Source organism: Prinia subflava, chromosome 1 (genome assembly GCF_021018805.1).
Source record: "Prinia subflava isolate CZ2003 ecotype Zambia chromosome 1, Cam_Psub_1.2, whole genome shotgun sequence".
Lineage (NCBI taxonomy): Eukaryota > Metazoa > Chordata > Aves > Passeriformes > Cisticolidae > Prinia > Prinia subflava.
The window spans coordinates 21,135,253-21,207,341 of NC_086247.1; the positions used below are offsets into that span (position 1 = coordinate 21,135,253).

The following is a 72,089-nucleotide window of genomic DNA, read 5'->3' on the forward strand; positions in this document are numbered from 1 at the left end:
AAGCCAGGGGTTAACCAAGTGTTGGATCTTGAATTGCCTAAGTCGATAAGTCAGGAGTGACCCTTTCCACACAGAGTTACAAAACAGCTGGAACACAGGTTTGAAATATTCCAAGGAACAGGGAGCCTCAGAGAATAATGTATGGCCCCAGGCAACAGAAGTGGATGATTTCAGGGTGAATCTGCCCGTTTACCTCTACTTTTGCTTTGTTCCTTTTTGAGTTGCCTCTGTCCTTTTGCCCTCTATCCTTCCTCTGGATTTCTTAGGAAAGTAAAGGGGAGCATGTGATGCTGTGCTTTTCTGTGAAAGCAGTGTCTGTCAGCTTTCTCTTTGCTAGCCTTCTCTTTGCTCTCTGGCTGGCCTTTGCCAGTCCTTGGCTCCAAGCAAAATCTCTTCTGGCTTTTCTGTAAGTCTGGGTGCACCCTTGTTATCCTTTCTGAGCTGAGCACCATAATTTTACCTCACCAGCCCTATTTTAGGGTCCTTTTTAGTGAACACTTATGCTGTTGGGTTGAGCAGGTGCTTCTCTTGGCAACTTCCTTGCTGTGCTCTCAGTTGCAGTGAAAGGACCACTCTGGAGCAGTTTTTAAGCCAGCAGACATGGATGGGTATCAATCCATCTCTCCCAGCTCTGTGTGACTGCACAAACAGTCAGAGAAGTGCAGCTAAAGGGTAGATGAGTCACGGCAGGGCTGCCGTGAGAAGCAATGTTTGCTGAGGTGTGCCCTTGGAGTCGTAGCTTTGCAATTCTGCTCCCTGTGGGACCTCTCACAGTAGTATTTTGCTTTAGTTAACGGAGCATTTCGGATAACCTATCTGAACTAATAAATCAGCTTATGCTTTTGCTTCCATTTTTAAAAGGCCTACTGTTTCTTGCTCAAGAGGTTTTAACATCATTAGTGCTCTCAGCAAAATTGTTCCCTTCTCTGCATCCCTGGTAACTGAGAGTTTGCCTCCTGCTGGTCTTTAGAACTTGTTACCTGATTTTTGTTTTCAATTCCTTCATTCCTGCTGTTGGTAGCTCCTGCACTTGGTCTTGAAGTTTACAACTACACTGCTGTCTCTTAATTGTCTTCCTTATTCTTCTGTGAGGTTGCTTGTGTATAATTACAATATCATGTTCTGCTTATTTTCCTTGAAATACTCTGTTAATGTAGAAAAATGCACATGTATGAGAAGACTTACTCCAGGATAAATTAATTTTCACCATATGTGACCAGATCACATATCACGACCACAGAGTCCCACAGATGCAACAATTCTGTGATGCAAAGAATGAAAATTAGAAATAGACTCCCCTCATGGACAGATTTCTGCATTGCTATACTTGAGGGTATTTCTTGAATACTACTCTGGAGAGTCTGTCTCTGGCATCTGTCGGACGAGCTGCTGAACTAATTATGCCACTTTTAGGGTAGCAATTTTCAAAGCTCTCCTATTCCATCTCCACAAGCTCATCTCCTGACTTGTGATGCAAAGGGCACATAATTCCTGTTTGTGACCCTGTGCCTTTTCTGCCCCTTTTCTTTTGCTGTGCATTCCTTCTCCCCATCACTTTTTAGTGTGAGAGTGCTTCTGTTGTTTGACACCTCAGACTCTGCTTCCTTGCTGTCTCCAGAGCAGCAGTTCCCTTAAAAAGGACAGTCTGAAGGGAGCAGCTGTTCAGAGGCTCTGTGGTGATGGAGCACACCATGGTTTGGACGCATTGTTGAACGGGGAGGTGCAGATATACTGACTGTGGACAACTTACCCCTTGGTGCCTCACCTCCTAAGGGATTTCTCAGCTTTAAGCTGAGGTCACAAAGAAAATCACACAGAGGGAAGTGTGATTAACCAATAATGATATATTGAAAGAGATCTTGCTTCAAGTGAGTTGCTTAGGTAGGGCTGGCAGAAATGCTGAAGTGAGTGGTGAAACTTTAGCCCTTCTCCTCTTGCATAGGCACTTGGCTGTGGATTGACAGAAGGTGCCTGCCTTGGTATGAGGATTTACAGCCTTCCTCTGGGAGATGGGGCTTTGTATGGACTCTAACAGAGCCCAGAGGTGGCTCTGTGTTTTCCCCTTTGCCTCTTCCTTTAGGGGCTAGAGCATTTGATTGCTCTAGCAATCTGGTTTTCTTTTCCTCTTCTGTCTTGGTATTTTTTTAAGTATTAGCAGTTGGAAGGAGAGCTGAAGGAGCAGTCTCCCTTTGCTTGGCATGAATCCCACACATGTTGGGCTGTTTGCACTTGCTGAACTGAGATTTGTGCAGCCATTCTCTGCAAATGACTGTGAACACCTTCTGGAGAATCGATGGCAGATGGACACGGATTTGAAGGGTCTAAGCTTTGGCCCTAGGTTTACCAAAGGACAGCCAGCCAGTGCTCTGTGCTGTAGTCAAGCTCTCTCCTGAGAGTTCTCTGGGGATTTCACACTGACCAGAGCACCCCTAAAAGAGCTCTGGGGATTTATTCTGCTTATGGAGAGGTAAGGTTCTCTTGCAAAGCTAAGTTACAGAAGCTTCTAGAGTGGGATCAAAATCATCTGGACAATGATTTGTGCTTTAAAACCTTCACTGGATTTCCTTGCAATCAAACAGTTGCTGAAGATCCAGACCCTTCCTGGTTTCTGCTTTTGTGGTGTTGTGATGTTTGCATGCGGCTTTTCAGTTTTGCAGCTGCTTAACAATTTAGCACTTTTGTTTCTGTTATTCTGTCTGACTTTGAGATCTGCACATCTCCAGCAATGCCCTGGATGAAACAGCTGCTCTAGACAGCATAGGCAGGACTAACACCAAAAGCCAAACGTATGGGACTAGACTAAGTAGGAGAAAATGAATTTTGATCAACTACACTTTGAAACTGTTGATATCTCCTGCTGAGGAGGAGAATGTTCATTGCAGAAGGATGAAAAAGAAACAGCACCAACTATGGCCTGTGTCTTTACTCCTCTTTTTGAAGATAATAGCTCTTGGAGCTTAACATAGTCTTATTTAGGGAAGCTACTCTATCTGTTTTAGGTGGAAATCTTGGATGAAGACTAAGTACCTCTTCCACCAGGTTGGAATATCCTATCTGGGTTTTCAGCACCATACACAAATTCACATTTAAAGTTTATGGGCATTTTCCCTTAGTTCTTTGGGATGTGAAAAAATGTAATTGGTTGCAAGATGTTTCTCTTCTCTGCAGCCCAGATCCTGAGGACACAAGATTGCATTTCAAGAAACTTACCCAGGAGCTGGCACTGAGATTAATTAATTATTTTTAAAGTAGGCCAGAGTCTCAGTTTGTGTGAAGTGATGATAACAGATGGCACCACTTTCTGTAGGTGAGGCATGGCCTGAACACAGAGGGAAGAGGGAGGACCACCTGGCTGTCAGACTCCTGGCAAATTTTCTTGCTCTATCTCCTTAGTTTGCCTGCCTGTAGAGCAGAGATAAGTTTTCCTTGGAGGAAAATCATGTATGTGAAGGGCTTTGAAGATAAAAACCACACTACACTCACTATTGCAGTTAGCTTTACATTAAACCAAAGCATGTCGTGTTATCTAACTCTTTTATGCTGTATGTCTCTCAGCAATTCACACATCATATCTAAAAATCAAGACCTTGGAAATGCTGATGTGTTGCCAGCATAGGAAAAACAGGGGTTTGAATCTATGCTTCACTCCTGGTTTTAGCTAACAAAAAGGAAAGGTACTGCTAATTCTTGCAGTTAGAAACTTTTTTTCCTTTATACTTCACTTGCTGGAGTCATGTAAAAGACTTAGGCAGCAAGGTCCAGAGGGGAAAATGTCATCTTTCACATGATTTAATGACACTAATTGCTGAGGTGAATACTGATGCATAAATTTAATCAGTAGTAATGTCTCAGCATTGTGTAGGGAGTCCCATTTTACTGATCAGATGACACATTGTTTTGATTTAGGTTAAAAAATGTTTCCAGGCAAACTTGCTGTATTTTACTGTGTTTAGTAATGTGCATTTTTAGAAAGTAAACATATTTTATCCTTCTCTTGAGAGTGTTTGCCTATAGTAGAGAATTTTAATTCTTTCAAGTGACCTAATACTGTCCAAACCTATTGGAGCCATCTTATTGTAATTTGTCAATTATTAAATAAAGTAATTGTGGCTTTCTAGGACTTCCAGGTCTGTTCATGATGATGTAGGGATTTGTAGGAATTTGTCAGAATTTGTCGCAATTTGTCGGAAAAACCCTTTTTCTAACCCAGAGATGGGGCTCCTGAGAGGCGTTTCAAAGGCTTTTATTCCATTTACAGTCTCATGAGAAGGGTGAGGCAGTACAGATGTTACAATTCCCGCCATCACAATCAGAAGCCAAACTACTTCCTAATTGCAATACATCATAAGTGTTTTTTGGCCTATCAGCTTTTGCCACAAAATGCTGCTAATGTTTCTAAACCAATCATCCATTAAAATACCCCACATGGGTCTTGCTACAATACATCATTCATAGGTCTGTTTCTCCAAAATATCTAGTCTGTTTTGCAAGGTCATAATTTGAAACTTGCTTCTAGTTCAATTTCTCTCTCGACAATGTCTGTCCTATTCCATGATCTTTCTAAGCCAGCATACTTTATCTCAAGGTTTGCTTGCAGATGCACAAGACTATGTGAGTCTTCTGTCAGGCTTTGAGAATTTTCCACAAAACCATTTCCCACATCTCTACTCATATTAGCCAGCTATAATAGCTGGAGGAACAATCAAACTTTCAGATAATTTGTGTTCATTAAAGATTTTCGGGGTGGGTATTTTTGTTTTCCTTTGGTTTTGGTATTTTGTTGTTTGCTTGGTTTGGTTTGTTTGGGCTTGGTGTCTTTTCTTTCCTTTTCAATATTAGATGATCCAATAACTTTTATCACCTATCACAGCCAAAAGAGTAAAAGCCTCTGAGGTTGCACAAGTCAAGGACAGAAGTTACCAGCTCATAAAAAAATAGTTCTGTGGGTACAAGACAAAGAAATCCTGTATGGACATATTGGAAGGAGAAGACATCTGTAATCGGAATTTGTTTGTGTATAAGACCTAGCTGATAAGGTTAATATAATATTAACTTTTGTGGCTTGGAGCAGGAGCTCAGAGGTGGTAAGACTGTAAAAAATGGGGACCTCACATCAGAAGAGGCTGCTCACTTGTGCTCTCCTCTGGTGGCTGTCCTGAAAAAGGCTCTGCCCTTGCTGTGGGCCCTGAGATCCATCAGGGAGGGTCTAGAGGGTGCCCTGTGCCATTTGCAGGACATCATGTCTTGCTGTCAAAGCAAGAGCACTGAAAGATCCTTAGAAACTGTAAATACTTTCTCTTTTTTGTTTAGCTTTCCTTTGTCTGCTTTGCAGCTGAGGAGCATTTTGGGAGTGCTGTGCCTGCTTTCCATCCAAAGTTTTACCTGGCAACGACCAAACCAATGGCAGATGAGAGAGAGGCAGTTGCAGCTGGAGCAGTATCTTCAGAATGGCAAGCCTGGCTATAACAGCCTGATCACATTTCATATGCAGGGCTTAAGCCTTCAAGGATATGCCTACAGCTGGCTGGAGGGTGCTCTACCTTCCTCACTGAGATGAGTCAGGGTGTATCTAAAATGCTGGGGCTGAACATTGCAGCCCTGTCCTGGCTGTTGTCCTGCCCAGTCCACCGGGGTTCAAACGTCAGGGTATCGTATTTCTCTGGTTTCTGAAGCAGCTGCCTTTCTACAGGCTTCCCAAAGTGTAAGAGTGCAGTTTCACACTGAACACCTGCAGTCTGCCCATTCTCTGTCCCTCTGGATCAATGCATGCAGACACCCACCCCTGCTGCTCCACAACTGCCAGAGCTGATGTGGGACCCCGTGGGTAGAAGACAGAGGGAAAAAAAACCCAGGCACTTTGGTAGGTAGAAGAGTAACATGGACCTCCTCCCTTCAAGAGTTTCCAAAAAGACTTGTGAGAATCATAGGAAGAGTTTGTGGAAAAATTAAACCCCAGTGCAGTGTGCTGTGTTGTAGCACAGATCTGCAGGATCCCTAGAATCGGTCTTGTGAGTTTTATATAAGCCAAGAAAAACGAAAAATCCATTTCAACTACCCAAAAGGACGAGGGTGCAGGGGGATGAGCTTAAAGAGGTTTTGTAGCCTCTGGCCTCACATATTTTGTGCCAAGACTTACAAAACAGAAACTCATAGTTAGTGTTTAAAGTTTTACTTAGTGGTTATTCTATCCTTTTTCACTTGAGTATTCCTTTCTTTTAAAGGTACTAGCCTTGAGTGACCACGGAGCTACACTGCCAAGAATTTTACTGAGGTCTTGCTTTGCGAGAAGAGCAGCATTGAATGTATTTTGTCCTGCTCAGAGCCTCAGTAATTTAACAGATTGATAAAAGCAGTTGGGCAGAAACAAAAGGATGAGTAAAGTAACACTGACAATTTACTCCACAGTCATGTTTTGAGACACTGCACATGTCTTTCATCTGTTGGTTACATTTGGTTTCCTCTGTCCCCATTTTCCACTTGTTTTTCAGTTACTTTGGATTCAAATATTACAAATAGTGATGTCTTCATAATTCTTTTTGAAAGCTACAGCAGGTAAGTTTTGAATTTTTCAGCCAAATAGTTTGTTATATGAAAGAGTTGAAACATTATCCTACCTCCCAGGTTCAAGACTTCCTTTGCTATCTTCCTTTCCTTGTGTTCTTAGCGTATCAGTCTGCCTTGTAAAGCAGTGAGTTCCAATGACAGAGTGCTCTCTGTGAAGCCTGGGTGGCAATAATAATAATATTGCTATTGTTTTTTTCTCCATGTACAAACTTGTTTCTCACATGGAAAGAACTGCATGCTTTGTTTTTATATTCTGTGGCATATCTGATGAATCTTTTGCCTCTAAACAGTTCACAGGAAAGTCTTTGTGAGCGCTCAATAGCAGGATTACACACATTCCTGGATTTGGCAATTGTAAATGCTTTTTGATAGTGTCAGTGGTTTGCACTGATGAGTGTATTGATGACTGCTGGGAAAATGTGTTATCTTGTAATTGTAGTGATGAGCAGAATCTGGCATATATTTGGGTTGTTGTAGCTGAGATGACTTTTCAAATCCATTTAAATGTGGTCCATGATGTGTGATCTTTCTTTGGCAGGCTTGGAACCTTGATAACTTGTGCTTGTGTCTGACTATTGCAATTTGCCAGATTCCCTTTTCCATTCCTCCTTTCACACTGCTGTGGTTCTAATGGGAATGAGGTTTTGGAGCAGGTGGGTGCAGTATGACTCCACAGCATTTTTAGGGAGGAGATGCTGCTTTGGTTTTCTGGGAAATGCTTAGTGTGCTGTGGTAACCTTGCTTGAAGTGAACTGTTCTGGGGAATGGGAGTTTTGAAGGACCAAATAAGGGTTTGTGTCTCAAGAGCTCTTCACTTGCAATGTGTCACTAGGGTATGTAAGGGGAGTTCAGGAGGGCTGTAGAAAATGGTATTAATAAGTATTCCTAACAAATTCTAGAAAGGTTTTTCCTTCATACTTTTCAAATAAAAAAAGCTACTGTTTATTTACCGTTTCTTAAATTCAGACCTCCAGGAGTGCTAAAGACAGTGAATGACTTCTGATTTCTGTTGGGAGAAGCATTCTCTTTAGTTCTGATCCAATGCCTGCTATAGCCCTACAGATGATTCCCAGTAATTACTGCTGAGTCTTAATTAGTCTTGATGAGACTGATAACAAGGTTGCTAAGGAAAGTTAAATCCATCAGGAATGCCTGCAATATGTTGTCAAATACTGCCAACTGACTTTTCTTCTACCAAGTTCTGGCAGGAACTAATTCTTCAAAATATCAGTTTCCAGGGTTTAAAGATGTCTTTTGACATGACAACATTGTGGATGTTTTTTAACACACCAGTAGAAATAATGTATATCAGTTTTTTTCTCTACAACAAGGCCCTTTTGGTGAGGAGGAGTGACTTGATAAGTTCATGTCAGTACTAATTTTACAGGTTATGTACACTTGTGTGTGCTTATAAAGACATATGATGACTGTGCAATCAAAAACAGTCAGTTACTTTGTAGAGGTCAAGATGGGCACAGAATTATTTCTTAGATTTGTTGCCAGATGAGTACATTCTCAAGACATAAAATGAACCCAAATTTCTGCTCCACAATATGATGGATTTTAAGAAGCTATGTTTAAGCTTTGTGGTTGGCAAAGACAATAGCTCTACAGCTTTATTTGCTTTCAATTAAAACTTAAAATGGTTGTGCTTACATAAATGCTGCTTCATAATACAAATAGCAGTACAGCTTTGTGTGTTCTTTCATTATGGTACAGAACAATCTCCAAACAGAGATCAAATAACTCTGTGAAAGACAAGAGTGCATTTATTGTCATTACCTGTGCACAATGCCTTTTATTGGTGCACCTGATAGCTGAATAAATATTCATTTTGGTCATTAAAGAATCTCACCCAGCAAACTGGCCTTGTTGTAGATGTTCTAGGATTTATTAGCGTACTGTGACATGTTTTATGGCAGAGTAACAAAATTTATTCTACAGCATTGAAAGACACAGAGTGAAATTCATTCTTAAGGCACCTCTGTGCTGTTCTTTTCTTCCCCATTGTTGGAGATGTGCAGGCAGCACTTAGTGTCCTACGTGTTTCTCAGGAGAGAAAACGTAGTGAAAGTTTCTGTGTTACTGATACTTGGTGTTAAAACCAAGCATTACCCCAAACTTGCTCATCTCATATTGCAAGAGGGATGACTAGTTAATTAAAAAAATGATTAAAAGTATGAAAAAGTATGTTCCTTTTCTGGCAATGGTATGGACAGGCCTTGAGTAGTCAGTCCTGGTAATGTGAAACAAGTTAGCACACGCCTGTGCAAGCAACCTGGCAGCTGATATGGGAGAAGAGGCAGAGGGACTGCACTGCAGGTGCTGACGAACGGGAAGCAGTCACTTTTCTGCCACCACAGCAATTTATTGAGCATAGATATGTCTGCAGGTCAAACCAGTGCAGCTTTTATAATAGAAACCTTCATTTTGAAGAGAATGAAAAGTATGGGAAACCAGAGGTGAATGAACTTGCTAGGGTTGGGATACTTTTTGTCTAAAAATTCTATTGCTGACTTTTTTTCACCTTCATGTCTACCTTTCATTATGAGAGAGAAGTTAATATTTAAGAGAGAGTAAGTTAGTACTTACTTAATTTTCTTGGTTTGCCTTAAACAGCAGTATTTAAGCTTCTACGTGAAGGGATTTCTATGTGTCACTGACTGAAATACAATATGCAAAGGCAAAAATCAAACTCAATTTAAGACTTTTTTGGTCCTTGTCCTGTGTTTCTTCTGAATAGGGCAGTGAAGTGTGTGCTGGAGTGGGAGTGCTGTGCAAGGACCATGGCTTTACTGCAGCTGCTTGACAGTATTGAACATGACTCACGTGTGTCTGCACTCAGCATCACACCAACCAGCTGCATCCCCCAACCCTATCTAACAGGGCCAATTTTCCAACTGTGGAACAAGCCCATGCAGGCTAACCCGGCTTTCCAAGTGCCTGCTTTGGCCTGGCACCACCTATTCCTGCTGCAGAGGTTACAGCAGGCATCCTCTGGCTGCTGCTCCAGTAACTTATCTCACAGGAGGAGTTGTCAGGGGACAGCAGGACACCCAACACAACAGGAGACACCTTGATAGAATGGATGTTTTGCTCAAAACAAACATTGCTAAAGTGTTTACCAACACTATCACGTAGTAGAATTGAACACGGAGTTGAATGACCCAATCCCTAACACCCCTGCCCTTCCATTCTTTCAGACTCTACAAACTTGAACAATGACCAGCCTGGAGAGATTAGTTCAGTATATCCCTTGCTACCTCCAGCTCCTATAGACAAACGCTGTGGTTCCTGCGAGAAGCCACTAACAAGAGGAGACCTTGTGACTGTGTTGTGTCTTCTCCTTCTTCGTCAGGAGAAACGCAGTAGGGGGTACATACACCCCTATCAGTCTCATTTTCATGCAACTCACCAATATCCTTGAATGTAACCCGAGACTGTGGTCTGCCTGTGTGGGCATCCATGCAATAATGCAGTGTATTCAGGATGCAGCTGTGAGGACAGCCAGTCATTATGCACTTATGAATAGAATTGAGACATGTTTCATTGCAGCAGCAGAGGTTTGGAGTTGGGAATCTAGCAGGCTGACCTTTTCCAGTCTGTGTTGAACAGCAGCCTCTAATATGAGAAGGATTCAGGTGTTGATGAAAGGACAGATGAAAAGTTTGAGCACTTGAGCAAATAGAACAGAACAGAGCCTGATAAAAGCAGAAAGCACCATTCTTATGTGGTTCTTCACCAAAGGACGCTGATGTAAGGTGGTTTTCTTTCTGAAAAGCAAGCATGAGGCCAAGGACTGAATACCATAAGAGAGTTGTGGTGTGTATGATATTGGAAATGTAGGTAGAACGTGACCCAGAAATCTGCGGGTGTAACCAGAATCAAAGCTGGTCTGATCACAGGCTGCATTTTCCTGGCTGGAGCTCCTGTCTCTGACCATGCGATCTCTGCTCCCCTGACCTTGCAACACACCACTTGGGCAAGCAGTGGAGGAATGCACACTTGGAACATTCCTCTCTTCTCACTCAGTAACTCACAAATGTGTTTGGATGTGTATGTACACAAACAGAAGACTATCTAAGATTTCAGCACTGCTCTAAAAATGTTATTTGTTCATATCAAACTAGGTTGTGTTTCCTATTTATTTAACTTCTATTTCAAAAGTGCAGCTGGACACAGACCTGAATTTCATCTGAATTTCATATGGGAAGTTCCTATACTTTCAGACTTGTATTGTGTGCTGGCCAAGGGGGAAGGTTTCTGGCACAGAACACTCTGAAGAATTTTAATTCAAGAGTATCTGTTTTATTTTTGTTTCGATGTTAAGATACAGTTCAGTCTCCTGACCTGCTGTTCTTTTCAAATGTTGTAATAAGGATCTCATTCTCATCCTTTCTCCTTTTATGGCCCATGCTTCTTAGCTGAGCAACAGATCCACCGAGAGCTTACTGAGGATTCAGGTTGGCTGATTCCTGTTAAAACGAAATCACTAAACTTTAAGTTCTCTAAAGGAAAAATGGAGGGAATAAAAAGATTTCTAGATATCTTTCTTGTTATATAACATATATTTTTTGACATCTTTCTGTTTGTTTCCATTTTTGTTGATTTATTGTTTGTTTCTCTTTTTCTTTCTTTATGAAAACTTTTCTTTCTTTCATCAAAAGCAAAACCCAAAGAAAATGCCTGACCAGCTCTGTATTATTCTGTATTCCTATGTTAACAATTGAGCTGTGCTTCAAACTTCTGGGAAAGACTAGTGGGTAGTAGACAGTAGTTCTAGATGTTTCAGAAGATTTTACTATTGGTAATAGTAATACTGTTAAGGGGATATGCAAACAATATTAAGGGATAGAAGAAAGTGTCCAATTCAAATTACATGGTGTATTTCCTGAATTTCAGGAGGAAAAGTGTAAGAAATATGAATAGTTCTACTGAATATCTACTGTTTCCAAAACACAAGGTTTCATTATGTTGGTGCCTGTTTTGAGTAGATAAGACTACAGTGCTCTTTCCAGAACTTAAATAGTAGCTTGGGACAAAATCTGAACATTTGCTGCAAATTTATTTTAAAAGAAATTTCCATCCATTTTGGAAGTGGTTAGGATTGCCATGTGCACTTACTAAATGGGTCATTGCTAACACTGGTAAATGTTTTTTCTACTGTATTTGTATTAAACTTATGTTGGTTTCTATTGTGTTATTTTAAGGACATGTCTGTATTTGTATTCCTTCACTTAACACTGTCTTCTCCTGCCTTACAGACTGCACTGTTTCCTCCTTTTGTTTTATGTAAGTAATTTTCTTTGGTCTCAACAATGCTTCACTGATAAGAGGCTAAACACAAATATTTGTAACACTGAACAATGTGTGGAGATTCTGTCATGGATAGTTCTGCCTTCTGGGTTAAAAGCAGGTGATAAAAGGAAGGTGGAAGGGGAATACCCAAACACAACAGTTTAGGATTATTCTTATTTTTAGTTTGCTGTGTCATAACCTTACTAAGGCTATCACAGAATTGTAGAATGGGTTGGGTTGGAAGGGACCTTAAAGATCATCTAGTTCCAATCCCCCTGCCGTGGGTAGGGACACTGCCACTAGACCAGACTGCTGAGAGCCCTGCCCACCCTGTTCTTAAACCCTTCCAGGAATAGGGCATCCACAGCTTCTCTGGGCAACTTGTTCCTGTGTCTCAACACCTTCACAGTAAAGATTTTTGGCCTAATATCTAATCTAAACCCACCCTCAGTTTAAATCCATTCTCCCTTATTTGACTACAAATGTCTTTTAAAAATAACAGTAATAAAAAGTTGGAGATAAGTAGTGAATTTGTCCCCAGTGCCATGGTGTGAAGCTGTGCTTGTAGTTCAGCAGAATCAAATAAGATAAAATAATGCCATTTAAAAGGGACAGCTAGGCTGGTTTAAGTATTAAACAGTCATACTGAATGTGACCATTCTAGATGGAACTGAGATTTCATTTCCTCTATTATCCTTTCTTGAAGATCCTCAAATTAATCTGCCTGCTAATATGTTTCACAGTATTCTTGGAGAACTCAAACTGCTTGGAAATGTCTTGAAACCTTGAATCATGCTTGTCTTTTTTCCCCTCATGACTGCTGAGTAGAGAGGTGGCAAGGAGGGTGTGTGCTGGCAGACTGGACTCCCTTGGAGTGGCAGAAGGGTAACATGACCTCTGTGTTCCAGCCTGAGGCTGCCACTGTGGTTGAGGTGCTCTGTATCCAGGTTGTAAAAGCTGCAGGGTGGCAGTGAGGATCTGGGAAAGGCAGATGCATAAAGTCCTTCGTGTACTTTCCCTGTGGAGGTTTCATCATGAACAGCACACACCAGAAGCACTTGTGCTGATACCTGAGCCTTTTCAACCCCCCAGCACTGCTGAACCTCAGGTAAACTGGCTCTGCAGTGACCTGCTTGCTCCTCATTGAGAGTCAGTAATGAGCAGTGGGCCTTTATCTCCTCCTGATGTTTGCATCCCATGTTTGTTCCATACACTTCACACACAATTTTATCACACGTGAAATGTTTCACACCAAAATATGTGCACCAAAGGTGTTTGTGAGGAAGCGTCTGCTCCTTCCCATGTGGAGAAAATTGTAAAGTAGTCAAGAAAGCACAGCAGATGATTGTCTGGGTAAGAGAAAGAGGGGCTTTTGTATCTTCACACAAGCAAAGTGGTGCTTATTTTAATTAAAAGGAACAACTAGACCTGTCTCCTGTATAAGAAATAAATAGATTTGTGAATGAAGATTAAATCCCTAGAAGGACCCAATGCCTTGAGAAGGGATTCATTTATTCCTTAATACATGCAAACAGGTGTGTGGGTATGCAGATAAGTGAAATATTGGTGTCAGGAAAATCTGTGAGCAGTCTGTTTAAATAAGAAAGATTGTTTAAGTCTGGCTTTCCTCAACTTTTCCCCCACATGTCATTCTACAAACTTCTATAACAGGTTCTTGATTTTCAGTTCTTTTTGAGAAAAAAACCCAAACCAACATTATTGTTTGTACCATATAGTTTTTCTGACTGAAAAAATAGTTTACCAATCTGAACTGATTCAGTTAATTGGAGTCATGCATCCTAGGATGTTCTCCAGGGTACCCGAAGAGGGGTAATAGAGCACACAGCATAATTGTCAGCTCTGCCACCCTGCTCTTGCTGACCTTGCAGGAGACAGGAGATGGTCCTATATACAGACACCATGGAGACTCTGCAGAAAGATGCCAAGAGTACTTGAAACCTAAGGGTTCCCAGGAACCCTCCCATATATTCTGCCAGGCTAGCAAAGGTGGATACAAGAAACTAAAATTTAATGTTGCGTGCAGTTATGTACATTTCTAGCATTTTCCTCTGCTGTGATTTTCAAGGGAAGTACCTCTTCTCAGTTAACACCAGTGCTGGAAGGACTACTGCTGTCTTCTAATACAGGGCAGTCAACAGGAGGAGGAGCTGCAGTGAGGAGTTTCTGCCACCTGATCCAGGTGGAATCCCAAGGGTGTTCTCAAACTAGTCCCTGTCTTCCTGAAATGAGTAACTGACTCCTCATGCAGAGCAAGGCATGGCACTTTCTAAATATGAGCTCAGGAAACTCTTTCAGGGACATATAAAGTCTTAATATAAAACCCGTAGAGAATACCCCATTGCTGTGCACTACCTCACTGTTAGAAATGTGAGCGTTGCCTCTAGTCTGACTCTGTCATCAGCTGATGGCAAATGGATCTGGCTTCTGTGTTTTAGTTTTCCAGACTGCAAGTCACCCCTTTATTATGTCTATGCATAAGACAGTTCTCCAAGGTCACTTATTTGCCACCTGTTTTCTCATGACCCAAATGCTTTCAGGTTTCTTTTTCACAGCCCCCCTCACTGTGCAGTGGTTTGGACTCTGAGCACTGGCACTGCACAGCATTCCTGTAGCAGTGGCTCTGGGCTGTTCAGATACTGTAGCCTCATTATGCTCACCAGACATCTGGTGTAGGTACAGGGATGCATGTTTTCCATTTGGTGGGATTGTGGCTTTGAACATTCACCTCCAGTTGTGTATCTGCCTCCTCTTTTTGGAGTCTCTACTTCCTAGGAAGTGACTGCATCGTGCCTACAAATACTGAGACACCAGGTGGCCTGTGACAACGCCAAAAAGAGTCTCCTCTGATTCTTCAGTATTTTCCCATTTGCTGGTCTGCATATCTATTTTTTGTCATCTGCAAGCTTTAATAGTAGTTTTTGTAACTTTATGTGGACTAAATGGTAATCTCAATTGTTTATTTTGCCTGAATAAATAGGGAATGGAACATCAGCATCTTCAGAAGGATTTCAGCAATATGGACAGCAGTAAAACAGTGTTGCATTTCTACCTGCCGGGATACATTTAAGATCCAAACCCAGAGAGCTTTTTTGGATGTTTACCTTGCTGATGGCAGCAATATTATACTTTATATCCAGACATCAGACACTGCAGAAAGAATATTACAGGTAATGACTTTCTAGAATTTTGTTGAAAGTTTCCATTTGTGAGAAGGGGACAGAAATTAATCTAATTTCAGTTAGGAAGGGATAAACCTCTCTATAAGAAGACATACAAGAGTGTTTTCTGTGGGCTTTTAGGAGTTTATTGTACCAGAGGGCTGGGGGCATTGCTGGTTTTGCATATGAGATTTTGGGTCCTTAGAATTGTGCACAATTAACTTCTTAATGTTACATGTTCTGCTTCTATGGCATTTATCTGTCAAGTTCAGGTTTCCTTCACATATGATAGGACCAGAAAATATATAGAGACACATTCATAATTAAGCTGCCTTTGGTTTGGCACAGTGTGAGAGTGAAAGTTCTTGAACACAGAACTTTCTTGAAGTCAGAAGTGATCTAGTCTTTGCTTACGTATTGGTTGGCAGCTGCTGTTAAAACTGAGTGCACAACTGACGCTTTTTCTTTTCTGCATGCCTCTTTTTACTTGTTTTGTGTCCCTTGGTGCTTTCTGTAGAACTGCGTGTTTGCAGTGTTGATGCAGTTCTAGCCCTGCCTCTGGGATGTCTGTAACAGCTGTTGAAATACACACAGTAAACAATTGCTAGTTACAATTTGAAACCAGTAGCAACCAAATATTGTTTACACAACTGCTTGGTTTGTATTTGAAACTTTCAGCTGGAGTTCCCCCCTTATGCCAGGAGAGGAGGAGCAGCAATGGCTCTGTCTATTTTGTGTATTTGCACATTTCCGTATGTACAAGCAAGGCTTCTTTGGTTGCTCTCATTTCCTATTCCTAACAGCAGTAACAAAGCATACATCTGTCCAATGAGTGCTGCTCTTTGTCACGGGATTCTGAAATTTCTCTCACCATACAGAAAAGAGTTCCTGCTGTGCCTTTGCAGTCTGAGTTTGTGAAGGTGGTTCTCGACTGGCCATAGGTATAAGGGAGCTGAACACTTATTTGCTGTACTCTGTTGAGCTGATGTGTGTTAGTCCAGCTTCAGAACTTAGATTATGTGTGCTTAGAAACCACAAACTGGGTAACACAAGGTGATGCCTTGCTGGCTTTGTTCTGCTGTGGGGTTTGCACCACCTGAGGCAATGCTGGGGCTGGTTCTTGCAGGGGAACCTAACTGTCAGAGTCGACCTTAGACCCTGCAACAGGGGACTTGGGAGTGGGAGATACCAAAGTCAAAAAGCCTTGGGGGTGGCAGGGAGATGGGAATTCTGATTTGGGGAGAGAGAAGTCGGTGCTAATAGGGTGGAAGAAGTAAGGAGACATTTTTGGACAGGAAACTTGTATAGGGGCCTTGAGTAAGGAAAGGATTTTCTAATATATTTTTAAAAGCATTAGTAATCTGTGCTTGATAAACTTGTCAGTTTGCAGTGGATCAAGGTAATTTCCAAGCCATACAGTGGTGTTGTATATTGCTTTGTATAATTCTTTCATATATTTTTAATGTTTATGTGATGCTGTAAAGAAGCAATGACATTTAAAATGCTGCAGACACCATTTCTTCTCCTGTGATCTTAAAGGTGAAATAGGACTTTTGGGTATTATTTAGCTTTTGTCACTGTAAATTGCTACTACTTTCACTGTTATTTTGTGATGGAGGTAGATTTTACAACCCTCACTCCCTAATATTCTGGTGCTCAGGCAGCATATACCAGTTTGTGCTTTGATCCAAGAAATAAAACCAGTCAAAATCTTACTAAATCTGAGATGTGTGTTTGCCATTCCTTGGAAATGCCATCTGGTATGCTTAGTATTACACGACCAAGGGATAACACATTAGTCTGTGGCTAGTTTCTTGAAGTAATTTGTGAGCACAGCACAGTGGCAGACAGAGTAAAAGGTGATAGTCACTTTTTTGTTTTTTGTCTTTGGACTTAGGAAACTTTCTTCCCATCATATCGGGTGTCTGGATTGACTGTGAGACAAGTGATTTTAATGGTCTGCTGCCCTCTCTGGTAACAGTCCTGATACTAACAGAGATAAGGAAAACCTTGCTAGTGTGTTTTTTTGTTTTAACTGGAAACAATTCTTTCCAAATTATATTTAGCTTGATATCTACTTTTTTCCACACACAAAACATGTCTGCTCTTTGTATCCACTGATACAGCTGGAGAAAACCCTTCTGAACTGTGAAGATGTATTTACAATGTATTTACAAATTTACACTGTGACACAGTTTGAAGTGTTTTTGGGATTGGCATGCTTTGGAAGAAGAGAAACCTGACTCTTCCACCTTATGCTCACACAAAGAAAGTTCATCTTCTCTGACCAAAGCATGAGGTTGCATGATCTGCCACAGCAGCTGGGACAGTAGTATTCTCAGGGCAGAAGAGACTTCTTATAATTGCCACATCACTTTCCCGAGCAAACTCAGGAGATTATGGTCACTGTGGAATTTAGGAATGCTTCAATGATACTGCATTCTTTTAGGTTATGGCTGTTTAAACTTACGCTTTGATTTTTCAAAACCGAAACCAGAATAAGATAACTATCCCAATCAGATTCAGTGGTTAGTGGGCTCACCTCTGCCTGATTTTTCTGTCCCCACTATCCCATTGTGCAGCTGGTCCTGCAAATATTGTCTGCATTTTCTCTTGGTGCTACTTCTGCCCTCCTTCAGAGAAGATGTAGAGAGGCCACAGCAAACCAAAAGCAACTCAAATGTCAAGCCAGATTGGGTTTTTCCTACTTTGCATGATATTGATAATGAAAATTGAACAGAGCTCAAGTCTGCTCTTGTCAGAAGCCTTCACAGAGAACCCTACAAGACTGGTGTTTTCACTAAAGGGGCAGGACATGTAGAGATTTCCTAGAAAAACAAGAGAACTCCATCAGCCTGGAAAATACACAAATCCTGTAAAAATATATGTATTTGTGATGTTCATGAGTAATGTTAACTCAGAACACACAGTGCTCACTGTACAACAGGATTTGAGGATTTAGTAGTAAAGATCTGGAATAACATAGCAGATGCCTTGCATTAGAGAATAAATGCATGACAGTAGTAAACACAGTCTATTTTATTACATTTTTACCTTGCTTTGACACTTACAAAACTCATCACAAATTCACATGCTGGAATATGGGTGTGGTTATATTTACTTTTAAATGAGCCTCTAAATGGGACATAAGGGAAAAATTTAAAACAGTTAAGTTACATTAATAGGTGTTAAACACTGCTTCCTTATTCATGCTAATGTATAGTGAAGTTTCTGATCTTCTTTATTTTTGAAGGTTACATTGTAGGAGGTGGGTCTGTTGAGAGAACTTATAAACTATTTTAGCCTATTTTTCTTTCAAGATTGTGATGCTGAAGCTCTCTCTGGTAAGTCCTACATGGTGCTTAACTTAGCCCTCCCTTGGATTTTTGTTGTTGTTGTTGTCTGCAGTGACAGAATCTGAATCTGAAATCTGAACAAGGCTTGCATGATTCTGCTAAGATTAAAAGACCCATCTGGTCTGATAAAGTCCCTCAAGCTCTCTCCCCCTACGTCTTGGAAAGTCTGGTAGTGGTGAACAAAGTATGGCAAGAGAGACGGTGGTGTAGGGGTAAGAGTTTCACATAGGAATATCATCCCTTTGAGTTTGCAAGACATGTAGCAACTTTCCCACATGGGAACTACTGGGTGTGTATTCTAGGCAGGCATTTAATTGGATGGCCATACCTACATGAAGCAGTTTTTAATTTACAAATCACATGCTGAGTTTAACAATAGGACAGGAAGCTCTCATTATACTTATAAACAATGTCTCTAGCTTACTTTCATTTATATCATTACGTGTTTCTTTTCTTAACTGCCAGTAACTGAAGTTTGACCACAGTATTATTAAGCAAGTTGTAAATCACGGTTGTGAGTCTTTATGATCATAAAATGTGAAGAGGCTTTTGCATCCTCATTGACTGCTGATGTCTTGTTTCCCATGTGGGTGGGTACACGGATGAGGTGGGATCCAGGCCTGTGATTGGGATAGGCTCAGGCCTCATCAGGACAGTGAACAGTCTCTGCTGTTGACTGGAGTTCAATTAGGCAATGCAGTTATTTAGCTCTTTTCAGTCTTTTCACTGTCAGAGAGATGTTAGTGCTCTTCTGAGTGTTTTAAAATGAAGGTCCAGTTACTACTGGACTTGCCAAGAAACTCAGGTTTACTTAGTGAAGTAGGAACTTTACAGTCTGTGTCTATTTTATTTATTATTCCCTTGCCCTCTTCATTCTTCTGTGAAAGATATCTCTGAGTATGCAGTTGGCAGTTACTACATCTCAAATGTATCTTCCAGAGCAGTTCCAGATGGAATTGTTTTTGCCTTGTATTGTGATATGATCAGATACACAGGAGAAATTTTTTTCCATTTATTACATTTCTGTGTATCTTGATAATCCTCACAAATACATCAAGTCCAAATATAACCCATGTTCCACTGCCAAAAATGTTTAGATACTTACAGACTTAAAAAGATAACTTTAAGTGTTCTGCTGAATCATGCTATCTGCTTAGAATGAAATGTTTACAGATTTGGGCCTTTAGACTTACTTTTTTTTTTTTACAAGTAAGCAGGAAATTAGTGATCTCTGAGGAGCAACATGCTTTTCTTGCTGTACGTTGCCATTTTATATACCTCGTCGGCTGATCTGTTCCAGAAAAGCACCAGTGCTGGAAGTTTCCATCCACGTGTCCTCTAACAACTATCATACTTAGCTGTGTTTAGCTATGCTATAAGACCATAGTCTCAAGGAGTAGAGCTGTTCTGTAAGTAGTAGAGCTTAGACTGTTCTGTAAGCTTAGGCTCAGAGAAGTGAGGGAGATAACTAGCTCGTCACCTTACTTTACCCCAGAATCTGTATTGTTTTTCTTCTCTAAAAGCACATCGCTAGCCAGCAATAACCAATACATGAAAGTAGTTGAGTTATTTCACTAGATCTCACCAAATGGTCTATGTAGTTTTTTTCCTTTTCTAGTGGTGAAAAAAGTGGCAGAACTTGAACTTATGTGAGACTTCAGAACATGAAGGAGTTGCACTGTAAGCTTGGGATCAGAAAGTGGTGAGCAAGAAGCTTACGTGAAACTACTCAGATGCACAACAACTACTAAAAGCAGAGAAAGAAATCCCTTGAATAACTTAGTTATGAAGCCTTCAAGCTTCAGCAGCTTGACTGTTTGGTTTTTTCTGACTCACTTCTGTGGTGTTGCAGTTCTAAATTTTAGCACTGTAGTATCCCTGAAGGGTCCTTTATTGTAGCTAGCTGTTTATTTCCACTCTCTTTCAGAATCTATAGAGAGGTGTTTTGTGACTCCTTGCCTCCTAATATTTATACTTGCACAATGCAGTGACCACAAATAAAAATATATCTGTAAACAATATAGAAGAGAACTTTTGAGTTCTGTGTTGCAAGCTGCCCCTCTGGGCAGAGATGGATTAATTTTTATCTGAAGTGCTCATTTCTGTATACTAATATACTTAATGCCTGAGGCCACAGATTGAGCATTTCTTTCAGTAAGTGGCCTGGCTTAAACAGCAGAGCACTCCTTCTCTTTCATTTGCTTGCTCCTTGGGCTACTCCTCCATTATGCTGGTGGGACTGTGTGGGCAAACAGTGGTGAACGGGATTGGCGAGCTAACCTGGTCTAAAAATACTGATTCTTTATTTTATTTGGTTTTGATGGCCTGTTTTTGGCCTGAGTCAGTCCCCTGGTTCTGTTTGCTGTGCAGCAAATGGTAATGCTGATTGTGGGTGAGGATAAACCTGGGAATGGGAAGCTTGATGCCAAGGTCCCATTTGTCTGAGTGCCCCGAGGGGGCAGTTAGGCTGTATAGCAGGGCCAGTCTAATGGCTCCCTGCTGCAGTTGTGCTCAGGTCTTCCTCTCCCTATAATGAAAAAGAAAAAAACAAAATCTATTTTTGCTTGCTTAGTGAGTATTGATTGCAGCAGATGAATGAATGAATGGAGTGGAAGAGGAAGAACAGACCATGTCTTTTGGTGGCAGCAAGGAAAAGTACACAGAAACCTGTTGTTTGATGCTGGTAACTTGTCTGGTTTAAATCTACTGCATTAGAGCTTGGCCTCTACAAATCTTTCTGTTTCCCTCTATGTGCCTTTATTAAGTGCAGAACCAGCAGTCCAGTGAAAGAACTGCATGGTTCTCAGCTATGGCAAATTGCCTGTCTGAGTAGACACTTCTCCATCCAGCACTGCTCCAAGCCCAGCATAGGAAGTGGTGCTGTCTGGGCTGCAAGACCCTGCACAGGGTGAGTGATACGGAGCCTGTGCTGCTCCGGGCAAATGCTGTGGAGGTTTACCCAGGCTGCTTTAAACCAAGGGCTCAGGCAGCTGTGCCCCCAGCACATGGGTAATGGAGTGCTCCTTTTGCTTTGCTGCTGCACTGAGCTCAGCTCGCTGCAGCTCCACAGAGGTGCTGCAGCCCGCGGGCTTCAGGCTAGGTCCTGTGTGCCAGCACTGCAGCATGGCAGTGGCTGCTCCAGGAGCCTCACCAACTGCTGTGCAGAGAAACCCAGAGCTGCAGAAAGAAACCCAGAAAAGGAGGGAAAAATGTTAGTTCTATATTGTAACTCACATGTTTGGTACCACCAAAATCAGTGGAGAGATTGGATAACCTGACCCGAATTTATTTCCATTCTGCTACAATGTGTAAAGAATGAGTACAGGACAACTTCAAGATCACATCTGTAGTTGGGTTTGGTGTTTTTTTATCTGGTAAGTAATGAAATCTTTCTGGATTGTGCTTCCATTTTATTTAGCTGAAAAATTGAAACAACCATTCAACAGAAGAATTTCTTGATGTTTCATTACTTTTCTCCCCTTGGCTTGGGAAAGTTGTATGGATCCTCCTCTCAACAAAGTGCTGATGGATTGTAGAATTTCACTGAATTTGCTACATAGGCAGGTAAAACTGAATGGACTTTGTAATCTTAAAGATTACCTTTCCCACATTAATTTAATCTTTTATACAAATTCTTGACATATTTATAAATGGTTCTTGTTGGCACTGATTTGTGCTACTTTTCCAAGTTCTGGATGTAGCTATTGTTGATAGGGGGCATGGTATTTTGGGGTTTTTCTCCTTCAAACCCTTGTATTAGAGGTTCTAACTCACCTATGGCTTATGCATGAGAAAAATATTACACAAAAAGGATACACTTAGGTGTCTATCCACTGTATTTTCAAGGTGATATACATATCGTAATGTTCCAAATATTTAGGCACTCTGTCATCATATGAGAGCATGTAGGTGAACTGTAGGTTTGTTGAGTTGTACACCTACACACAGCTTTGGAAACCATTAATTCATGAGGAAAGAACTGTGTAGAGTGAACTTGTCCTAAAATCAAAGGCTTTGTTTAAAAACCGAAATAAACTGCAAGCTTTCTATTTCTATGTGTTTCCGAATGTTTATGTGAAAGGAAATATGTTTTTGCTGACTTTTTCTGCTATTTTTAAAAATTCTTTTAAGGCAGTCCAGGAAGTTAGGAGGAATTGGGTTAAACCAACAGAGGAGCAGATGCAGGAACTTCAATTTCTGCAAATCATGTAAACAAAGCAAACGTAAAACAGTATTTAAATAACCAATCAAAACAGATCAAAGAAGTGGGTTTTTTAAAGAAATGATACTAGGGGTTGTCACTTCAAAAACAGAGCATGGTTTTGCAGAGTCGTTTGAACTAGATACTCAGGTCTCCCATCTCCTGGTCAGATACTGAACCACCAAATACAAAAGGTGATTCCTATCTCTGTTAATATTCTTTTAAAATATCAACAGAATGAGCTGGATCTCAAGGTCTGGCAAGAAGTATTTGATCGAATGCTATTCTTCTCTGCAAAACTCAGGTGCAAAAGTTTGTCATTCAGTTTAGGCAACTAGATGAAAATTCAGACTGCTGCGTCTGTTGTTCACAGTATGTTTTACTTGTTAGTTTTACCTCGTACTATTATCATATATGATAAACATCCAAAAGACCCACGTCACCATATCATGTTAAAAAAAATTTAAAATCAAGCTTCTTACTCTGGGCCATTAGCACTATTCTCTGAATCAAGCACTGACCTACTGTGTATATCTGTGTCCTTCCAGAAGAAAGGGTATTAAAATAGTATAGAAAGTTTAAACATTTGTCTTATAGCCCTTTTTCTTTTTTTTTTTTTCTCCAAATCACTAGATCCACTTGCCTTTACAGTAAATTGCATTAGTTCTGTCTTTTGGTGCAGTTCCCGATGCAGGTTTGAGAAATGAAGTACATGTTTGATCCTTTTATTTGTGACTATCCAGAAGAAAGCTGCTCAGCTGATATCCATGTTGGCAAAGATGAGATTAGCTGCTGCATGACACTGCCTACAAACCAAATTAGAGGTCAGCTTCCAAATCAACAGGTTAAGAATTTAGCAGGTTTTCTTGACTTTGTATCTACATTCACTTCCTCTTCATGAAAAATAAGGTTGGAAGGTCTGGGGAGAAGGGGGTGATGTGCTTTAAATCTCTTTCACTTGCCCATATTCCCCTCCAAACCTATTCTGAAACATATTCCCTTGGCAGCCTTTACAGCAGTGAAACATCTCACTTTACTCGGCTGTTTTCTTCCTTTCCTAGCATTCCATGTCATGTTTTACCTGCCCCTTTTCTTTCATTTTGGAGGTAGAGTTGTCAGAGTTTTGTGTGGGAGCAAAATAACTGCTTTAGCCAGCTTTATGCTTGCAAAGACTCCCCCTTCCTACCTCCCACTTGCTCCCTCCCACAGGGAAAGTGTTCTGGAAGAGGTTTCAGCTGTCTTATTTGTATACTGTATAAAATGAACCTAATTGACTGATTCTGATTTAAGGCTGAATGCATTAATGCTGACTTTAGCTGCTCCCTCTGTTCATCGGCTGGAGGGTTGGTTTTTCTGTTTGTTTGTTTTTCCAGGATATACAAAGGATGCCAAAGAATACACACTGGAGCTTCAATTTGAGTACAGACTCAGGCACATGAAACTGGATATTTTTGTAAACAAAACAGGTTATTTCTCAATCCTTCTAGGAAAGGATCAGAATAAAATGTAATCTTACAGGGTTAGTCATGCTGGGGCTGGGCCATAAGGAACTGCAGCTTGGTTGTTGCAATATAAGGATGTTAAGAACAGGGTAAAATTAACTGAGTCAGGAAAATGATAGTTCAGTAGTTAGGGACTGCCATTTTCTCCTGGAGAAGGAATGAAAGAGTCAAGTGCATAATTTTGAAAAAATCAGAAAGTTCTCTGATTTATCCTCTTTAGACCTTTGTATTCAGTAGCTGCTTGAAGAAAATGGTATCAGAACAGATGAAGAAGGCAGCCAAAGGACAAGAAATGGTGAGCATGTATGTTGGTACAGCAATTTGTCTTTAATATGAGATAAGGCTGCTACTCTATCACTCATACAACCATGCTGAGAGAAGTGTCACTGAGGAAAAGTATCTCACACATTCCAAAATCTCCGTCCAGAATTAATTGACTAAAAGGCACATCTCTGCTCAGTTTTACTGAATAACTTTCTGAATGTTAGAAGGTTTATCATCACAGCTTTAATAATATGTTCTACATTCTCTGTCCTTGACTTTGACTTTTTCTGAGTATGATACAGGATATAGATGGTATAATTTTTTGTATGTTCTGCACCACCTTGTTGTATCCATTTCTGGCTTTCCAATTTTCCCCACTTCACTTGCCTGCTCCATCTGCTGCAATGTTAGACCAAACTGAGATCTGTGATATTCACATGGAGGAAATCTTTAATTTTAAATAGAAGTGTTAATAAACGAGGAGTCTGATTTGTAGCTAAAATACTTCTATCTCTTGTGTGGGCCTTTCAGCATGGAAGGATATTTAGATATTTGATATTTTTAAAAATAATTTCCAGCATTAGTAATGTCTTTATTTAACCTTGTGATATCTAAAGAATTTGTCTGCCAACTGAAAATTTCTGAAAAGGAAAAAAGAAAGGACCATGTGTAATCTTCTAGGCCCTTGCTGATTAGAGCAAGCAGTGAGGCAATGAACAGAATGCTGTTTCACAGCTTCAAACTGTAACTGATTCAGAAGAAAACACCAATTTTAATCTTGGGAAAGATTGGATCTCCTTACTTCTAAATTTATTTGTAATGGAAGTAAACTTTTAATTACGAAGATTAGCATTCACTATGTAACTAATCAGCTGTGGATAGCAGCCTGTACTAAAACAGAACGATGAGAGAAGGGCCACAATGCCAGTTCATTTCTTACACTGTCACTGCTGGGTGGAACAATGCTGATTTGCTCAGCATATTTTGTTACAGTACTTAGAAGAGCATTTCAGCTTACTCTCAATTTACATTTGTCAATCAGTTCTTGGAGATCAAGATGCCTGAATAGACGAAAAATAGTAAGAAATCCGGCATCCAACAAAAACAGGTTAGTGAGTGAGAAATTGTGTCCAAAATGTAAATACAGTGTGTTCTTGCTTGTATTGTTTAGCCCAACCTCTGTTTCTCTGGTTAGGTAAACTACTACAAAATTTAGTAAGAACTTCTTTGGATAGGAAAAGGAGGAAAACTTGCATTTTTGGGAGGGTGAAGAGGGCAAAAAACATGTCTGAATTAAAAAAAAATTATTTTAGCTTGATGGTTCAGCAACTTGCTTCATTTTATCTGCTTATTGCAAGTGTTTCTGAATGACACAGTTGAAATTTACAGAAAGATGGAATCTATATGGAGATCAGGTATCTGTATCTGTATGTAACTGCTGATACATTTTACAGACTTGTACTTAGATTGCACACTAGGATTGTCTGTGCATTTGTTTTTCCCTCTAGCTGGGAATCATATCCATTCAGAAAATCTGGCACGCTACATATCCATACACAGACATTCCCATCACATGAAAGATGCAATTCCAAGTTCATTTTCAGGCATCTGTATCCATTGCTGAGAGTTCCTGAACAGCTAAATGACTAAAACATGTTGCTCTTTCAAGTCATTTGTTGAATGAAAGGGAATAACATAAAGTAAATTAAAATAAATACCTCTATTACAGTGTGTGATTGGCTGAAGAAAAATATTTCTAAAAACTCAATCTGAATTCATATAAAAGTGATGTTGCTGCACCTTCAGAAGCCATAAAACCAATCACTAACTGCTCTTCAATAAGCAAATCCATTAAACTGTGTGATGGGTTCTCTTGCCCCTTTCTTTGAAGTGCTCTATACTTGTTACTGCTGGAGATGAGATTCTAGATTAGGTGTGGCCTTCAGCATTCACAAATAACTTGAAAATTATATTTTCTGACTAGAATTGCACCTATGCTGGAGGATGTGGTTTAGTGGCTTTGCTGTGGTGAAGCTTTACCAAGGACTAAGTTCTGTGGCAGTCTGGGCTTGAGGCCACTGCTCTGACCTGAACATATTTTAATTTTTTTTTTTTTTTTTTTTTTTTTTTGTGAGAAGAACAGCCTTGGACAGGACAACAGAAAATCACTGAGCTTATCGGCTGTGTCTGGCTGCTGATAAAAAACTCAGTGAGCTAAAAAAATTAAAGCTGATAATTAGAAAGGGCTGTTAAAGCAAGTCACAGTATGCTCTTGCATTAAGCAGAGATAGTACAGAATGGTATATGACATCTTATACAGTAAATCTGAAGTGGTTTATGTCTTCATACACCAAGCTGTGCTTTTAGAGAATTAATATCATATCTTAAACCATGTTTGAATTATAAAGCAAAAAAAAACCTCCCCAAAAAAACAAAACCAAAACACAAAACTAAACCAAAAAAACAACAACAAAAAACAACCACCACCAAAACCCTTCACTGTACTTCCTTGCCTGTGCACTGCTCTTTAGAGTTTTACAACTCTAGTTCCTAGTGAGAATAAGTGCTGAGACTCAGCTTTTTTTGTTTTGCTTTCCCTTTCCCCAAACACTGTTTAGCAGAAAGAGGAGGGTTGACGGGAAAAGGTGCTACTCTATCAGCAAGGAAACAGTATTTACACATCAGTTTATAAAGTTTCTGTGAGTGCCTGTAATCTTAGATCGAGTCCAACCTCTGCTGGAACACCACCCCATCAATCGTACCATGGTCCAGTCTTTAAATCTTTAAACACCTCCAGGGCTGCAGACTCTCCCACCTCCCTGGGCAGTGTCTAATCGCCTCTTCTGTGAAGAAATTGCTCCTAAGGTCCAACCCAACTACCCCTGGCACAACTTGAGGCGGTATGTTCTTGAGTTGTCACTTGTTACCCGGGAGAAGCCGACCCCCAGCTGGCCGCAGCCTCCCCTCAGGGAGCTGCAGGGAGCGATGGGGGCACAGCGGAGCCTCCTTCGCTCCAGGCTGAGCCCCCGCAGCCCCACCAGCTGCTCCACACAGCGCCCGTGCTGCGGACCCTTCACCAGCCCAGAGCCCTTCTCTGCACCCTTCAGCAGCCCCAGAGCCCTTCTCTGCACCCTTCACCAGCCCAGAGCCCTTCTCTGCACCCTTCACCAGCCCCGGTGCCCTTCTCTGCACCCTTCAGCAGCCCAGAGCCCTTCTCTGCACCCTTCACCAGCCCAGTGCCCTTCTCTGCACCCTTCAGCAGCCCAGCGCCCTTCTCTGCACCCTTCAGCAGCCCAGCGCCCTTCTCTGCACCCTTCAGCAGCCCCTGAATGTCCTTCCCGAACTGAGGGGCCACAACAGAGCCCAGTATTCAAGGGGTGGCGTCACCAGAGCCGAGTACGGGGTCATAACCACTGCGCTGGCCCCGCTGTTCCCGATTTCCCGCCCCGCGGCTCGCCCCGTCCCCAGCCCCGGCCGAGGCGCCGTGAGGGCCGGATGGGCCCGGAGCGCCCCGCGGCCTCCGCCCAGCAGGGGGCGCGCGCGGGGCCCCGCCGCTCGGCCGCGCGCTCCGCCCGGCCCCGCGCGCCCCCCCAGAGCCCGCGCAGGTACGGCGGGAGCGGGGCCGGGCCCCGCGGGGCCGGGGCGGCAGCGGGAGGCCTGGGAGGGCAGGGCTGGGCAGGGCAGGGCAGGGCGCGGCGCTGTCACCTCCGACAGGCCTGTGCCAGGCCCGGGGAGGGACTCGGGGACGGGCCCTGGGCAGAGCCCGGCCCGGGAGCCCGAGGGGTGGAGCGCCGTGATGCCGTTTGGTGGGAGAACAGCGGGAGCAGTGCCAGGCTCCACGGCAGGGGAGGGAAACGGGGACGGGGGCGCGGCCGCCGTGCCGACAGGGCGCTGGTAAGTGTGCGGCTTTGGACGTGCTTTCTAGGAGAAAACAAGGTAAGTGAAACTGAAATACGTATTTTAACCTGCTGTCATAACTGTCTTTGATGAAGCAATTACTGGTTTTAAGGAAATGGAGTAGTTCCCTTTTTTATTTTCTAGACCACACTAAAGCTGCTTCATGTTGGTATTGTGGTCAAAAGGTCGGGATAACGCTTGAATTGTAGGCAGGACAGGGAAGTAACCAGACACAAACTATGGTGACTAATACTGAATGGCAAATCCATAAAATCTGAGAGGGTATAAAATTAGTTCTTTGAAGATCAGTCTTGAGACCAATCTTATTAAGTATTTAATAGAGGTCTTGATGTAGCAATTAAAACTTTACTGTCATAATTTGGTAGTGATGAAGAGTTGGGAGGCACTGACAGTATGTAAGAGGGTTATAGTACTACAGAGAAAGAATTGGGTGATCCTGAGAACTAGAGGAGAAAATAAGTTCAATAACAATTTCAAGAATGAGGGTTTAGAGTTGTAACCTTGCAAGCAAAAATTGGTAGAAGAAACCAGTTGAAAGCAACACAAAACCAAAGAATGCTCCGTAGTTACAAGATACTGAATTGCCAAAGAAGTGAATGCTGATCCAGTTAAAGGAGTTATCATTATCCATGAATAGAACTCTAGAATTCTGTGTATAATGTTAATCATTCTCAACAAAATAACTGGAACAGAAGCAGGAAAATATGCCGAGGTCAAGTACAGAAATTATGTCTGTTGGAAGAGGCATTTGGCTTTTTTTAATTTTGCAGAATAATTATAATTTTGCTTTCTGTTTAACCATCAAGGTAAACACAGTGTGGGAAATAAATTGAGCTAAACGATGATGTTAATAATAATTTAACATAAATTTTAAGATTAATAATATATGAAAATTTCTAACCATCAGAGAGCACTGATATTCAGGACCAGTCTTCCAAAAGGTCAAGGAAGAGCAAAAACTGAACACTTATTAGATGGAATGTGACTGATTTGTAAAAATAATATTTTTGTTTGCTGCAGCAGAGGCCTAAACTTAGTGTTACCTGTAGATATAGATCAGTTTTTATTTTATGTTTGTTGTGAAATAGGTTGTTAGCAAGAACTTGTTAAATTGCTTTTTAGAAGAAAAATATTTATATTAATGTTTGCAGTCTGAATTAGTAGAGTTGGTGACAATCAGGAAATGACAATGGCTAATTGCTGTCTTTTTTGTGTTGTAGAAAAAGTTTGATGATTAAGATGAGATGAGTTGAAAGTTGAAGTGCAGTATATTCATCTGCTGTCTTCTTACCAGAGCAGTGTGTTTGCCTCTGGAAGACAGGACTCTAAAATTCAGTTCTGATGTGTAATCAGTGACACATTTCCTCTCTGCATGTTTTGGTGTCCTTTAGTTAAAGTTCATCACCAAGAGTGAGGGATTGGAAACAGTGCTTTAAGTTGCTGGTGTTATCTCACCTCACATTCTTTTGAACTTGTTTAAGCACATGTGCCCTTGAAGTCCTCATCTGCAGCTCAGGATCTCAGATACTTGGTTGTCCAAGGAGTGAACTGCTACCAGATGCTTTTCTAGGGATTTGGGAATGCTGGAATTTTGAGGGCTGCCACTCTTTTCTTTTGGTCGGTCTGTCAGTTAATATCTCCCCATATGACCTTGAGCTGTGGATGTTCCGCTTCCAGATAGATCAGTCAATAAGCACATAAGATATTTTAGAATATCTTGGTTTATACATGTTTTGTGAAATACACGATCCCCGAAGCGTTGAGCTTTCTGGAGAGACCATCCATAGAATGCTGTTAGAGTAGGTGACAGGCCTGTCTTGAGTGCATGGGCTTGTTCCACCTAATTTCCATTGTGTGTGTTTATTGTGTTTGTAAGTCAAGAGCACAGATACTGAAACAGGCGGTTTTGTTGTGGTTTGCTTTGCTATTTAAAAATCATACTTACTAAATATGTGGGGAAAAAAGGTTTTATCTTGTGCAGTCCCCCACTGCAGCTTTGTCTGTACTTACAGGACTTAGATTCTGCCTTTCATTCATGTATTGACACCACTTGTCCAAATGGCATTTTTTCTTTTATTTTATCAATAAAATTCCAATTGGCTGAGTGGAACAGAGCTGCTTAAACACTAGCTTTGTCAGTCAGCAAATTTCTGACATCCAAGTTACGCAGCTACATCGGCTGAATTTTATAATGTAGACTCAAACACATAAATCCTGTAATGCTCATTGATGATATTCTTCAGCATGCTGAAGACCTCTTTGAGTGTCTGACCAGTAGTGGTGGGTGGTGACAGAAAAAGGGCAGCAGCACATTTCAGGAAAGCGTTGGGTTGTGTGGGCTTCCCATGGATGGTGCAAAATGCTTGTCTGTCTTCTTCACCTCAGAGTTTTTTTATCCACAGAAGTATATGCCTGTCCATGTTATGTGTTAGTACCTTTGTGCTGGTTCTCGCTGAGGTTGGATGCATCTTCAGAGTTTTGCTCCATCCAAGCTCATCAGCGTTTACTCAGGGTTACTGAGTAGGGTTGTAGATGCAGGTGATGTGGATCTTCAGGAAGCATTAAGACAAAGTACCATACCAGAGGTTGCTGAGGAGAATGGATGCGTATAGCATCAAAGACAGTTCTTACATGCAGAAGTGCTTGGGTCGAAAAATTACAAAGAAGGTGAAAAGAAATTGCCAAAAAAAGGAAGGAGGCAGAAAGGTGGCAGATGAGCTTCAGTGTACAGAAATTAAGATGATATCTTGGGTAGAATAATCTAAACCTTGCTCACATGGTGGTGAACTCACAACTGGCAGCCACCAATCAAGTGCTTGGAGTTCCCTGGAAGCCTGAGCTCAGTGTGCCATGGCAGCCAGAGAGGCAGGAAAAGGGTGACTGTTCTCAGAGAGGTAGTGAGAAGAAGACAGAGGGCACCACTTTGCTGCTGCAGCAGGTGCACCCTCATCTGGGGTAGTGTGTGTGGTTCCAGTCTCTGCACTGGAAGAAGGATACAGTGGGATAGGGAAGGGCAACCAAAAGGGACAAGGGGATCAGCTTCCTTAAGAGGAAAGACAGAAAAGTCAGGATTGTTCACAGAGGATATTGCTGGGGCGTGACCAAGAGTTATGCAGTGAAGACAGTAAATAAAGTGAGAGTTACTCATCCAGTGGTGAGGCACTGCAGTGGGAATTGCATGCTGGGGCTGTTGGGAGGTGGTTTCAGATGGATACAGGGAAGGATGACAGAGGCACTGTGGTGGCAGTGTGAGCAGGTTCAGGAAGGGGTTAGAAAGTGGACAGAAAGTCTGTTGAGGGGCTGCTAAAAGAGCTGCTCAGGGAGGTCCACAGTGTGCTGTAGTGGCTGCTGGGTGTGTGTGGAGAATGGACTGCAGGAGGCAGCCTGGCTCATGTACTCTCCCAAAGGAGGATCTCTGAAAGCCGCTGTTGAAAGCAGAGTGCTGGCTGGGTCAGACCAGTCTGATCCAGGACACCAGTTTTAATCAACTTATGATCAGTAAGACTTGAATAATTTTAGTTCTACATGGTTCAGTTCTGGCTTCTGAACTGCTAGAATTTGCATGTGCAGCCTAGAAAATGCAACAAATGAGCAACAAAGTGATAGTGCTTGCCAAGGCATGGGTTGTAAAGATGGGGTCAGCTATGAAAAGCTGGAGAAGAACCCTGTAAAACTGAGTAACTGGATAATGCAACCTACTGGCACATGAGTTCAGTGTAAGTAGAGGGGTTCAGATAGCATAAAGAGAATCCTAACTTCCCATATGAAATACTGGGCTCTCAGTAATGAGCAGTATCTTGTAGTTTTGATGAATGTTTCCATGAAAATGTAACAATAGCGTTAAGCAGCAGAGAAAAAGGTAAAACAAGCAGTGAATATTACTGAGAAACTAATAAAGAACAAAGCAAAGCATTTTGTCATGACACTTGTAAATTCATGGCTCACCCCAAACATCCTGATTGAGTCACCCCTGTTGTCTCTCTGTTTTGCTCACAAAACAGAGTAAAAGTGAGTGAGATTCAGAGAAGCAAAACAAGAATGTTCATAGACACAGACCCCCTTCCAAATGAGGAATGACCAAGAAAGCTGGACTTCAAAATTCATCCTGAAAAGGGATGTCTGAGGAGGCTGTAATGAAGACATGTAGAATCATGAATGGCAGGAAAAGAACAGGCAGAGGTTCACAGTCTGTTCTTCCCACAGGAGAGCTGGGGGTCCACAAGGGAAGCTACCAAGCCCCTGATTCAGCAAGATCAAAAGATATTCTTCATAGGAACTGAGTTGGAGAATTTAGCAGAGTATGTTGTGAGTGTTAGAAGTATTTGTGTTGAAGAGCAGAAAGTAGATTCAGAGGTGCAGGCAGAGCCAAATACATAAAAAACCTATCCATTTTGAATAGAAAAAGCAATATTACATGTGCTTGCCGTATTCTGTTCTTTCTGGCCTTTGCTTTTTGCCACCATTTGAAAAATTGTACTAGGTCTAAATGCGCCTCTGTTGTGATCTGCTATGGCTACTTTTATGTTGGCTCTGTATTCACTGAAGTAATAATTGTCATGGACTTTTTTTCGCAGTTTCTCTTCATCCTTCCTCAAACAGAACTTGTCAAACCTCTTTAAGGAAACATGAATATTGTTCATTGACTAGACACTGGTTTTCATGCTGAATATTGAGTATTTTACAGATGAGTTACTGGTATTTGCTAAGTTACCTAAAGGTAGAAGCTTCCCCTGTATATGTGATGTTTTTTGTTTTCAGGCTTAGCAGGATAAATTGATGCAATTAGTAAATATCAATTGAGCTACTTCACTCTCAGGTTCTTTTCAATCATCTTTCATTGCATTTTTGTCAGTTCCAGCCCCTGTGCAGATCGGGAGCTTGAGATTGGCCTCCCTGATTCTCCTCAGACTTGCCTGTTGTCCTGGGAATGCTTAGGCCACTGGTTTACTCTCTTCAGTCCCTTAAGACTGAAGCTGGGCTGACACTAGTACTACATGTTTGCCTACATGGAGAAATTTTTTGAGCCTAAGCGTGGTGAAGCAACTATTTATGCAAAAGTAATATCATTATGTGTATACTAGTTAGATAATAGTGTTACCATTTCATCTTATTATGTCACATAACATGATCCACCGTGATACAGTTAAGTTTTTAAAGTCATGCTGTGTTGACAGATATTAAGAATATTTGAAAGAGTAAATAGATCAATTTACTATTTGTCTTTGATAAACTGGTTTAGTGACTGACTGTGTGAACATGAAAATTCTAAGCAGAAATATATGCATCCAGCAATTGTAATAAGAGTTGCATGTTAATTGTCTTACCATTAGTATATTGATATATATTGGTATAAAATAATGAACTTCAATGAACAAGCAGAGCAAGATTTTTTTAAAGGTAAAGTCAAGCATATAATATATATAAATGACTTAAAAATTTAGGAGGCATCTGCTTTTAAAAGTGACTTGCTTTTGTTCACTAGCCACTAAACCAGATTTGATGTTGTGCACTAAGACCGTGTTATCAAGGTTATGTATGACTTAAGGACATATAAGCTATTATACATAGTAGAAGGAAAAAAGTCAGAAAATATGAACCATACAAGTCTTTGGTGACAGGTTCTTAGTTTGCTTTATTGCTTTTATTAAGTTCTAATTTCTGATGATTCCTGCTGGACACAGAAAGTTTTTCCCGATTTTAGTAATGTGTCATCTTGGACTTACTGTTTGCCTAGGTAAGGACTGGGCTTTTTGTGTGTGGGGTGTTTTGGATTTAGATTTGGGTGTTTTTTAAGAAACAGGCATACTTTTTAAAATACATACGTTTTAAAATTAAATACCTTTGGTTTCAGAGCTTGAGCAACATACCTAAGTCCTCGTTTCACTAATAGAGGATCAAAGCTTAAATGAGAATGCTGTTTATACTGCAAAGAAGTAGCAGTTTGGATTTCAGAATCCTTTTAATAAAGTTTTATAAAACCTTATTTTCAGGCCTTTCATAATTTCCTTCCCAGGCAAATAGAAAACACCACAAATGTAGAAAAAGTGGTCATGTGAGTCCAGGCTTACACATCACACCAGTACCTAAAGGGAACCTACAAGAAAGCTGGAGAGGGGCTTTTTACAAGGACATGAAAGGATAGGACAAGTGGGAATGGCTTTAAACTGACAGAAAGAAGGTTTAGATTGGATGTAAGGATGAAATTCTTTCCTGTGAGGGTGAAGAAAACGTGGAACAAGTTGCCCAGAGAAGCCGTGGATGCCCCATCTCTGGAAGTGTTCAAGGCCAAGCTGGACGGGGCTTTGAGCAGCCTGCTCTAGTGGTGTCTGAGGTGTCCCTGGCCATGGCAGTGCGGTGCCCCAATGGCCTTTAGGGTCTCTCCCAGCCGGCCCCGCTCCGTGGTTGTTCGTCCCTCGGGCGGACAGGCGTTCCCCGGTCCACGGGGTGGCAGTGTCCGTCCAGGCTCGGGCTGCTCCCGCCTCTGCGGCCGGCCGGAGTGTCCTCGATCCGTGCCTTTTCCAGAAGGCTGCTCCCAGTCTGCAGCAAATTTAAACACTTCATTAAGAGTGGAACAAATTCTCTCTACTCACTTACAAACCAGGCAATTAAACCAACAACAGAACAGTATTGTGGTAATCTTTAATATTTTCTTGACCAGCATACACCCTACGTGTTCCCAGCAGAAACAAAAAAGGAATTAGAGTAAAGCTTTGTGGAGAGGTTGATAATTATGACCAATATGATTCAATAACTTTATATGAAAACAGATGTGTTATAACTTTCCACAATGATCAGAGAAGTACTGCAGCTATGTTTAATTGTGGGGAGTTAAAGTTACAGATTATTTGAAGAAATCTGTAAATTGCCTTTTTTCCTAAATAGTTCTTGTGCCAAAGATGAAAGATGAGCAATGTTCAAAAATGGTGATCTGTACATTTGATAGAAGTTAAATGTGCTCAGACATGTAATGCAACTGAATTACCAGTTAAGTTTAGCAAGGATAAAATATTTGTGAATCTGCTCATTGATAAAGGCATTTTAAAAGAATTATCTCTTTCTTATTTTTCCCTTGTTTTGTGTACCTAAGTACACAAAGCTTATACTGTTTTATCTGGGGAAGCATTCTGCAATCCTGGGTTGGCATTTGAGGTCTTGTATATCTTTTATCTTGTAGTGTTGACATAGTGTACAGTAATGAGCAAAGCTCCCTGTTTCCCAATGCCATCATCTGCTGATCTGTAAGAGCAGCAATAGTTGTTAAATTTTTTTTAAAAAGCGCTTTGTAGCCTGTACTTGTAAAGCCCTTTGTATATGCAGTGCACCAGAGTTTCTGCTTACAAGGTGGTCCTGACATCAAGAGATCACTACCTGTATGTCTCATGTGTGCATAAGGGAATGGGAATGACTGGAAACAAATGGCATAAATAATGTTATTCTGTTAGAACCTACTCATGTGGCTGACTAGGCACATAGAGGGGATGTAGGTGTTATGAACCTGCTGTGCTACCTCAGATCCAGGAAGTGTTGAAAAACTAGCTAAAGTTAGAAAGGGAAAATCTGCAAAATATAGTGGTGTGTAAAACAGGCGTCATGCTGTACTTAATCTGAGGTGCTGCTTTTAGCAGCAGTTCCATGTTAGTGGAGCCATAAAATTGTTCCAGTTGTACTGAAAAAACAAAGGTTTCTAATACAGAACTTAAGTGGATTTTGATGCACATACTGGGGTTCTTTCCTAAATGGAAATAAGTTGATAACATATTTTTTTACTAAATATAGTATTTATACAGTTAAATGACTTCTCAGTAACTCACACATAAATACATGTGTGCATGAAAACTTAGCAAGGAATTTCTCCCTCAGCATTTCAAACAAAGTTCTGGAATGTTTTTCACACACTTAAATAATGAAGAGGAAAAGCTATGCAAGCCACAGCCACTGAAGTGCTCTCAAAGTGCATTACAGAAGGAGGATGCTGTTTACCACAAGGGAGTTGACAAATGCAAATTTTGCAAGTAATGCATGTTGTGTGTTTGCTGGCATAGGAGGTTTCTGTTTCCTGGGTTTGTTTTAGTTTCCATTTCTTGGTGGTGGCAGTTTCCCTAGTGGTAATCTTACTGATGCCTAGGTTCTAGATGTCAGAGTGTGTATTAATATTCAGAAGTCTCAAGGATGGAGCAATCTGGTATTGTTATATGGTACTGATGTGTTGTTTTAAAATAGGGGCAATTAGTTCAATTAGTTTCCTGAATGTAGTGGGAAATACTGTAGTTTTGCAGAACTGGTGTGTCCTATGGAGTGGTGACTGGGTGATTAATCCCAATTTGGCAAGTTCATTAATACTTTTGTAGTGGAGGTGTGGGTCCCATGAGTGATTCTGTCTTTCATGGAGCTGTTCTCTCCTGTTCCTGGGGATATTTGGTAGATGTTGAACTTAATGGGGAGCAGAGACAGCAGCATGTATTTACTGCAAACTAAAACTCTGCACAGTTAACACAAATTTTAGGACTAATTTGTGGACAATTTTAGGACAAATTTGAGAAGTGACAGAACTTGTATTTAGTTCTGTGGTTTGAATTTTTCAAGATCACTCCTGGCCTCTGTAGGTGAGATCACTGTGTGATAATGAGTCACCATTGTACATGGTATAGTGACAGACAACCGACTCCAATAATTAAATTATTTTTACAGAATCACTTAATATAAGCATTCCTTTTGAAAACAAAACAGCTTGGTTAAATTTTCTTATCCTGTACTAGCCCACATGCATCATTGAAGAGGCTTACAGCATAATTTCTAAAGTTATTAATTAAGAAGTGCACTGTGTTGAGGGTAAATAAATGTATAAATTTAGGGAAAATGTATTCTTATATTGTGCCTTTCTAATGGGAATCCATCTAGCTTGGGAGGATGTATTTGAATTTTCTTTTTTCACAAAACTATTCTTCTGTCAAAGTGCCAAGTTATTAAAAGCAAACCTTTTTATTTTAACAAAAACATTATTTAACAGATACATTTTCAGTAGACAGTGATGCATTTTTACAAGCAGTCGTTTGCTTCTGGCTTTAAAAATGAGATTTATTTAACTACTAGCAGTAATTTTTTGGGATGTTCAGGATGGTCATTTTGTAATATTTTGTGTCTTGTTACTAATGCAAGTCCATTTGTCCTAATTGGTGCCTATGAAATCAGTCCTTACTGGTAGTATATCAGCTTATGGACAGGTTAAGAGTGGTTACCTGATTCACCTTTCAGAAGTGATTTAAATTGAATGGCTAATGCTGTTTGTTTCTAAATTTTGCTCCTAAATCTGTTGTTTTAGTCATTGCAATAATAAGCTTTTTGATCCTGTGGGCAGAAATGTAACCACCATTTGTTTAATCAAAAACATCCAATTAAGTTGACTTGTGATTTTTTATGAGTTTTCTTACAAAGGAAATTTTGCTAGGTTAGGTTAATTTTGAGGCAAGAACATGTTGTTTGGGAACTGACATTTTAAAGATGGTGCATAGTTCAGCTTTGTATGCAGCTTGTATTTGGCATAGGTTAGCTAGCCATATGTGAAATAGAATTGTGTTAGTAGAAAAAATCTTTTTAATCACAAAGATAAATCAAACCAGATGGTCCAGATTTTTTTTGTGAATGCATTTGCTTAGCCCACAATCTTCAAATATGGGGAAGAAGGATTTGCTCCATCCTTTCCTTTCTTATTGTGAAATACCAAGATTTTATTTTAATCTTCTACACATCAGTGATCAGTTCTAGAAGATTCTAGTGATAATAAATTCTGAATCAGAATGACTTCCAGTTACACTTTCTGTTAATTGCTAGTCTTTGTGCTTCCTTTTCTGAGAAGACAAGGAGGTGCCTTTTTTCCCTTGTTATTATTAGCTAATGTTTCATCACAGCTGGGGAATTCTGTAAGGCTGTACCAGACATACACGTCTGGTATGAAAATACGAACATTAGCTTACACTGAACAGGGCATGCCATGCTGTTTCTCAAATAGCACAGGTTTCTTCCAGTATAATATTCTCATGTTGATTTATGTTAGGCCTGGTTTTATTAAGGAGGTTTAAACACTGAGGCATTATTTTAAAAGCAATCCACGATCTTTTTGTCAAGTGCAAGTAGGGGGCTGTGGTATTGATACACTGCTACTACAGGCTGATAATTGGAGGTTTTAAAATGATTTATGATCTTGCTTTAGGGAAGATTTAGTGCAGAATATAAAGGTCACAATCACATTGCAGAGAAACTAGGCCCATTATTTTTCTCAGTGAAGACTGGACGAGCAGAGTGGAAGAAGAATTCTCATATCGTTCGTGATTTGGGTGGAAAATGGACAAGAAAATTGAAATTGCTGTCAGCTGGGAATCATCCAGGGTGGTGTAACATATTCATTGAAAATTTGAGTAATTACATTTTCCTTTCTTTTTGTATAGGGTTAGTGCCTGACATGACACCAGTCTTGCACTAAGTGTATGGTGTATCAGTGAACCAGCCACTTGCTGTTGGAGATAGTTGTGGAAGAGAGTTTTTGAGCCAGTGATGTACTGTCACATGCTTAAAAACATACTTGCAGCCTAGAGGAATGTACTCTGCTTAAAATCATTCCTTATACAGATAGAAAGACATAGAATTTATTTCTATCTCTTTCTCTTCAGCATTCAATAAGAAAAAAACATTGTGCATTCCTGCACTGGAAAACTAGTCAGTGTTGATATATGTAGCAGCATTTGTCCAGATAGGAAACACAGCCAAGTGAAGTTTAAATATGATTTATTAATCTCAACAGCCCCCAGTGCTAGAGCTGTTATTCAGACCAGTGTGTAAACATTTTGAAATTACTTTTGTAGGTACTTTGATCTTGAATTTGATCTAAAACATGGGGGAAGAGCTATAAAATACAGACATTATGAACTCTCAAAAAAGGAGAGGTTTTAAATTGAATTCTTTGGCTACTGGCCATGTTTCTATTCTCCTGGCTGAATAAGTGCACTGGTGTGGAAGGATACCTTATATAGATGAGAAAATTTAAATCTGTGTATAGCAGTTTTAATAAGAGGTTCAGATAGTTAATCAGAGCACTGGTGCACCATGAGCCCAGAACAGAAACCCTGGCAAGTGAAAAATACTGTTTCAAAAGACGTTTCAGTTTGCTTTCTATTCAAAGCTTATCTAGTAAAATCACTATTACCTCCTGTCACTTGAACTTTGTCATGTCTCTGTAGAGGAATTTTACTTGTTTATATGATTTTTTTTATTTTTTATCTTCTCTCTGAGGCAGTACAAAAAGAGGACTGTTGTCCAGTCTTCTGGATGTTTCCCTTGCTTCTTAAAATTGCCTCGTAACATTCTACCATTCTCTTGCTAAATCATTCTCTTTTTCCTTATTGTTTTCAAGTAATCTTTTCTGTGTCCCGTAAGCACAGTGTCATCATACCCTCATGGTTTGACTCACCCTTAAAATATTCTTCTGCAAAACTGAAATCATAGTTCTTCTAATATTCCATACCACGTAATCCATGGTGAAACATTTATCTTCCTCTTTTATGTCCTGATATCGAAAAAGACTTAATCCTTTATTTAATATTAAGCCAGAGAAACTGCATTTGTGTTTCTCTGTGTTGAGGTTCTAGTCAAACCCACAGTAGCTTTGTGCTTGGTTTTACCAATGTTTTCCTTGCACCCACTTCCAGTTTTCAGTGGGCAACTTCACCTAATACATTCAGTTTCCGTGTTCTATATTACTGTTCTTGTTTGTTCAGTAGTTTGTGTATCTCTGGCACTGTAAAAATAATGTTCTGCAAAGACTATTGAAAAATATATTTCTTGCAGAATGAAGAAATTAGTGTTTTTATTCATCAAGCATTTTTAGCTGTACTGTAGTTTGTGCATTGAAGTTGAAATTCAGAGAGTGAAAATCCATTGGAGCAGCTTTGCTTATAGATGGTAAAAATTGCAGTTTGTGTGACTGTATCAGTGGACTGAATTGTTTTGTGTTTCCTTATTTATTTCTGTGATAAGAAACCCACAGAAAGGTTCTTCATTTCTGTCCCAATCTGGTGTTTTGCACTTTAATATGAATGCTACTGCATTCCTTACTAGGCTGAAAACTAATCGCCTGTCTGGCATCTGGGGCAGAGATCTTCCCAGTTTTCCCTCAAAACAAAGCTTTGCTGCTCTTTCCAAAGGTGTGAGCTCTTTCCTTTTTACCAGAAGCGAATGCAGCACACAATGTGTGTGACAGAAAGATTTCAGGGTTGACCTATAAGCTAGTTTCCATTTTTGTTTGGGAACCTGAGCAGTGTAGTGAATATTAGCATTGTGCTTGTTTTCCTGGTTTCACCATCATTTCTTCACCCTTTCATTTGCAGGTTGGTCGCCTTCTCCTGAGAGAACCAGAGCAATGTCCTACGTTTTTGTGAACGACTCCTCCCAGACAAATGTGCCGCTGCTGCAGGCTTGCATTGATGGAGATTTTAACTATTCCAAACGACTCTTAGAGAGTGGTTTCGACCCAAATATTCGTGACAGCCGAGGCCGAACTGGCCTTCACCTGGCTGCAGCCAGAGGAAATGTGGACATCTGTCAACTCTTGCATAAATTTGGTGCTGACCTGCTAGCCACTGATTACCAGGGTAACACAGCCCTTCACCTGTGTGGGCATGTCGATACCATCCAGTTCCTCGTTTCTAATGGACTTAAAATTGATATATGGTATGTCACTTTTTAAAGTACATCTTTTATAATACATCAGTCTTCTGTCACCAGAGCCTTGCATGTAAATCTGCTATTGCTGAAATGCTGTATGGGGTGCAATTCTACTTTACAAAGACACCACTTAATTTAAAAAAGGGCAAAATAAAAAGGCAGGAAAACAGTAAGAGGCCACTTCTGCTAGTTTGTGCAACAAGCAAAGGAAATGAAAATAGCTGCTGCTAATGTGAGCTGCTGTATCTAATTCTCCCTCATTGATGACATTGCTGCTCTGGTTTGGCCAGACAGCCAGGTGTGGGTGGTTGGCACCAAAGAAAAAATCACATTGACTACTTTAAAAGAATTTCTCCACCCCATTTTCTATTGTTGTACTATGTAAGACAAAGAAAATACAGTATATGTCTGAGTCAGTTCATTCCCGTACTCCTCTGGTAACAATGCTTCCTTTCAGTGTTTTTGCCCTCCCTCAAAGTCTGTGAGTCAGAATATTGTATATTCTTTCCTTCTGGCTTCCAGCAGCTGTCAGATGCCAGTGCTCAGATGGAAGCTCTCAAGCTGCAAAATAACTAGCTGCTTCATTCCTGTGCTGAATTACTTTGTTTGTGGAACCTTCTGCATATTTGCAACGTGCAAAAACCAGGAGTAACGTCAAAACCTTTGAGTTTTAAATGTGTCCCTTTTTCACCTGTACCTCATTAGTGTTTTCAACTCAGCTAAAGCAGTTATTGGTAGACCAGATTATTTATGGGTTGTGGGTTGGGATTTTTTCCCCTCATTTCAAACAGCTCTGGTGGAAATTCCTGGTCTAAAGGCAGCTCTGGACCTATTAAGTATTATTTTAATAGCAGCAGAGGGACCATCTGTATTTTATTTCATTTCTGCCTCATGTCCTAATACCCTCATGGAAAAGGAACTATTAGGAGCCAGATTGCACAATTCTTTCTTGAAATTAAGCTTAAACTTGAACATTGTCATAAATCTGCTGGTTTTGTTGTTTTGGTTTGGTTTTTTTTGCTGTAACACCCAGAGATTCCAATTAGATAAGAGTCCTAGGAATTTTGATTTTATTAGAGGGGGAAAAGAGTTGTGCAATTTCAAACCTAACTATACTGATTCTTTTTCTATAGCCAATAGTGCTGTAACTTGGATAGATTGGAATTTATTACCTTCTGATAAAATAGTTCTGAGGACTTAATAAATTGTAATTTGTTGTGCTGAGTTGACTTGTTACAAAACTTCTGTGTTAAAATTTTCTTATGTCTTTTTATGGGCTTGTTTTAGCAACCACCAAGGTGCAACACCACTTGTTCTTGCCAAACGAAGGGGTGTGAATAAAGATGTGATTAGACTGCTGGAATCTTTAGAGGAGCAAGAGGTGAAAGGATTTAACAGAGGAGCTCACTCAAAGCTGGAGACAATGCAAACGGCTGAAAGCGAAAGGTATTTACCAGACAAAAGTAATTATTAGGAGAAATAATGTTTATGGCTTTTAGGTTTTTGGGATTGACTTGATTGGTTATTCCTCAAAGCAGATAATATGAAATTTGGCCTGATATTATCAGACAGAATCAAAATTGAGTGTTAAATTTTGGAAAAATCTCTTTAAACAGATCCAGTGTAAGAAAAAACAGAACTTTCTTGAGATCTTAATTTTACGGTAGAAATTTAAAAAAAAATTACTAATTTTCCATTACAAAGTCCCAAACACAAATATTCTATCACCTACCAAAAAGCCATGCAGGAGATAGTGTAAAATGCAAAATTCCAGTATCACAGGCTAATCTGACATCTTTTGGATGATTTTCTGTGCAAAAAAAAGGGGGAGCGGACTTTTCATCCATCTGAACTTGAATAAAGGATTTTATATGTTGTCATGTCTAAAATTTCTATTGTTAATAATAGTTCTGGAAAAAGTGGAGAATTAGAATTTTATGGTGGCTAAAGAAATGGTTAATGCAGAACTGAAGATTTTGAGAAAATTGCATTTCAGGGAAAGTGTTGGGTTAGAGGGAAGTTGCTAATGAATTCCTAAAAGTCTGGCTCTGGGACTGCGCTCACTTACAATTTTCTCAAATAAAAAAGCAAGAGCATGAGAAGTAGAAGCATGTTAGTGATACCAAGAAGTGAGATACAGGCGATTCTGAGGAAAATTGGGGTGGCATAGACAAAATCTTACACAAGGGATTACAAGGGAGAGGAAATCAGCAGTAATGAATTGTGATTCTGTAGCACAAAATGCAACTGTAATTACTGGAAGCTATATGCCATAAAATAGAAGTTTCTCAGTGGAAAACAAACATGTAAGGAGAGCAGGCTTGGTGCATTAGTCAGTTCTGGGAGTTAATGCTATCCTGAAAAATGCAGTGAAGCCCTACAAAGCACGAAAAAAGATATTTTCACTACGTAAGCTGTCAGTCCTGTTGTGTAAAGCAATGGTGACTTCTACTCTCTAGTACGTCTTATTATGCTGTTTACCCCCATTCAACAAAATTGTGGCTCTTTTAATATTATCTAATGATGACCATGAACTATGACTACTGGAACATTGTATCACAAAAGACAGGGAGTTCTGTCCTATAACTGTTGCTTGGTTTATGTGAAAAAAACAGAGTGTGCTGTAAACAGCAAAGAAACTGTATAGATGGAGTTAGATCTAAGCTGAGTAAACAGAGAAGGTGAAACCAACAAAACTGAAGAAATAATACCCAGTACTCCCAGTGAGCAGACGTGAAGTTATTTCTCATACATTGTCACCTCACCTGTCAGAGAGACTGTTTTAAGCCCTGAGACAGAAAATTAATTCTATTTTCAAAATCACATTATACATTGTAAGAATTAGTGCATATTACCTTTCTGACTTCACTAACTTTTATTGAAAGTTTCTTGACACACAGAAATGCACTTAAGCTGATTTTGTATAAACATAAGGACGAACAGCTCAGCTCCATTTAAATTTTGATTTTTGATTTGATGGTGTCCCTTTAACAAACATAGCTTCCTTTCTGTTATTTGACCTTCATAAATGTTATATTGTTTGCTTTGGCCAGGAAGTCAGCAACTCTCCTTGGGGACAGGCACAGAGACATAAACAGTGAACAACCCAGCTTGTTTGGGAATGTGTTTAAAATGTCTGAAATACATTATTTTTGAAGTAACAATAGCAAATGCCTACAGGAGCCAAAGCAAATGAGCTTGTGTGCTGTTTGCTTTGTAAATAAATAGTATCTTTTCACCGGTTGGCTTTTCAGACCTCCACAGTTTCACTTCTCTCTCTTTGTATTATTTTCACATTTTAGAGACACACAGATTAATATGTTCTGACTTCTGAACTCTTACATTACCTATGAACTTATGGAGAAATAACACTTTCTATAAACAGTCTCTGACTTCAGTTTTCTGCTCCTTGTTACACACAGTTGCTGCTGCTTGGGAAGCAGAGGCCAGAGCTCTGTTCCCAAGTCAAGTTTGGTTTTGCCTGCTTTGTCCTCCTGCTGCCAGGAGGCAGAGCTCCCTCTCTCCCTCTCTCACACAGACATCTGTCCTTCTGCACAGCCCAGCAGGACCCATGGCTGTGCCACAAGTGTGTCCAGATGTGAACTTCCACCTGCTGTTGGACACAGAACATCTGTCTGGGCTGTGTGGCACAAACTCTTCTGAGGACATGTTGCTGCATTACCAGTTTTTGTGTAGCTGTAATTAGTAGTAAGAAAAAAATATCTTGGATAGCATTGATTTTAATTGGGTCAAAATATAAAGTAGTAAAAATGTTTTCTGTGTATCCTTTTTAATGAACAAGCAACAAATGACCTTTCCACTTAAATTGCATTGCAACTTTATTCAGCCTCTCTGTGGTTATGTATTAACTGGTTAGTACTTACTGAGTAAGAAGTTCTGTTCTGCACAAAGGGCTGTCTTTTACTAAAACCTTTGTTTTACTTGGGAAATCATAATAAGCAAGGAAGATGTCTAAGTCCTGCAGCTATGGGTAAGCTAAAATAGCATTACAGCATGGTAAATATTTAAAAAAACAAAAATATAGGCTGTTTAATAGGCAATTCCTGAAATCTTGTGCACATGATGCTGCAATACTTGAACAAGCTGTGGGAGATTGGGCTAATTGTTCTTCAGTGGTTGTACTTCCTGAGAAAAAATACCACATGAATAGTGTGAAGTTTTCCCATGGTGTAATCTTAGAAGAGATCTTAGTGAATGAGCCTGTTTTCTGATAACCATCATTTTTCAATTTATTTCTGTCATGAAGAATGGCAGTATTTCTACAATTAGTTTTGACTTGGAAATTACTTCTCCTTGATTTTGAACATTTTTATTATTAGCCCTGTAAGAAATATCTAGGAATATGGTAATGGAAAGTAGTTAAAAGGGAGGAAAAAATATTTTTTTCCTTACATTCTACTATTGACATCATTCAGTATGTAGTTGATTCCAGCATTTCCTTTCTGTGGTTGTCAGGGCCTGATCCTGTAAACACCCATGTATGTAATTTCATTCAAGTGAGAAGTAGTAAGACTGTGTAGATGGCCAAAATTTTAAGTGAAGTCAAGCTATGCAAAACATTTCCTATTCTTCACGAGGTTTTTCATAGTTTCCTGTTACAACTGTGAAACCAGCAAAATTGAGAGAATTGTACCAGAAGCCGTGCAGGATTTTGAGACAACTTGCATGCTTTCTAAGGTGATCAATTGTCAAGAAGACTGCCTTTCTCAGATTTTGTATTTGTTTTTCATTAAAAGTGAGAATTCCACTCCCTAATTTATAGTCTTAACAATTTAAGGGGGCCTGATGGATTGGTAGTGGAATGCGAAAACATCAAAACAGTCACTGAACACATATAGCAGAAAACACAGCAATGCAGACTTGTTCAGAATATTTCTGAACTTCTTGTTATCCCAAGTTACTGTTCTCTGTGATTCTTTTATGATTGAGAAGAGGCATGTAAAGGACACATCCAGGAGAGTAGTAAAGGTCACTGCAGAATTCAGCATCTCAATTAATATTGGTTAGAGTTTCCATTTTATTAATCAGAGTTTATTTTTAGTCATGATTTGTTTTATTAACAAATAATGTGTGCCCCTCGAGGTCTTAACTTATGCTTTGTTATATTTTACTAATCCATATTTAGAAGGAATTATGGGGATTGACCTTTGAAGGCTTCTGGGTAGCAGGCCTGAAAATTCAGTGCAGTTATACATACACAAATATCATTCTCTTTGCACAGGTTAAGAAAATGTCCTTTCAGCTGAAATAAGTTTAGAATTAGGAGTGTTTTCCTGATCTGATTTGTCTTGATTTAGCAGAAGCAATGCTGTAAATCAATAGGGGGGTTTAATTTTTAATCTAGAGTGTTTCAGATGCCCTTAGGAGGATTACTGTCATACTCACAGGTGCATTCTTTTGCTCTGATGTATTTTTAACTTTAATCCTTTGTAGTGCAATGGAAAGCCATTCCCTTCTTAATCCAAACCTACAGCAAGGTGAAGGAGTTCTCTCCAGTTTCCGCACAACATGGCAAGAGTTTGTGGAGGACCTGGGCTTCTGGAGAGTGCTGCTCCTCATCATTGTCATTGCTCTTCTGTCCCTTGGAATTGCATATTATGTTAGTGGGGTGCTTCCTTTTGTAGAAAACCAGCCTGAACTGGTGCACTGAAGCAAATGCAGAGAAGTACCATGTCCTTTTTCCTGTTCTAATCTAATCTTATTTTGAGCTTGGAATTATTCTCTTGGTGCAGACAGTGGCAGCTGTATATACTGTTTGCCTTTTGTACTTACTATTAACCCCTTTGAAAGAGGGATTAATTAATTTCAAGTAAAACACTAAATTCTAAAGCATTCCTAAGCTACCTCTGACTTACCCTGACCTCCAAGCAAGATGTGAAGATAGTCCTCTCTGATAAAATATTATGATTAGAAAAGGCCTTTCATTATGAATATTAAATTCCTGCATATAAAAATATATCCTAGTACAGAACCAAATTTGGTTTATTTTTCCTATGAAGAGAGGTAAATCTATTGTTGGATTTTTAAGTGCTTCAGTTGAAAGAAAAATACTCTTAAAAGTACTCCTCAAGAAATCTCAATAACATAATAACACAATCTGATATATAAATAGTGATAAGCTGCAACTCCATGGTTATTTTAATGCCTCTCCATAGTTTCCTATCTGCTAGCTTATAAAAAGAATGAGAAATAGTTCAAGTTTTACTATGTCTCTCTGATGTATAGATCACTCCTTTTATTTATGAGGTTAATGTAGTGTGTCTTCCCCAGATGAATTTATTGTTGTTAATACCTGCCTGAAGTGAATTTTGTAGAATAAAACTGTTTGTTGTGCTGTGGAAGAAGCCTTGGGCTGAAAATTTTGCATTTTTGTTGAAATGTTGCTAAGCAAACCATTCTTTGTAAGGGCAATTAAAAAGTGATTTAGGTGTTCTGCCATGTATATAATAATTCTGTAAGGTCATTGTGAAATATATCATGAAGGATAATTTTTTTCTTCCTCCCATGAGAATCAGACTGAACCATGTAATTGTGTTTTCATGTTTGTGGAGAGAACGTGATTGAATAGAATTCCTTTCTAGAATTGTTTTCCATTTCACTTGCTTTCAGACAGAACCTACAGGCTTATGAATTATTTTCTGAGTATGCAGAATAAAGGCATTTAAAATACTATTTAGGAACATTGTATGAAATTAAATCTTGATCCATTCTGTACTTTGCTGTGAAACCCTTTGTTGTAAATAACCTAGGGATACAAATCCATTCGATATTTCTTTATGAAGGGTAGAAAGGTATTGCACAGTAGGTTGGAGGTTTTCAAAAAAGTGGATTCTCTCTCCCCATGCTGATTAGACGTGTGATTCTCTTTTGCCATTGCCTTGAAAATCACAAACAAAATGAATTCTGTGAGCCTAAGGAATCAATTTTGATTTTTTAAATTAGCCACTCCTCAGTTATTGCTAAATAACAGAAAACATTTATTGTACATTTAAATGTAACTTACATGGTTCTGTTCTGGTACCCTGTATATTTTTCTTTCTTGTTTACTGGTTTAAATGAAGGGGCTTGTTGTCTTTGTTTTGATGTGTGACATGGGTTTTGCTGGAGCTGGGCCCCATTCTAAATTGCATCTGAATAAATCTTGATCTCAGTTCTTAAGTTAGACTTTAATGACACAATACTTTTTTAGCAGCATAGTGCTGCAGAAAAGAAAACATCTTATAAAAACAAAAAATAAGAACATATTCCTCTTCTGAATATTTAGCTTACGATACCATTGTTCACAAACAGATAAATATAAACTCATCATATACCTAAATTACATTTACTTGTCTAAATAAGTACATTTCTGTTAATAATGCCATGCATCTTGATTAATGACGTTGTCTTTCAGTATGTATTATGTGCATCATTTGTAATTGTATTCTCAGTATGGGTGAATGCCACAAATAAACACATGTAGTAAATATGTTTTGGTTTATTATTACCTTAGTGCAGCAGTAATGGTGCTACCCCATTTTACTAAGTTTGTTGTGCATTGATGAGTATTTCAGAAGTGAGGGACTTCCCTACAAAAGAAATGGAAACCGTGCAGCTGCTATAAATGAGATTTCAGAGCACACGTTCTTTAGATTTGCCTGTTTTGTTTTCAGTATTGTTGCTGAATTAAAATTGCTGTCTGGCTGTCGCTCTTCTCTGAGATTTCAGGTATTGAAAATGTGGTCCAGAGGCCTCTCAAAATTTAGAGATTACCTGTGAGGAGGTACAAAACATAACCCAGAAAACAAAGCTTGAGCCTTAAGTAGCCTTTCCTATTTTGCTGCGTGCATAGGCAGACATGCAGGAACTACACATTGAAAAGGTTTGAAAAATTGTGTTTGAAATGAAGATATTTCATGTTTTAAACCAGAAGGAAATCCAAAGCACTGTTTGAACTTCCCTGTGTAATGAATGCTGCTCCTTGAAAGGACATGATAAATGTCTAATAGAAGTAGAGTTTGTTCTGTATATACCTCTGTTACTGAACAAAGGTCTGCCGTGTCTTTCAATATATCTACAAACCCTGATGTCTTCCTTTTCAAAGGCTGCTTCTAAAGAACAAATTTGCCTCCCTTACTTTAGCTTGCTTGTCGTAGGGGGTTTTACTATTTCAGTATAAAGACTTTTATAGATCTAGGATTGCCTATAGGTAAATAAGATTTCTTTTCTTTATTATTGCAGTGGTGTCTCAGTACCTTGATCCAGATACTCACTTTTGTGCCAGGCAACACAAAATTCAGCTGAAGTGCATAAATATGATTAAGATAACAGGTGCATCATACTATCCTGCAAATGCAGGTACAGAATTATCCCTTGCTGTCACCAGAAATTAATTTCATAATGTTAATACAGATCCAAGATTAGTCACTCTTAAAATCCAAAACAGATTGTTGTCTCAAGCTGTTCTTAGACTAATGAGCTCAAATGGAATAAGGAATTGAGAGGGAAAACAAACAGCTATGAAGAGATTTCTTTTTCCAGTGCCATGAAACGACAGTGCACAAGATAGTGCAAGGTGAACTGGAGTGTGAAAAGGATGGACACAGGCTCCTCTGCAGTGGGTGTCCTGGTGCTCACATTTATCCCATGGCAAGATCACACCTGTCTTACCTTACAGTGACTTGTTCACGTGCTGTATCTCTCTATCTTCAAGGGCTCTGTTTTCACTCATATTAGTAATTTGCTTTGAGAAGGGAATGTTCTGTTGGGTGACTGTCATGAGTAGATACTGGTTTTGGCTCCCACAGTACAACAGGTAGTTAATTATTGGATGTGATCTGGCACTGTGAGGCTTTTCATCGTGAAAAGCTCTTGTGAGAGAAAGAACACGGTTTCACTATGACACATTGAAATACAAGATCTCAGTAGTTCCTGAGTCTGCAGCTGATTGGGAGTTTGATTTTACTATGGATCAATGAATATCTAAGGCTGTTTTTAATAACATAAATAAGTAAAAATAATCAGCTCTGGCTAGCTCTTAGCTTGGTAGCTCTTTTTCTAGTCAAAATATATTTGGTCGTAATTACTTAGAGAAATGCAAATTAAGTAATTTATTCCGAAGTACAAATTGCAAGTGATGAGTTGCCTGAAAACTCAAAAAAGGGTAATATTGACTGGTATCATATTCAGGATTTTCAAAAGTCTAGCATATATGTAAATGTTACCCCAAGTTGACATTTAACAGGACTGATAGTTTCCTCAGCTGACACACAAATTAACTGGTTCCTGGAGTTGTTCCTGTCTCTGAAGTCAGTTCCTTATTAAATTAATATTGGAATTGGTGGTTAAAGTAAGTCTTCAGTGATGTGAGAATTAGGTCGGAATGCTTTCCTTCATTCATTGTTCTTTTTTTACATTTCAACATGAATGACTCTAGACTGGTTACTTGAGATACACTTTGTAAAATTTTCTCAGTGATCCAAAGTGTTACAAAAAACGTTGCCTATTGTTGCTGCACTTTTCATTGGTGGTGTTGCAGCTTTCTAGAGGAATTCAAATGTCACTGCTCAGTTTCAGAACCTGCAGTTCTCTGTGAACTCTAAGTGGTGAAATACTGTTGAATCATGAATCTTGAATCTGTATTAATATTATTAAATTCATGTCTGGTGACAACAGAGATAATTCTGGACAGGCACTCGCAGGGTATTATGACGTGCCCGTTATCTTAATCATATTTAAGTACTTCAGCTGAATTTTGTGTTGCCTGGCATTTTGTACTGCTCGTAACAAATGCTTCAAGGAGAGAACGCTTTTAAAACACACAGGATTAGGAAACAAATGCAACTAATTGGTAGTTCTTTGCTATTTATTGCTGGGAAGTGAAGTGTTCCCAGGGCCATGCTGCCAGAGAAATGTGAGATGAACACTAGAAGTGCCCGAGTGACAGTGATCCGGTGTGTCTGTGCTCTTACGCAAAGCAGGATGAGGGCTCTGGTGCTGCAGCTGAGCAGCCTGCTGTGCAGAGCCCTGAAAAATGTGTCTCTGCTGTAGGCATTTAGGGTTTGTAATTCACTCTTGTAACTAAGCGTTGAGCAACTAGTATTTCCTAATGACTGGGAGACAAAAATGTTGTTCTTCATTAATGCCGAGGGAATGGGGAATGTACTGGAAATTGCCATAACTAAAAAGCAACAAATTAGAATATCTATGAAGTCAAAGTGTGAACAACTCATACCCATGGCTTTGACACATTCTTTCCATTTCTGATTTTAAACTACCTTGTGGATAAGGAAAAAAATGAGGAGAGAGACATTTGGAACAGAATTTGTTGTGTGCTATGTATGGCTTGCAGAAACTAGGAGGGAAGTGACTTCAGTGAGCCAAGACAGCGGCACGGCAGGCAGAGCAGTGTGATACCTTCATGAATCACTGCTTAAAGGCCAATCCCAACGCTTGCAAGCAGTGCCAGGAGTGACCAGTAATAGCTTCCTAGCAGGAGAAGGGTTTCACTGGCCTGTGATTACACCATCCCACAGGGGTGGCCATGCTGCCTGCAACCTGAGCTGGCTCTTCTTGACTTTCAACGTCTCCAGCACTGCTATTTCAGACAACTCTGTGTTTGAATGTGTGCCTGCATTAACAGCTGCTCATGTGGAAGCTGAACCGGTTCCTCTTATACAAGGATCCCTCTGCACATAGGTTAGCAAAAGTTTTACCAAATGTGAACAGAAGCTCTTTGTAAAACATTAAATATTTCTGGTGTATTAAGTTACATTTATCTAAATATCAGAAGGCAGGAATCCAGATGAAGGATCAGGCATATGCAATAATATCTCATTTTCCTTTGCCAAAGAAAAAAAGAACAGATAACATTTTCCTAATGCAAAGCAAGATGACAGTGAATTTATTTTGATCTGTAGCATATGGATTCTTTAATGAGCCAAATTCCTTAGTATGAGGGTTTTTTCAAAGAAATACTCTGGCAGGTAAGTTTTCTAAAAGAAAAGCTGACATAGCCTTGCAGGGGTATGAAGGTAGTAATGTTTAGAGGCTGTCAGGCTTAATGAAGTGTGCATACTGCAAACTAGGAGTGCAAATAGAGTGGATTTTTGCTAGGATGCAAGATTGAAATGCCATATGTTCATCCTCATATTGTCTCATTGCAAGCTGAACATCTGGCTTAGTTTGTTTGGCTACAGATATTTTCAGACAAAAATGAAATGTGTAGATATCAATAGGTTTCAGCTGGCAAGACCAGTTTCTGTGGATGACATGAAGAATAATGAAGTATCCTACTGAAAGTCATGACAGCTTGTATGTGGACTGCACAGTCCTGCCAGATGTGTTCCTTACAGGGCTTGTGGTTTTCCCATTTATGGTACTGGTTTGAACCCTTGTGTCAGTCAGTGAACACCAGTGGTGAACACAGGACTTGAACTGAAGGCCATTCTCAAAGTTTTTAATTATAACAGAAGTCAAAGCTTTATTCTTTTTTTTCAAAGTTCAAGGAACTTTTTTTTTTTAAGTCTAGTGTTTACTAGAACTACAGCCTGCAAATGTGCACAGATAATGAGCATGTGGGTGTCCTTACTCTGTGCACTCCTAAGCCAAAAGGATGTTTAGAAATAGCAAACAAGGCCCCCAGTGAGATGAGTTTGAAATAAGTCTGATTTAAGGAATTCTGGTGTTTGTCATTTGTCATCAGGTTGGTATTTAATATACCACCAGTTCTGGTTTTATTTTTTACAGTGACTTAGTGACATATTTTCTTGGTCCTGGTGGTAGGAGAAGGGTAGAGCACATTACCTGCCTCTCAAGGGTGTGCTTCCCCCACTGAGCGCCGTTACTTTGATAGTAAGTGAATTTGTCAGCTTAAAAATGTAAATTCTCTTTGGATTTTAGAGTTATGCTCTCTGTTTTGCAAAGTGAGAAACTAATTTTCTAGTGTAGTTCAGTATGTTTAAAACTTGGTCATTTTGTCAAATTTTTCATGTGAAATTTAACACTAATTAGAGAAATTATTTGCCTTGGCTTAACTTGGTCCTCCAGAAAGCTTCTGGAGATGGAACAAACGCTTGGGAGAATTAAAAGATGGTGTGGCAATAAAGCTGGAAAGGTGTCTATTTGTGGCATTTCAGGTGTTCCAGGACCCTGGGCATTTTGTATTGGCCATTCTGAGTCATTCTACCCAAAGGACAATAGGTTTGCAGAAACTTCAGGCTGTTATGTGTGTTCTGAAATTCAAAAGTATATTTTGAAAACTTCTGTCTTCCTCCAAGAAACAAGCTGTGCTCCAGTAGGGCCATTAGGAATACTTTATACGTATTTTTAAGCCAAGAAAGTAATCTTAACTGCAAGTCAGGTTTTGAATCTTAGCTAACACAAGGATACAAGGCCACGGACTTCCCCTCCTGCCACAACCAGACACTTGTTTTATTCCCAGTGTTCTTCCTTGCCCTGCCCTGGCACTAGTGCTTGCATCTAACCCTAGGGCCTGACCTGGGAAGCTGTGTCACGTAGCCCTACCAGAAATTTACTCTCACTCCCACTGCATTCTTCCTCACTCTGCCTCTCCTTGTCATTTCATCTTCTGCCCTCCACCCCATGCTTCTGTTTACGCTTCACCTAGACTTGAGATTACCCCATTTCATATGCACTGAGGATTCTGCTCATAAAACACACTTCCCTGGAACTTCTCTCAAATTTTTCGTATTTATTGCTTACAGCACACTATCCCCTATCTTACTTGAGCCATTGTCATTTCCAAGGTATCTTTATTTGTCTAGAGTGAAAGCCTTTTATGGGATGGAAGAGACCATATTTGAAGAGAGGGTTATCAGTTGGCTTCAGTTCACTAGTTCAATGCTGTCAGTAGTAATCATCTTTTTAATTTAGACTTTCCTGTAATAAAGACACAAGAAGTTAACCTTGTTATGTGAGCCTTGTTTTCAGTTTTACTTCCCTTCTTCAATGCTGTAAATTCTTTCATTACTTTTATTAAATCAAACTGAGTGTGTGGATTACCCCAGCTGTCAACAGGAAACATCCACAAGGTGACCTATGAATGAGCTGAACTTGGTTTAGGTCAGAGTGGATGTAAGGAGTCTTTGCACTACTTGTGAGTCGGGATAGTGGGACTGGATGGACACTGCTCTGCTCTGTGGAACAGGGTGTTGCAGGCTCTGGGCATTTGCATTTGCAGCAGCAGCTCAGATCAGCACACAGGGGTGGCCCAGGCTTACCACCAAGCTTTGGCCATGGCTTCACAATAGACAAGTGGAGAATGCTGAAATAGGCTCTGGAGTGGACACACACCACTGCAGACCCCTTCTGCAGCCAATGGCCTAGGACACAGCCTGTTGAGGCCAAACCAAAAGAATTAGATGTTAAGAGCTGAGACCACAGTGGTTCCCAGTCACCACCCAGTGTCTGTGAGTTGGCAGAACAGCTGCACATTACCCTGCTTGTGAACATTCCATGGCGTTTTTGGCTGTGCCTGTCACTGCACAGATGAGACAAGGATGTACACCCAGTGCCAGGGTGGGGAGGAGAGGAAGTGGAGTCAGGGCTGTGTGCTCTGCTCTCTCTGCATGGCCAGCTTGGAGGCCACAAACCATGTGTGAGAGCCACTGGTGCACAGCACAGATCATATTTTCTTCATAAAAATATTTCAGTGATTTCCACTGGTTTAGGTAGGTGAGTATTAAAATCTGAGTTTCAGTGTGACTTTTTGGCACATAAATGAAGAAGAATGCTGAAAATAATAGATCAAAAAGAGTAAGGAGAAAGATTCAGAGAGAGATTAGCAACTTCCTTAGAAACTGCAGATGTTTCTGAGGAAAACTGGGCAGACACAGACATGCTCCCATGCTCCTGGCAAAAAGAGTTTCGGGGAAATCTTTTCATTCTTCCAGACACCTAAGTGTAATTTTACCAGAGCTCTCAAAGTGAGAAAAATATTCCTAGTTTTGTAACAAGAAATACTAGCAGAATTGGAGTTTTTCCTCTTGACTAAGACTAATAAGATTCTTATTGTGAATTTTATTTGTAACATTATTTAAGATATTTCTGTATACAAGGTCTCAGAAGTCTGTTTCTGAAACCATAATGCATAGTAAGAGTAGTGTCTGGTTCTGACTTAACTACCCACAGAGTAAGTTTAGAATGTCAGGTTCTAAATTAAGTATCAGAATATGTGATTTCTCCATCTATTTTTTACATGTGAGTAGGGGATCAGGAGCTTTTCCAGCTGCTTGACTTTAACCAAAGCCAAGTTCAAGCAGGGCCATTCAGTTCTTTAATCTGAGAGGGGTTTTTTGTTGATACTTTGTCACTTGACCTGCAGTACCTACCTCTCTTTCAGTACCTGAGAAAGATTGTTGCAGGTACTTGATTTTTATCTGCCAGCAAGAGGTTGGGATGTGTCCCTTGTGATAAAGTGTGTAAGCAAAACGAGGTGCAGTCAGAAAGGGGACAGGGAGGAGGCAGTTTGCATCTTGAACTGCTGTGTGCATTAAGGCCTCTCTAAGTCCTGTCTGATTATTCAGGGAGCTGTGTCAGGTTAAGCAACTCCTTTTCGTTTACATATAAGAGGAAATTAACTTTTTATGGATGGAGACTCTTGATGGGATAGAAATGAATTCTTTATCCCTGCTCTAGAGTCAGATTCCAGATGGTCTGGTTATAGTATTGTCACACAATCAACACTTCCTTTCACACTTGTCTTGGTTAATGTCTGACAAAAGGTCTTTGAAATTGCAGGGTCAATTCCATTTAATTTTCTTCGTTTTCTGAAAATGTTTCATCTTCAAGATGAGTAAATTAGTATTTAAATTCTTAATTTGTTTTACACAGGTTCTGTTTTTGTAAGTATTTCAGTCCATACGGATTGGTCCAGCTCTGAGGAGCAGACTTATACAATATAAAGCAGTAGCATAGAAAAAGTCTTCAAGAAGCTGAAATAACAGGATCACTGCTTGTTTCCTGCAGTCTCATGGCTGCCAAGATCTGCATGGAAGGGAACAGTTCTGGCTTCTCTGAACTTTTCAGCTTGTTGGGATAAACCTCCATAAACTTAATTTGAAATCTTAGACACATATTAGATTTTGTTTGTGTCGGAAATCTCATGAGCTAAAGCTGTTGTGTCTGTTTCAGTTTGTTAAAAACGCTGTCAGGACAATTTCCCTCCTGTTCTTCTAGTGCTCCTCTTCCTGGCTAATGCACTGGTGAGGTATGACAAACAGAAGTCAAATTGTGTTTTTTGAATAGTGGAAAACATTTTTTTTTAAGAATTAATGCTTACTTTAGCTGCACCTTTTGTTCCTTCTGATTCCTCTTGTCCCTTAAGAGTTCTTTGGAAATATGCATTCCACAGTTAGTCAGCATGACCTGCTGGACTGAGCAGAAGGCAGATTTGGGAGTTATAAATCCAAAGACTTGCTGTGTGGCCTTAATAAACTTACTTAACCTCTGCTTCCCTGCCAGTAAAACCAGAATACCTTAATCTTACAGCAATATTGTCATTAACATGCATCAAAAGTCTTTAAAATTAACTACTGGTACTGATAGCCTGTAGGATTTTTACTCAGTGTATATATATTCACTTTACCCAATATATTCATGACAAAGGAATACAAATTCCTTGATATGTCAATTAATAATCTCATTGACTATTATTTCTTTAGCAGTCTTAGGCATGCATGAATTGCAGACAAGAACTCTGATCTTACATCATCACTCTCCAGCTGAGACTTCTGCACCAGTCTGTGAAGTCCCATTGATTTTGGTGGCTGTGGGCAAAAGAAATTGGAGTCCAGAGAAGATTTAAATCCAGAATCATGGCCAAGGACGGAAGACCTGCCCGTTTCTAGCTAGACATAATGGAAATGAAAGAAGATTAAAACAGGGAAGCTGAGCCAGGTGTTTGCCATTTCATACAGTTTCTAAGAAATTCATTCCCTGTGTCACTGCCTCTGGCTGAGGTTCAGTGTAAGCAGAGAAGGAAGGATTGTGAACAAGACACTTCCCTTTTTTCTTTCTGGTGGATATAGGGGGTCTCACATTTCCCTTGAGCAGGGGATCAGCTTTCATTCTGGAAAAAAGTTTGGCAGCAAGAGGATGTATGAGCTATGGAGTCAGAGCTTTGGAAGGTCTTCAGTGACATTTCTCCATTCTTAGCACGTCATTTAATGACAGCACTTGATGGCCCCATCCTAAATCTAGCCTCCAGGCTCACAAGTCAGGCCAGACACTGTTTGAATGCAGGAAGCTGAGGAGTGCTCTCCAGCCATGTCTTGGACCAGCTGTGGAGCTACTTTGCTCAGACTGCTCCAGTCCCATAGGGTGGAGATGAGCTGATGAGTTTGTATAAAGGAGTTGCTTTTTTTCCTGTAGCATTTCCAAGTCTCCTCCATTCTGCTCAGCAGGTTTCCAGTCCAGGCAGTCACACAGGATCATATCTTAAAGGTCTTAGTTCTTGTACAGCCCTTGGCAGCACCTGGTCCTGTGCAATAGAGGTCAGGGCCAAAACTCACAGCATTAGAGGAAACAAGCAGTCTGTTCTCAGAGCTGGAGCCCAACTTGCCTTCTGGTATCCAGAATGAAGAAGTTTGGGAAATTTCAAGGGAAAGAGAAAGGTAAATGCAATCAAGAGAGACAGGAGGGAGGAAGAGTAAAGGGAACCCAAGGTATTGATAGCAGGCTTTTGAGGCTTTATTCTGACTGTGAAACGCATTGCTCTCACCACCCCTGTGCACAGTGTTGGACTGTGGGAATAAAACACCAGTGTTCAGGGCACTGCATTGAGAAAAGCTGCCTTGAAGTGTCACCCTGACTTTGGTGAGGCTCTTGGTGCAACATAGCTAACATCAGAGACACCTGTGTGGTGTGAAAACAGCCAGACTAAAAAATGTTCTTAGGGCTGCAAGATGTATGAGTTAAGCAGTCTTAGCCCTCCTGTGTAAGCTGTGTTGTTTCTATTTTCTGTTGTGTTGTACTTCGGAAAATGTCCTTTACCACATATTTTATTGCACTAGGCTGAGGCAAGATCAAGTGTGAACCTCTCTCATTAGATGTTCATACTGATGCCTGTGTTGGCCTCATTGACCCCCAGGAGATCTGTTGCTTACAGTGATTGTTAAATTTAAAAATAATAACAATTCTGATTCTCCCTCTGCAATCTAACACCAGTCTTCCTTTGGAGCAGCTGAATCCTCTGCATTCTCTTACTTGGCTGCTTGCTCATTTCTCATGAGAACAAACACAGAGTTTAAGGGAATTTCCCATGTGGAAACTCCCTGTTCTTTATGAGAACACTGGGTGAAACTTCAGCTGTGTGCAACAGTCACTTCACTTTAATTTTGGTTCAGTTTCATTTTAGTTAGCTTCAGTGTCTTTCTCAGGAAGGGGAAAAGAGGTGAGAAAAGGATCTACTGACCCATTATTAATTGTCCAGATTCCAAGCTGACTTTCCACACTGTAAATCCAGAGTAACTACACTGAAGCAATGGTATTGCTCCAGCTTGCCACTGTGAATTGCCTGTCTTATTGTCTTGGAGCTCATTGTGCATAGAGATATCCAGTACAGATTGAAAAGGATGTCTAAAAAACAATAATGTCTCTTTCCAGCTGTGTGAATTGCAGGCAAACTTCCAACCATTCAAAGCCTAGAAAATGTTTTTGGATATGGGCAGCTCATCCATTCACCAGAGACGCTGGTATGCCTCAGCAGGGCAGCTAACTTAGGACAAGCAGCTATGCAGTTGGCTTTGTCTTAGCAGTGCAGTGGTGTGTAAATATCTGATTATGATAGAAACACAGAAGCCTGGGAATAGTGATTGACAGTTACTCTGGGAATGGGGGAAGAGATGGATAAGGCGAGTGACATTGCTTGAATGCTGCCACTGACAGACTCTAAGCATCATTAAAACCCTGTGCAAAGTGTAGATTCCTCTTCTAGAGACAAGATTAACTTCTAAAGACAAGATGAACTGTTTTATATTGCCAAATACTCTTCAAGGAGTTGTTAGAATTTGTCAACAAATATCTTAGCTATTACAAATCACTAGGCTGGGCAGATTTTAGTCTCTGTGTCCCCACATCACCCTGCTGTACTCTCCAGGTGAAGGCACACTCCTTTCATTCTGCCACAGCTGGGTTGTTGTTCTGCTGGGTTTTTTTAAGGAACCAGCTCTAAAATGAGATGCTTGCCTGCCTTTGTGAGTGTAGATGACAGAGTCAATCCTTTGGTTGCACTGTGCAGATATCTGAGGCTTTCTGAAAGCTCTTTCAGTTTAGGTCCATCCAGCTTTCTGTGACACCAAAATAATCTTAAGGCTTGGACAAGGTAGTTTTACAGCCAAGTGATCTCAATCATTTCCTAAGGAATATTAAGATAAATAGCTGTAATAAGTGCAAAGGGTAAGCCCCCAACCTGTTCTCTCAGTCCTGGTTTGTATTGGTAAAGACTGCTTGTAAAACCAAGAGGTGCAATTATTAACACATGGAACTTCACTACTCCCAATTAAGTAGCAAATCTAGCTAAATTAAATATTGATTAGAATGCTTAGGCTCTGCTTGCACCATCTTTAAACTCTGAGTGCATTTTCTTTGTACTAGGAAAAAAATAATAATAAAAATACATAACTTGGAGTTTTAATAATAAGATGCTTCAAAGACCAAGTCCTGAAAGCAGGAAAATTATTCTGACTAGCATATTGGAAAGCAAATGAAGATAAAGCCACCTCTCCATAGGGAAGGGAGAGTTGGTTAGACATCTCAGCTGAGTAGAAAACAGAAAGACTAAATGAATGAGACTAGAAGTATCTTTCTATGTAGAGAGTGACTTACATCAAATAAAAGGCTATGTGATTCAGGCAAGGAAAGCTACTCTCTCACTGGGAATAATGAGGTGTAATTCTTTTTTTAAATAAAATTAAGATTCAATTCTGTAGTTCACTCACTGCATTGAAATGGCACTCTGCCTCCTGAGTTTTCAGTGGCTTTGTCTTTACTTTTCATGTTTATTCATCATTTCTATTACAATGAAGGCCTTTTTGTGAGAAAGCAATATTATCTTGCCCCGATTGCTTCATGGGTATTAAAAATGGAAATAATAAATTCTATGTGGTTTTTTTGTAATTTATGTACCCAGTATCTTTTCTCCCTGTGCTAACAATGAAGGACAGGGTCCAGTACAGCCTTTGTAAACCATAAGCAGTGTCGTTCTAAAAAGGCTGATGTGTATAAGATCACCATCGTGAAAGATTTCCAGAGTCCTTGCAAGTACTGGATCCTTGAGAAGAAGTGGCATTTATCAGAAAGACTGTTCATGACTTGAAGGGCAATAGATTGAGTCCACTGGCTCTGGGTGGTGTCAGAAACCACACCAAGGCACTCCAGTTCTTTGTGTCATTTGTTTGAAATGGCACGCCTCTTTCTTTTTCTTTTTTTGGACCATCATAGTGACCTTGGGAACAAAGATGTCACAGGTGGACATGAAGCTTTTTAATGTTCCTATGTTATGTTCAAGTAAAACAGGGCAAGTAGAGAAAGAGTGTAAACATGGGTGTGAATGGAATAGACTAAACCAGTGAGAGCTTGATAGCTGGTGCTGAGAAAGGACACAAAAAAGAAAGCAGTGAAAAAAAAGACTAAAGAAAGTACAGCATGGAAAACCAGGGACCAATTCTACCAAACTAATTAGGCAAATATGAAGTAAGTAGATTCTTTCTTGATGGAGTTATTCAGGTTACCTATTTACCTGGGAGCTGTATCTGGCCCTAAGTGCCGACTTTGTGCTTCTCCACATTCTTCTTGCTCTGAAATAATCTCTTTCTGTCAGTATAACATGATTCACCATTTTGCCAAGAGTGCCCGTGTTCTTTATCATGTCTAACCTTGTGTTCTGCAACTCAGAGCCAGAGCAGTTTGTGTTAGCCATGGCACAAGCATCCTGTTCCTCCACAGCATTCAAACGTTGTTCAGACATTCTCCAAGTATTAATCACCACAGTACCCTTAAGCTGAGACTGCTGATGGCAAAGCTTGGTAATAATAATGGAGGTTTTATATCTTCAAGGCTACGTCAATAAATAAATTACTTCTGGGGAGATACCCACTGACATTACAAGGGTTTGAACCATAGTCTGCAGAAGCAGCGTTCCTGAGCAGAGCTGTCCCTTTTCATGCTAAACAGAATGAAAACCACAGATCATTAGAGCTGATCTTCATATTCCTCATTCTCTAGCAAGCTTGAGCATACATCATTTTGCTACATGGAGGAAAATTATCATTTTCCCCTCAAAAGTTACTTCATTCTGTTTTGTGTCTATGGCATAAATTTGCAATCAGCTTTGGGATTTCTTCTAAAGCATACCATTACTTTTTAATTGATATTTTTAAATATCACCAAAATATTTCCATTAGCATTAAATAGTACCCATCACTCATACTGTCCTGCCATCAGGTACCTGGCTTGCTGTGAGTCCTCACAGAGTAAGAACACGGTAAATTGCTCTCCTGGGTCTCCATGTCCTAATGTATGCTGAAAACTCAAGGACAAAAGCAAGAAACTATTTCCACCCTGAGATGCAACCATTTGAACTTACAGCAATACCGAATTTTACAAAGCTTTCATTCTACACTGGGTCTTAGGACTAGCCACATCCCCATCATCTCTGAGTGCACTCCAGTACTGCCTTAAGCACTGTGCCCAGCATGTGTCCAGTAGAGTTTGTTCTCGCACTGTTTCCTTGTGTTCTGTTTTCCAATTGAACTTTTCAACAAGAAAGCATCATTCTCTCTAGGCTCTGCTTCCTGCTATTTTTGGTCAAGCTTCCCTTCCTCAGATAACACCCATCTTCATCCAGATATCCAAAGCAACTTAGCAACTTAGCTTCAGTAGTTGTAGTTGCTGTGGGAAGACAGAGACCTTTTTTCTCAAAATAGCTTTCTGATGAACTTGTGTATTATTTCCTTTTCCCTCTTTCTAAAACCTTGAACGCTTCCTTAATTTTGGTTATTGGAAAGCTGTCACTAAGTTCTTCTCATTGTCTGAGCAGAAGCAAACCAGGAATTTCAGTACGCATGACCATGTCCCAGGCAGTGCCTGCCGTGAGTGCACGATTCTGGGATGGCTCCTCTGACAGGGAACTGGCTCCTGGCGGGCAGTGGCAGTGCTCAGGCTGCACCCACCCCACTGTGCCCCATTCTGCAAGGGAACTTCTGTACATGTGTCTCTTGTGGCACGCAGGGCTTTCACCACCCACAGTGCCTGCAGCTGGTCTACCAGCACAGAAACCTCTTCTTTAGAAGTGGGTGTTTTATCTGTGGAAGACAACTAACGTCGTCACCAAAAGCCCTGTCTGCCTTTTGGTACAGTAATGAGTCCTGAGGTTTCTCAATAAGTTTTCTTCAGTTTCTTTGCAAAAAAACCCCTTCCCTTGTCAAATGCAATCTTCCCTTCCCTGCCCCCGCTGTCCCATTTAGTGTTGGTGGGTGAGAAAATTCAGCATCTGTTCAAATGGAGTTTAGAGTTTCTCAACACCGTAAGTGAAACTGATTTTTTGCTGTTGCAAGGATGTCTTGGTCTAATGTGAGAAGGGAAGGGACAGAGGGAAAGATTGGAGTGGTCCTGAGGTCAGATGTACTTCTGCCATTGCCAGTGCCGTGGGAAGGTGGTGACTGCTGCAGCTGGGAGAGCGTCTTCATGAGTCACAGGTAGCACAGAGAGGAACAACAGGCAAATGGAGAGAAACCTGAATAACCACAATATCCATTACTGTAGGCAGAAGGTTTGTGAAAAAGGAGAACATTAATAGTATTGGTCACTGTAGTTGCAGTGAATGAGATTTGTCAGGAAAAAATCACTCGGTTGTTCCTACTGCATCTTTCACCCACAGGATTTCAAGGCATCTACCAGAAAAACAAAAACAAAACCAAAACAAAACATAAAGAAACAAACTAGCATATCCACATGCACATCCCCCAGTATTTAAAAGGGCTTGAGCCCCATATTAACACTTCCCACTTGGTTTAAATTAAACTTGTATAAACAAAAAATTAATTTGCGAAGTCAAGCACTCAGAAAATGTAACAAATATATTTTAATCCAAATTTATTGTGGTTTTCTTTTCACACAGAGGCTGCAGCTCTCAAAACATCTTAGAGACGCCCAAAAATCTTCACTATGTCTCTGTAAGGTCAGATATGGAGTATATACGTGACAATTGGGTGGATAGAAAATTGACTGGACTGCCTGACTCACAAGGTTGGGATCAGCAGTACAAAATCCATCTGGTGGCAGATTACAACTGGTGGTGGTCCCCTGGGATTGGTACCGGGGCCAACACTTTTTAATGTGTGTATTAACAACTGGAATGTGTGGGTAGTACCAAAGTGCAGGGATGTGGTTAACATTCTGGAGGACAGGGCTGCATTTACAGGGACCCTGACAGAGGGAGGAAAGGACTGACAGGAGCCTCCTGACAATCAGCAAAGGCAAATGTGAAGTCCTGCTCATGGGATGGAGTAAGTTTGTGCAACATCCCAGTCTGGCCAGCTGTCTAGGAAGCAGTTTTATAGAAAGGGGTCTGGGTGTCCCTGTGTGCCTCAGGCAGGGTGTGAGATCAGCCAGTTGGTGCTAATAATGCCACGGTTGTGGCTTCAATCCCTGCATGGGCCATTCATTCAAGAGCTCGACTTGATGATCCTGCTGGGTCCCTTCCAACTCAGAATATTCTGTGATCTGTAATATGCTGGCAAAGACCAACCATATGTTGGGCAGTTAGCAGGAATATAGCCAGCAGATCAAGAGTGGTTGTTCCTTTCTGGTGTTTCATACTTGTGAATTCCATAGCTGGGGTACTGTGTCTGCTCTGGAGTTCCCCAGTTCAAGAAGTTCACTGACTAATTGGAGCAAGACCAGCAAAGAGTCACCAGAACAGGGAGGAGGCAGGAGCATATGGTGTTTGAGGAGAAGCAGTCGGAGCTGGTTTTGTCAAGTGCCATGAAGAGAAGGCCAAGGGAGATGGTTTTGCTCTCCTCAGCTCAGTAACATGAGCCAGACTCTTCTGTGTGGTGCACACTGAAAGGATAAAAGGCAATGGGCACCAGCTGCAGCACAGGAAATTCATTCAGATTTTAGGAAGTTCATTTTCACCATGAAGGGATTTCCTTCCAGAACAGGCTGCCCAGAGAATCTGTGTCATTTCCAGACCTTCAGAACTTGACTTACATGGTATTGGGCCATCTGATCTTGCTGGACTAATGTTTAACAGGAGGAGGGACAAGATGACTTCTAAGGTCTCTTCCAGTTTAAATGACCCCAATTCTAAAGGGAAGAACTGCTGAGGGAAGTCCAGTCCCACTAAAATCTATTGCTTTCATTATGAAACTTACTGGTTGAGGGGGATGTGAAAGGAATAGCTCATGCCATCCCACAAGAACAGTTTAGATTTTAGAATTTTTGAATTATTTTCGTTGGCCAACACCAAGGTCTTTTTCAAGTTTTGTTTTGTTTTTTGTTTCTCTACAAGGACATGAGAAAAGATCAGATGTTTGTTCAGTAATCAAATAGTAACGAAGCCTCGAGCTCCATCATCAAGAAAGGGTGCCCTGACCTTCAGGCCAGAAAGTGTTAGCCTCTCTCTTCTTTCCCTGGCACAGCGTATATTCTGTCTAGAAAAGTAGCTCTGGAAAGGGTAAGGGAGGCATTTTTACAGGGAAAATAATTCCGTTAGAATTTTTTGACCAGGTCTAATGGCCCCCACAGTGCAGGACCATTCAGCAGCTTTAAAACAAAAAGTAAACGAACAGCCTCTTCACACTGCAAACACTGTAATTTCTGAAATAGAAGGGCATTGTGAAGACTAAGAAGTTGGCCAGTATTTTGAGATTAACACCTCTGAAATGCAAAGTATGTCCCAAAATAGATTATAATCATAAATGATAGAGCTCTCTTTTGCATCACAGTAATGATGGATTTGATCTAAACAGAAAATTCCCACAGAAAAAAAAAGCAAGAATGAGACTTCAGACTTTGAGCTCATGTGGTTGTTAGTGTCTTGTGACTGTGATGCTTTTGTGTATGGCAAGAGGGGTGGTGATAACCAGTTGTGGAACAGACTTCATGATCAACTACAAGATTAAAATGCTTTCAGTGATAGTGGCCTTTTTCTTCCTTGCATCAGACAGTACAAAGAGATGTAAACCTGTCCTAAGTATCATAAAATCTATGTTGCCTGCTTTTTCCTTGCCACTTTTGCCAGAGATGGTTAATTATAGATGGAAAATGCTCTCATCTGCCTGACAGTGTCCTAGACATCATCCTGTCAACCAAGTCTGAAGAGGTGAGTTTAGGGAAAAATTGGCCCTGATCATTCTCCTTCAGCTGAATCCAGACTGCATTCAGATAATATTTGATATTTCCTCTTTCCATTTTCATCTGCCACTGCAGTCTTGAGTTCTTCCAAGCAGGCATTGCCCCTGTCTGGGAACCAGTGCCTCCCACAGCAGGCTCCTGGCTCCTGCTCACTGCTGCAGTAGAGTCACACCTATCCCCAGCCAGATGTGGGCACGCTCGTGCTGTGATAATGCTGGTAGCAAAATGAGAAGCAGGAGGAATTTATTTTATGCTGTTGGTAGCTACAGGGCATTTGGGGAGTGCATGTGGAGCAGCAAAAGCAACGCTGCCATCTGTGTGTTAGCTGTCAGTGTTGAACTACATTGTCTTGAATGTTACAAAGACTCTTTATCTAGTTTCCAAATTGGTTGGTGAATATAGGGAAGATTATGCTTGATGGATTTGATGGTCAAAAATTGACCATCCTGACTTGTAACTGGTTTGTCCTTGGGTGAGGCCCAAGGATACTTAAAGCTGCCTTTGGACACCACAGGCATGTTTGGGAGTTCCCAAGGAATCTAAGAGAACTTGGCTTCCCACAGGCACCCTGGGAATCCCAGGGAGTCTTTCGTTACAACATATTTGCTGACTTGATTCTGGTTCTGCTCAAATATTGATCCTGGATCCTTGCTTTGATCCCTGTATCCCACCCCCCTTCCTGGTTCTTCATTTCTTGCCCCAGCCATTTGCACTGGCCCAGTGCCACCCCCACCCCCCTTTCTGGGGCTGTGGAAGGGGGGGATGTCCCTGCTAGACTGCTAAAAAATTTTTCTCAAAAAGTGCTTTACAACATCCTAGCCAGGATGTATCTCCAGAGAAAAATCTCGCTTTTCTCAACAGAGCCACTGTGTTCAAGTCAGGCAAGAAAAGTTTTAAAATAGCTTTAGTAGAGTCTGTCTACCAAGCCTGTGAACTCTCAGGCCATGAGAGGAAGCTTTTAAAATGCTCTTCATGTACAGGAAAGCCTTTTGTCTTCAAGAGTTCAACACTGGCCCCTGCCCCAGCCTCACAGCCCTGCTTCCCAGCGGGCTCTCATCCCTCACCCCTCTGCTCTGCACTGCTTGCTGGATGAGAAAGATTCTGGTGCTGGTGCTGCAGCCCTCTGGTTCAGAGAGGCTCTTATCTTGTTTATACTCTCAGAGTACAGCTCATGGTCACAAAAGGAGCCTGCCCAGATCTGCCTGCTATGGCTGGCAACAAAAAATGCACTGCCTGATGCGTTCAGAGGGGTGACTGAGTCAAAGGAGTTTCATTTTTTTCCATCACACTGATATTTTCACTTATTCTGTTAATAAATCTGCAGGTTTAGAAAGACATTATGGGAGAGGTTATGCACAATTTGGCAGGGGGCTGTTAGTTGTTAGACCATTAGCCTTAATAAATAGTTTTGTGTTGTGGTAATAAGACCAGTATTTCTGATAGCTTGTGACAACAGACCCAAGAAATCGGATCCCCAGAATTAAGTAAAGGGATTTTTTACAGCTCAGAGACAAGGGAAAGGGTCAGGCACCCAGCTGCCATGGCACCTCACATTTCCACAGTCAGCTTTGCCACTGTGGTAATTGTCATCAGGAGCTAATGTCCCACACATTGTCCCCCATGGCCTCTTTTCACATCTCTCTTACCCTGGGGACTTCACGGGAGGAAAAAAAATCACTGTGATACAGTGAGGCACAGTTCAATATATTTGAGTTTCTTAATTGTGTTTCTAGATTATTCAGTCTTCAGCATTGGAGAAGATGGTTTATTAAAGGTGTTTAACTTTGGAAGTTTCAGACTTGCAAAACACCCTATTATTTTCTCATAAATTTTATACCTGTAAATAGATATACCTATATAACAATTCAAGACCCAGATGGATGGTTTATTCTTCTTTAGCTTTTGGATGGAAATAATCTTGAGCTTTTAAAAATACTTGCACTTTTAAATATAAAAATGTGTAGATTATAACATTTTGATATGTGGTCTTGTTTTCAGAAGATGAGTTGGAATGTTTTTAAGTTTGTAATTTTCCTTACTGTGCAATTCTTCCTAGAAGAGATGGTAGAGTTAATCTTTTCAAGAGGAGCTCTCGGGCTCATATCTGCCACAGTCTGTATCCTCTCTTTAACAGTGGGTTGGAGCATTTATGAACAAAGTTATCAAAGCTCAAATATCTGATCAGTTCCAGTATGGACAGTCTGTGCTCAAGGGCTCCAGCATCCATCCAGTGCAACTTGCTTCTCCTTCCTCTGGATCAATAGGGATGAAAGTAACACATCAACCTCCTTGGTGTTACTGTTGATGCTTTCTGACAAGCCCTTGATTGAAAGGAGGGACCCCACAGGCACCTTCTGTTAAGAAAGAAAAGATAAGAGTAAACATTTTTTCAATGCAATCCCTTTCATTTACAAAGCATGTGCAAAGTCTGTTTCTTTTAGAGCAGAAGAAATCAAATAGGAGTGACAGCATCTTGGAGCTGGGAACAAAGGCATTATCTTTCAGCCAAAAGTCTCTGCAAGGGTGGGGGATTTTCCCTGCTATGAAGACTTCTATGTTTGTCTGCATAGTTGCTAATGTTTCTTTTCTCTGCTGTGTCTGCATGTCTTTAACATTCACAGAAACCATCAGAGATAGCAAAGGAGACACTCTGCCTTTGTTGTGAGTCAAAATCTTCGATGTTTGTCTGATTTGGTTCCAGAAGGGAGCCTAAGCCTTGCTGTGACAATGGGAAGTGTCTGTGTCCAGCCCCTGCCATTACATATCACCATAATAGCTCTGAAAGTCCAGGGACACAGACGAGGACAGGACTGTAGGTGAATTTTACGTGAGACCAACCTATCTATGCCCTCAAAAACTACACAGAAATCTTTGGGAATCTGAGCTTCTATTACAGGTCTGAGACAAGCTGCAATTTTCATGGTACTGGTTAGAAACAATTGCTTTGAAATCAGTTTATTTTTCGTGCAGTAATTTTAATAGCCTACAGTAAGACACCCATGGACTACAGAGAGTCTGGTAAGGGGAGAGGTGATATGCAGCAAGATAGGAAGTACTGAGACTGTAAGGGATTAGCAGGTGAAGGATGTGTGAGACATTGCAGCATGACATGAAGCAAACATCTCTGCTGATCTGCTGATTTTTAGTAGCTAGTAGAGGTGAACACTATTCCCTAGGCTTATTTTTGGTGGGTCCTTCTTGAAAAGTTGTTTTATGAAAAATGCTCTCTCATGGATAGCTGCTTTAAAGGTTGTCTGGGCTTGCTTGCTTAGAGACCAGTGCACATCCATGCTAGAGTCTTCCTCCCCCAGGTTTTGCACTGGGCAAAGTAGTAATAGGAAGTCCAAAATAGAATCATGTGAATTTTCTTATGATTTAATACTTTTTTCTTGTTGTCTTGTCTGATAAATTTGTCCAGCCATCCCCAAGTAATTTTGAGGATCTGTTTGGACACAGGAAAAAACCAATTCCCTTCAGATCAGTTTAGCTACAAGCAGGCGTGAGTGTGGCTGTGGAGGGTGTGGTGCACACTCATTGAAATCAGATAATTCAGGGAAACTAATTGCAACTTTTAACTGTTGTTGCAGCCTCTTCTGAGGAAGAGAAGTTTTCACATGAATATTCCTTGCATTGGAGGTGAAATCAGATCCTCATCCCGCACTTGCTGTGTTTGGAGTGGTGCCCAAAAGCTCTTTTTAAAAAGGCATTCCTACCGGAATATGTCATGGGCTATTCTCTGCTCCCAGCTCAGATGGGGAACTGGAATGCAGACCTCCCAGTCACACACCAGTGGTGGCATTCCGGAGGCTCACGTTGCAATCTAGAGAAAATAAGCATCGAGGCAGAGGCAATACCACATGAAAATGACAGGGAGAAACAAGCAAAAGACATGTGCTTTCTGTGGGGAGCTCAGCAAACCCGCAGCCCTCCAAACCCGCCTTTAACGCCGGCCGGAGGTAAAGTCAGTGTAACAACTAGATGGGATTTACACACATGTGCTTCCACTAAAAAGCTATTTTATTGGTTTTAAAGACAATATCTCCACAAGAGAATGAGCTGCCTAAAGAGCAGAGTGAAAAGCAAGAGAAGGAGGCATCCGAGCTGAAAAAGGTGAGAGTCAGATCATGGAAAACTCTTAGAAGACGAGCACTAGATGCAGAGTGCTCCTCATTAATCTTGTGGTTAGCCCATCTGCCCTAGGAGGGACTACCCTTCTGTAAGGAGAAAGAAGTGTAAATATATATAGTCTGAGCTAATTTCATTTCAGATTCTGTTTCCCAGATGTATTTTAAACAAGCAGACACCCACCCCCCACCCCTCCCCCCCTAGTAAATATTTCCTACTTTCTTTGGTGTCATGACAGATTAAAACTGAAATATCTTTCAGAGATCATGTGAAAATGGTTCTATTTTCCCTGGGTAAGTGTCATGAATATCAATATACTAAACAGAACAGACTGTGACAATAAAAATGTTGATCTCTGTGGCTGCTGAACGTGTGACATTAAGTAACTCTCACTGATATTTAATTTTCAAATTGAATTGCACTTATTGAGGGGGGGAAAAGCAGCAACACTTGTGTTGATGAGAAATTCTGCATTTGAAAACGCTCCTTATTAATGATTCAAAACATACAGTTCCTAGGAGCTGTAAACAAGTTCAGTATTCTGCACACTAATCCATAACTATTATCATATGTAGAGAACAAGGAGTTACTCATAAACAGATGTTCCCTTTGCCAAATCCATTCATTTAATGCACATTTTACTTTCCAAGTCCTAGTTAGCAACTTTCTGTGGTGGGTGGATTATATGGAAGGATAGGAAAGCAGGGATAAGTTTGCCTGCAAAGGAGCAATGTTTTCATGACTTTCTGAGTCTTTTCCATCTTGCCTTGTAGTGGAAGAGTTATTCATCTTGGACTTGCTCTCACTGCCCTGGAGGACACTCACCTTTATGCTTCCAGGCACTTTGAGGCAGTGGGAGATGCCAAACATGTTCTGTTACCAGAGAGCTGTGTCATTAAGTGTGCTCTCTGCTCTGACTGGGAATGAAGCCTGGCATTCACAAATGCTTATGCCCAGAGAAGACAATTATCTTGCTGTGAGTTATAGGTGAGCTTTAAGGAAAAGGTATGCCAAAAGCAAGGGTGGAGGAAGAATTACTGCTCAAAGCATAACAAATTTCTAAGTTACATCATGTTTCTCAGGGCCTAGTTCAGCCCAGGTGTTGAGTGTATGTAAGTATGGAGATCCCACCACCTTTCTGAGCAACCTGTTCCCTTGGTTAAATACTCCCATGATTTTTTTCCCATATGTCCACCTGGAATTTCTCTCCTTTTGCTATGCACATCCAATAAGCATGTAACTCAGTCTTTCCCCATATGATGTGTGCACTGTCAAGACTTCTCCAGGTTAAACAAATCCAATTTTCTCAGTCCCTGCCCCACAGTGAGTGTTATCACCATGACCATCTTGGTGACCCTCTACTGGACTCCAGTTTGCCCAGTTCTCCTCGGAGCCACAAACTGGACACAGTAGTCCAAATGCAGTCTCATGAGTACTGAACAGCAGGGATCTTTACATGGATCCTAACAAAGAAAAAGATGTCATGTACTAAAAGCCTGGCCAAGCTGTGCTGAGTCTCTCAGAACTCTGTCACTCCAGCTACTTAAAGGGGTTTCTCAAATATATTTAAAGAAAGAACAAGCGACAATGGGCAGAAACTGAAATACAGGAAATTTCATTTAATTGTAGAGAAGAAGTCGCTCACTGTGAATGTGAGGCTAACACTAAAACAGTTTGCTGTTTTAAGTTTTTAAGCTTCCAAGGTTGTTCAGCTTCCATCCTTGGAGATAAACAAAACTCAACTGAATACAGCCCTGAGCATCCTGCTGTGCCTGATCTTCCTTTGAGCAGGGGTGGGTTGATGGGGTATCTTCCATCCTCAACTCTTCTCTGATTCTGTGAACAGTTAAGTGAGATTAAAGCTACATGTTTAAGGCAGGTTCTAGGATGATCCACATTTGAATCTTTATCAACATGAGATGCAGACACACAAATAAAAGATTGCTTGAAAAAGAAAACAAACCAAACTGACAAAAAGATGTTATTCTGGAGTTGGTGTTGAGTGACACACAGAATCTGCTTAAGAGGTTACTGGGAGAGCAATTCTGTGTCAGTAATCACAGTAAAGTTAGGGCAGTGTTGCAGGAGAGAACAACCCAAGCAGATTCAGCATATGGATGTTCATTTTCAAGAGAGGTTTATCAAAATGAGATTAAAAAAAAAAAAAAAAAAAAAAAAAAAAAAAAAAAAAAAGGCAAGTCTTAAACAGAGCAGTCCAAAAGCCAGAAGGGAACAGACAGCCTCCATGCTGTCAAAAATACTATATTCAAATCTCGGGTAAAAGTTTTGACATAATTTTAAAAGAAAACAATGTAATCAAAAAAGACCCTTTCGCAGCTCAATAGGTACTTTAAGGATGCTATCTCAAACAATAAGTTAATGTTTAAAAAATAGGAAGCCTACCCAAATTAAGAGAACAGGAAAGCCCATAAAATAAAGCAAGTCAACCATACCAGAAATTAAAAGGGCTAAAAATTCATGTGAGTTGAGCCTTGCAGAGACTGATAGTAAATAGTTCTTTATATAGCAAAGGCAGGAAGCCAACTAGTTTGAGGACAAATATGTAAAAGGGCACTTGGGGAAGACAAGA

At 40.4% G+C, this 72,089-nt stretch overlaps 1 protein-coding gene across 3 annotated transcripts; it reads left to right on the top strand.

The window, feature by feature from the left end:
* The first annotated feature begins 27,860 nt into the window (after positions 1-27,860).
* On the top strand, positions 27,861-48,485 carry ANKRD46 (ankyrin repeat domain 46). Of its 3 annotated transcripts, none has more exons than XM_063390068.1 (4): positions 27,861-27,969; positions 40,660-41,002; positions 42,284-42,442; positions 46,451-48,485. In XM_063390068.1, the coding sequence occupies exons 2-4, from the start codon at positions 40,692-40,694 to the stop codon at positions 46,665-46,667; spliced, it is 687 nt and encodes a 228-aa protein (XP_063246138.1). In that variant the 5' UTR covers positions 27,861-27,969; positions 40,660-40,691; the 3' UTR covers positions 46,668-48,485. The 3 variants fall into 3 exon arrangements, with proteins under 3 accessions (XP_063246138.1, XP_063246154.1, XP_063246146.1); XM_063390084.1 differs by lacking the exon at positions 27,861-27,969 and adding an exon at positions 28,063-28,258; XM_063390076.1 differs by lacking the exon at positions 27,861-27,969 and adding an exon at positions 28,064-28,300.
* The last annotated feature ends 23,604 nt before the right edge of the window (positions 48,486-72,089 follow it).

Excerpts from the sequence above, each read along its gene's own strand:
- ANKRD46 (XM_063390068.1), top strand. The coding sequence starts at position 40,692 with ATGTCCTACGTTTTTGTGAACGACTCCTCCCAGACAAATGTGCCGCTG. Across the intron at positions 41,003-42,283 it reads GGACTTAAAATTGATATATG|CAACCACCAAGGTGCAACAC; the intron begins GTATGTCACTTT and ends GGCTTGTTTTAG. Across the intron at positions 42,443-46,450 it reads CAAACGGCTGAAAGCGAAAG|TGCAATGGAAAGCCATTCCC; the intron begins GTATTTACCAGA and ends AATCCTTTGTAG.